The sequence below is a fragment of the Quercus suber genome, unplaced genomic scaffold (assembly GCF_002906115.3).
Source record: "Quercus suber isolate HL8 unplaced genomic scaffold, Cork oak 2.0 scaffold_410, whole genome shotgun sequence".
Classification (NCBI taxonomy): Eukaryota; Viridiplantae; Streptophyta; class Magnoliopsida; order Fagales; family Fagaceae; genus Quercus; species Quercus suber.
Window position 1 is genome coordinate 216,117 of NW_027069861.1, and position 60,042 is coordinate 276,158.

General features: G+C 33.4%; 3 protein-coding genes across 3 annotated transcripts; 2 read left to right on the forward strand and 1 right to left on the reverse strand.

Annotated features, from left to right (window-relative positions):
- Positions 1–10,869: 10,869 nt before the first annotated feature.
- LOC111999185 (cytochrome P450 71B34-like) lies at positions 10,870–12,574 on the forward strand. The gene is made up of 2 exons (XM_065761400.1): positions 10,870–11,785; positions 11,900–12,574. The coding sequence occupies exons 1-2, from the start codon at positions 10,880–10,882 to the stop codon at positions 12,224–12,226; spliced, it is 1,233 nt and encodes a 410-aa protein (XP_065617472.1). The 5' UTR covers positions 10,870–10,879; the 3' UTR covers positions 12,227–12,574.
- Positions 12,575–20,667: 8,093 nt separating this feature from the next.
- Positions 20,668–29,800, reverse strand: LOC112037155 (serine/threonine-protein kinase AFC2). Its single transcript, XM_065761391.1, is given in 11 exon segments — positions 20,668–20,902; positions 21,000–21,097; positions 21,195–21,259; positions 21,351–21,686; positions 21,934–22,047; positions 22,140–22,192; positions 22,287–22,440; positions 22,539–22,565; positions 27,346–27,436; positions 27,438–27,533; positions 29,696–29,800. Coding segments are annotated over 11 exon segments (1,374 nt in total).
- A 19,067-nt stretch (positions 29,801–48,867) lies between these two features.
- LOC112036665 (cytochrome P450 71B34) lies at positions 48,868–50,845 on the forward strand. The gene is made up of 2 exons (XM_024069500.2): positions 48,868–49,786; positions 49,936–50,845. Exons 1-2 carry the CDS (start codon positions 48,881–48,883, stop codon positions 50,548–50,550), a joined length of 1,521 nt encoding a protein of 506 aa, XP_023925268.1. The 5' UTR covers positions 48,868–48,880; the 3' UTR covers positions 50,551–50,845.
- Positions 50,846–60,042: the final 9,197 nt, after the last annotated feature.

Below are 60,042 nucleotides of genomic sequence, written 5' to 3' on the forward strand. Positions count from 1 at the left end.
TTAGACTCCAGAATTAACATTTAACTTAAAATTCAGTTACTGGTCCTCTTTTCTCACTCCACCACATACCAGAAAAAAGATGCTAAGAGTGGAATTTTGAAAGCATGGGAGGGATGTAAAAAGGGCTAAAGCAGTGTGGGCTTATCTTATCGGGTGTCGTCTCGCATGCAATATGTATATACAACACGGACAAGTGTTTTTTGTTAATGACTGGCAAATATGTATATATATATACACACACAGACAAGTTTGGGGAATGGGAAATGGGATTGGTAAAATGCCTGCGAAAGTTCTTCATAAGAATAACTTGATTTTTGAGGTCGGTTTTTGGACTCTAGAATCAAAGTATAGGTTAAAATTCACTTACTGGCCTTCGTTCCTCACTCTGCCACATTCCAGAAAAAAGATGATAAGACTGGAATTTTGAAAGCATAGGTGGGATGTTAAAAGGTGTATAGCAGTCTGGGCCAATTTCTTTGGGTGTTGTCCCGCATGCAATATGTATATACACACATGGACAAGTGTGTTATGTTAATGATTTCAAAATATGCAAATATATAAACACAAAGACAGGTGTGGGGCATGGGAAATGGGACTAGTAACATGCTTCCAAAAGTGATAGGTAAGTACAATTTGATTTTTGACGTCGGTTTTTAGACTCTTTATTTAACGTTTAGCTTAAAATTCACTTACTGGTCCTCTTTTCTGACTCCACCACATTCCAGAAAAAAGATGATAAGAGTGGAATTTTGAAAGCATAGGAGGGATGTAAAAAGGGTTATAGCGGTGTGGGCTTATCTTATCGGGTGTCGTCTCGCATGCAATATGTATATACAACACAGACAAGTGTGTTTCGTTAATGATTAGTAAATATGTATATATATACACACGCAGACAAGTTTGTGGCATGGGAAATGGGACTGGTAAAATGCCTGCGAAAGTTATTGATAATTATAACTTGATTTTTGAGGTTGGTTTTCAGACTATAGAATCAAAGTTTAGGTTAAAATTCACTAACTGGCCCTCGTTCCTCACTCCACCACATTTTGCAAAAAAAGATGACAAGACTGGAATTTTGGAAGCATAGGTGGGATGTTAAAAGGAGTATAGCGGTGTGGGCTTACCTTATTTTTGTCGTCCCGCATGCAATATATATATACACACATGGACAAGTGTGTTACGTTAGTGATTGCGGAATATGTATATATATATATAAACACAAAGACAAGTGTCGGGCATGGGAAATGGGACTGGTAAAAAGCCTACGAAAGTTATTGATAAGTATAACTTGATTTTTGTGGTTGGTTTTTAGACTCTAGAATCAAAGTTTTGTTTAAAATTCACTTACTGGCCTTCGCTCACCACTTCACCACATTTTGCAAAAAAAGACGATAGGACTGGAATTTTGAAAGCGTAGGTGGGATGTTAAAAGGAGTATAGCGGTGTGCGCTTACCTTATTTTGTGTCCTCTCACATGCAATATATATATACACACATGGAGAAGTGCGTTATGTTAATGATTGCCAAATGTGTAAATATATATAAAAGCACAGACAAGTGTGGGGCATGGGAAATGGGACTGGTAAAATGCCTGTGAAAGTTATTGATAAGTATAGCTTGATTTTTGAGGTCGGTTTTTCAACTCCAGACTTAACGTTTAACATAAAATTCACTTACTGGTCCTCTTTTCTCACTCCACCACATTCCAGAAAACAGCTGTTAAGAGAGGAATTTTGAAAGCATAGGGGGGGATGTAAAAAGGGTTATAGCGGTGTGGGCTTATCTTATCGGATGTCGTCCCGCATGCAATATGTATATACAACACGGACAAGTGTGTTTTGCGAATGACTGGCAAATATGTGTATATATACACACACAGACAAGTTTGGGGAATGGGAAATGGGATTGGTAAAATGCTTGCGAAAGTTCTTCATAAGTATAACTTGATTTTTGAGGTCGGTTTTTAGACTCTAAAATCAAAGTATAGGTTAAAATTCACTTACTGGCCTTCATTCCTCACTTTGCCACATTCCAGAAAAAAGATGATAAGAGTAGAATTTTGAAAGCATAGGTGGGATGTTAAAAGGTGTATAGCATTGTGGGCCAATTTTATTGGGTGTTATCCCGCATGCAATATGTATATACACACATGGACAGGTGTGTTATGTTAATGATTTCCAAATATTTATATATATAAAAAGAAGGACAGGTGAGGGGCATTGGAAATGGGACTAGTAACGTGCTTCCAAAAGAGATAGATAAGTATAATTTGATTTTTGACGTCGGTTTTTAGACTCTATATTTAACGTTTAGCTTAAAATTCACTTACTGGTCCTCTTTTCTCACTCCACCACATTCCAGAAAAAAGATGATAAGAGTGGAATTTTGAAAGCGTAGGGGTGATGTAAAAAGGGTTATAGCGGTGTGGGCTTATCTTATGGGGTGTCGTCTCACTTGCAATATGTATATACAACACGGACAAGTGTGTTTTGTTAATGATTAGAAAATATGTATATATATACACACACACAAATATCTATATATATAAACACACACGGCGAAGTGTGTTATGTTAATGATTGCCAAATATGTGTATATATATATATATATAAACACACAGACAAGTGTGGGGCACGAGAAATGGGACTGGTAAAATGCCTGCGAAAGTTATTGATAAGTGTAACTTGATTTTTCTGGTTGGTTTTTAGATTCCAGAATTAACATTTAACTTAGAATTCACTTACTGGTCCTTTTTTCTCGCTCCACCACATTCCTGAAAAAAGATGATAAGACTGGAATTTTGAAAGCATAAGAGGGATGGAAAAAGGGTTATCACGGTGTGGGCTGATCTTATCGGGGGTCGTCTCGCATGCAATATGTATATACAACACAGACAAGTGTGTTTTGTTAATGATTGGCAAATATGTACATATATACACACACGAACAAGTTGAGGGCATGGGAAATGGGATGGGTAAAATGCCTGTGAAAGTTCTTGATAAGTATAACTTGATTTTTGAGGTCGATTTTTAGACTCTAGAATCAAAGTTTTGGTTAAAATTCACTTACTGGCCTTCATTCCTCACTCTACCTCATTCCAGAAAAAAGATGATAAGAGTGGAATTTCGAAGGCAAAGGTGGGATGTTAAAAGGAGTATAGCAGTGTGGGCCTATTTTGTTGGGTGTTATCCCGCATGCAATATGTATATACACACACGGACAAGTGTGTTATGTTAAAGATTGCCAAATATGTATATATATGTAAACACACAGACAAGTGTGGGGCGCAGGAAATGGGACTGGGAAAATGCCTGCGAAAGTTATTGATCAATATAACTTGATTTTTGAGGTCGGTTTTTAGACTCCAGAATCAACGTTTAACTTAAAATTCACTTACTGGTCCTCTTTGCTCACTCCACCACATTCCAAAAAAAAGATGATAAGAGTGGAATTTCGAAAGCAAAGGAGGGATGTAAAAAGGGTTATAGCGGTGTGGGCTTATCTTATCGGGTGTCGTCTCGCATGCAATATGTATATACAACACGGACAAGTGTGTTTTGTTAATGATTGGCAAATATGTATATATATACACACACAGACAAGTTGAGGGCATGGGAAATGGGATTGGTAAAATGCCGACGAAAGTTCTTGATAAGTATAACTTGATTTTTGAGGTCGGTTTGTAGACTCTAGAATCAAAGTTTAGGTTAAAATTCACTTACTGGCCTTCGTTCCTCACTTCACCACATTCCAGAAAAAAGATGATAAGAGTAGAATTCTGAAAGCATGAGTGGAATGTTAAAAGGAGTATAGCAGTTTGGGCCTATTTTATTGGGTGTTGTCCCACATGCAATATGTATATGCACACACGGACAAGTGTGTTATGTTAATGATTACCAAATATGTATATATATATATAAACACACAGACAAGTGTGGGGCATGGGAAATGGGACTAGTAACATGCTTCCAAAAGTGATAGATAAGTACAATTTGATTTTTGACGTTGGTTTTTAGAATCTAGTTTTAACATTTAGCAGAAAATTCACTTACTGGTCCTTTTTTCTCACTCCGCCACATTCCAGAAAAAAGTTGAGAAGAGTGGAATTTTGAAAGCATAGAAGGGATATAAAAAGGGTTATAGCGGTGTGGGCTTATCTTATCGGGTGTCGTCTTGCATGCAATATGTATATACAACACGGACAAGTGTGTTTTGTTAATGATTGGAAAATATGTACATATATACACACAAAGACAAGTTTGGGGCACGGGAAATGGGACTGGTAAAATGCCTGCGAAAGTTATTGGTTAGTATAACTTGATTTTCGATGTTGGTTTTCAGACTGTAGAATCAAAGTTTAGGTTAAAATTCATTTACTGGCCTTCATTCCTCACTCCACCACATTTTGTAAAAAAAGATGATAAGATTGGAATTTTGAAAGCATAGGTGGGATGTTAAAAGGAGTATAGCGGTGTGGGCTTACCTTATTTTGTGTCCTTTCGCCTGCAATATATATATATACACACATGGAGAAGTGTGTTATATTAATGATTGCCAAATATGTATATATATAACCACACAGACAAGTGTGGGGCACGGGAAATGGGGCTGGTAAAATGCCTGCGAATGTTATTGATAAGTATAACTTGATTTTTGAGGTCAGTTTTTAGACTCCAGAATTTATTTTTAACTTAAAATTCACTTACGGGTCCGCTTTTCTAAATCTGCCACATTCAAGAAGAAAGATGAAAAGAGTGGAATTTCGAAAGCATAGGAAGGATGTAAAAAGGGTTATAGCGGTGTGCGCTTATCTTATCGAGCGTCGTCTCGCGTGCAATATGTATATACAACATGGACAAGTGTGTTTTGTTAATGATTGGCAAATATGTATATATACACACGCACAGACAAGTTGAGGGTGTGGGAAATGGGATTGGTAAAATGCCTGCGAAAGTTCTTGATAAGTATAACTTGATTTATGAGGTCGGTTTTTAGACACTAGAATCAAAGTTTAGGTTAAAATTCACTTACTGGCCTTCGTTCCTTACTCTACCACATTCCAGAAAAAAGATGATAAGAGTAGAATTTTGAAAGCATAGGTGGAATGTTAAAAGGAGTATAGCAGTGTGGGCCTATTTTATTGGGTGTTGTCCCACATGCGATGTGTATATACAAACACGGACAAGTGTGTTATGTTAATGATTGCCAAATATGAATATATATAAGCACGCAGACAAGTGTGGGGCATGGGAAATGGGACTCGTAACATGCTTCCAAAAGTGATAGATAAGTACAATTCGATTCTTGACGTCGGTTTCTAGACTCTAGATTTAACATTTAGCTTAAAATTCACTTACTTTTTCTCTTTTCTCACTCCACCACATTCTAGAAAAAATATGATAAGAGTGGAATTTTGAAAGCATAGGAGGGATGTAAAATGGGTTATAGCGGTGTGGGCTTAGCTTATCGGGTGTCGTCTCGCATGCAATATGTATATACAACACGGACAAGTGTGTTTTGCTAATGATTGGAAAATATGTATATATATGCACGCACAGACAAGTTTGGGGCATAAAAAATAGGACTGGTAAAATGCCTGCAAAAGTTGTTGATTAGTATAACCTGATTTTCGACATCGGTTTTCAGACTCCAGAATCAAAGATTAGGTTAAAATTCACTTACAGGCCTTCATTCCTCACTCCACCACATTTTGCGAAAAAAGATGATAAGACTGGAATTTTGAAAGCATAGCTAGGATGTTAAAAGGAGTATAGCGGTGTGGGCTTACCTTATTTTGTGTCCTCTCGCATGCAATATATACATATACACACACGAAGAAGTGTGTTATGTTAACGATTGCCAAATATGTATATATATATATATATAAACCCACAGACAAGTGTGGGGCACAGGAAATGGGACTGGTAAATTGCCTGCGAAAGTTATTGATAAGTATAACTTGATTTTTGAGGTCGGTTTTTAGACTCCAGAATTAACGTTTAACTTAAAATTCATTTACTGGTCCTCTTTTCTCACTCCACCACATTCCAGAAAAAAGATGATAAGAGTGGAATTTAGAAAGCATAGGAGGGATGTAAAAAGGGTTTTAGCGGTGTGGGCTTATCTTATCGGGTGTCGCCTCGCATGCAATATGTATATACAGCACGGAGAAGTGTGTTTTGTTAATGATTGGCAAATATTTATATATATACACACAGAGACAAGTTGAGGGCATGGGAAATGGGATTGGTAAAATGCCTGCGAAAGTTCTTGATAATTATAACTTGATTTTTGAGGTCGGTTTTTAGACTCTCGAATCAAAGTTTAGGTTGAAATTCACATACTGGCCTTTGTTCCTCACTCCACCACATTCCAGAAAAAAGATGATAGGAGTGGAATTTTGAAAGCACAGGTGGGATGTTAAAAGGAGTATAGCAGTGTGGGCCTATTTTATTGGGTGTTGTCCCACATGCAATATGTATATACACACACGGACAAGTGTGTTATGTTAATGATTGCCAAATATGTATATATATAAACACACAGACAAGTGTGGGGCATGGGAAATGGGAATAGTAACATGCTTCCAAAAGTGATAGATAAGTACAATTTGATTTTTGACGTCGGTTTTCGGACTCTAGATTTAACCTTTGGCTTAAAATTAACTTACTGGTCCTCTTTTCTCACTCCACCACATTCCACAAAAAAGATGATAAGAGTGGAATTTTGAAAGCATAGGAGGGATGTAAAAAGGGTTATAGCGTTGTGGGCTTATCTTTTCGGGTGTCGTCTCGCATGCAATATGTATATACAACACGGACAAGTGTGTTTTGTTAATGATTGGAAAATATGTATATATATATACACACACACACAAGTTTGGGGCACGGGAAATGGGACTGGTAAAATGCCTGTGAAAGTTATTGATAGTTATAACCTGATTTCTGAGGTCGGTTTTCATACTCTAGAATCGAAGTTTAGGTTAAAATTCACTTACTAGACTTCGTTCCTCACTCCACCACATTTTGGAAAAAAGGTGATAAAACTGGAATTTTGAAAGCATAGGTGGGATGTTAAAAGGAGTATAGCGGTGTGGGCTTATCTTATTGTGTGTCGCCTCCCACGCAATATGTATATACACACACAGACAAGGGTGTTATGTTAAGGATTGCCAAATATGTATATATATACACACACGAACAAGTTAGGGGCGTGGGAAATGGAACTACTAACGTGCTTACGAAAGTGATTGATATGTATAATTTGATTTTTGACATCAGTTTTCAGACTCTAGAATTAACGTTTATCTTAAAATTCACTTACTAGTCCGCTTTTCTCACTCTACCACATTCCAGAAAAAAGATGATAAGAGTGGAATTTTGAAAGCATAGATGGGATGTTAAAAGGAGTATAGCGGTGTTGGCTTATCTTATTGGGTGTCATCTCGCATGCAATATGTATATACACACCCAGACAAGTGTGTTATGATAATGATTGCCAAATATGTATATATATACACACACGGACAAGTATGGGGAACGGGAAATGGGACTAGTAAAGTGCTTACGAAAGTGATTGATAAGTATTATTTGAATTTTGAAGTCAGGTTTCAGACTCTAGAATTAATGTTTAGCTTAAAATTCACCTACTGTTCCTTTTTTTCTCACTCCACCACATTCCAGGAAAAAGATGATAAAGGTGGAATTTTGAAAGCATAGGTGGGATGTTAAGAGTGGTATAGCAGTGTGGGCTTATCTTATCATGTATCGTCTCGCATGCAATATGTATATGCAAAACGGACAAGTGTGTTTTGTTAACGATTGGCAAATATGTATATATATGCACACACAGACATGTTTGGGGCATGGGAAATGGGACTAGTAACATGCCTGCGAAAGTGATTGTAAATTATAATTTGATTTTTGATGTCAGTTTTTAGACTCTCGAATTAATGTTTGGCTTAAAATTCACCAATTGGTCTTCTTTTTTCTATCCACCACATTCTAGAAAAAAGTTGAAAAGAGTAGAATTTTGGAAGCATAGGTGGGATGTTAAAAGGAGTACAGCAGTGTGGGCTAATTTTATCGGGTGTTGTCTCGCATGCAATATGTATATACACACACGGACAAGTGTGTTGTGTTAATGATTGCCAAATATGTATATATATAAACACACAAAAAAGTGTGGGGCATCAGAAATGGGACCAGTAACATGCTGACGAAAGTGAGTGATAAGTATCATTTGATTTTTGAGGTCGGTTTTTAGACTCTAGAATTAAAGTTTAGGTTAAAATTCTCTTACGGGTCCTCTTTGCTCACTCCACCACATTTTGGAGAAAAGATGATAAGACTGGAATTTTGAAAGCATAAGTGGGATATTAAAATTAGTATGGTGGTTTTGGCTTATCTTATTTTGTGTCGTCTCACATGCAATATATATATATACACACACGGACAAGTGTGTGACGTTAATGACTGCCAAATATGTATATATATATATATATATAAACACACAGAAAAGTGTGGGGCATGGGAAATGGGACTGGTAAAATGCCTGCGAAAGTTATTGATAAGTATAACTTGATTTTTAATTTCAGTTTTTAGAGTAGAGAATCAAAGTTTAGGTTAAAATTCACTTACTGGCCTTCGTTCCTCACTCCACCACATTTTGGAATAAAGATGATAAGACTGGAATTTTGAAAGCATAGGTGGGATGTTAAAAGGAGTATAGCGGTGTGGGCTTATCTTGTTGGGTGTTGTCTCACTTGCAATATGTATATACACACACAAACAAGCGTGTTATGTTAAAGATTGCCAAATATGTATATGTGTACACACACGAACAAGTTTGGGGCATGGGAATTGGGACTAGTAACGTGCTTACGAAAGTGATTGATATGTATAATTTGATTTTTGACGTCAGTTTTCACACTCTAGAATTAACGTTTAGCTTAGAATTCACTTACTGGTCCTCTTTTCTCACTCTACCACATTCCAGAAAAAAGATGATAAGAGGGGAATTTTGAAAGCATTGGTGGGATGTTAAAAGGGGTATAGCAGTGTGGGCTTATCTTATCGTGTGTCGTCTCACATGCAATATGTATATACAAAATGGAGAAGTGTGTTATGTTAATGATTGGCAAATATGCATATATATACACATAGAGACAAGTTTGGGGCATGGGAAGTGGGACTAGTAACATGCCTGCGAAAGTGATTGTTAATTATAATTTGATTTTTGAGGTCATTTTTTAGACTCTAGAATTAATGCTTAGCTTATAATTCACTTGCTGGTCTTCTTTTGTCACTCCACCACATTCTAGAAAAAAGATGAGAAGTGTGGAATTTTGGAAGCATAGGTGGGATGTTAAAAGGAGTACAGTAGTGTGGGCTTATTTTATCGAGTGTTGTCTCGCATGCAATATGCATATACACACACAGACGAGTGTGTTATGTTAATGATTGCCAAATATGTATATGTATATATATATATATATGTAAACAGACAGACAAGTGTGGGGCATGGGAAATGGGACTAGTAAAATGCCTGCGAAAGTTATTGATAAGTATAACTTGATTTTTGAGGTTGGTTTTTAGACTCTAGAATCAAAGTTTAGGTTAAAATTCACTTACTGGCCTTTGTTCCTCACTCCACCACATTTTGGAAAAAAGATGATAAGGCTGGAATTTTGATAGCATAGGTGGGATGTTAAAAGGAGTATAGCGGTGTGGGCTTATCTTATTGGGTGTCGTCTCGCATGCAATATGCATATACACACACAGACAAGTGTGTGATGTTAAAGATTGCTAAATATGTATATATATACACACACGAACAAGTTTGGGGCTTGGGAAATTGGACTTGTAACATGCCTGCGAAAGTGATTGATAAGTATAACTTGATTTTTGAGGTCGGTTTTGAGACTCCAGAATTAACGTTTAACTTAAAATTCACTTACTGGTCTTCTTTTCTCACTCCATGACATTCCAAAAAAAGTTGATAAGAATGGAATTTTGAAAGCATAGGTGGGATGTTAAAAAGAATATAGCGGTGTTAGCTTATCTTATTGGGTGCCGTCTCGTATGCAATATGTATATACACACACGGACAAGTGTGTTATGTTAATGATTGCCAAATATCTATATATATAAACACACAGACAAGTGTGAGGGATGGGAAATGGGACTAGTAACATGCTTGCGAAAGTGATTGATAAGTATAATTTGATTTTTAACATCAGTTTTTGGACTCTAGAATTAACGTTTAGCATAAAATTCACTTACTAGTCTTCTTTTCTCACTCCACCACATTCCAAAAAAAATGAGAAGAAGACCAGTAAGAAACATATGTATATTTGCCAAACTTTCAGAGGGATTAGAAACAGTCGTATATTATAGCAGTGCAAGAATGACGAATATTTTCCAAACTTTCATAGGGCTTAGAAACATAATAATGCAATTTTATCCAACAAGACAAAAACACTGACCAAATAATTTGAGAACTTAGTGTATATTACATTGATTTTGTATTTATATTAGCAGTACATACCATTATATTTCTCCATTTTAAATGAGGATATAAAAAAAAAAAAAAAAAAAAAATCATATTACACTCATGCAAATGTGGACGTTGTACATATTAGCTAGAGTGTAAAAATTGAAAAAATTGTGTACATTGCGCATGCAAATGTGTAGTATACTAGAGTGTAAGAAATAGTGTGAAGCAAGATTTTCCTTTTTAAGTATATCATACCTCCTAATGGGGACAAAAAACTTACATACATATTTTTTTTTTTGGGTTAAATCTAGTATCTTGGGCTATTTATAGGTGAACAATTTTAGAGGATACTTACTAACTTGAGATAAAAGATATAGCTTCAATGGCTCTTGATACCATACCTTTATGGCTTCCTCTTCTCCTTGTTCTCCCTCTTTTGTTGCTCATGAAAAAAAAGATGGATGAGTGGAGTTCAAAGAACCTTCCACCAAGCCCTCCTAAGCTCCCTATTATAGGTAACTTGCACCAACTTGGTGTGTTGCCTCACCAATCTATGTGGCAACTCTCCAAGAAATATGGCTCTGTGATGCTCCTTCAACTCAATGGCGTAAGAACTGTCATAATATCTTCTACTGAGGCAGCAAGAGAAGTCTTAAAAGGTCACGATCTTGCCTGTTGCAGTAGACCTCCTTTAGCTTGCTCTAAAGTTTTTTCCTACAATTATAAGGACATGGCTTTTGCACCTTATGGTGATTACTGGAGAGAGATAAGGAAAATATGTGTTCTTGAGCTTTTTAGCATGAAGAGGGTGCATTCCTATCAGTTCATTAGGGAAGAAGAAGTTGCTTTGCTTGTGGATTCTATATCTCACTATGCATCTTTTGCAACCCCTATTGATCTTTCTGAGAAGTTGTTTGCCCTCACTGCAAGTATAACTTTTAGGATTGGTTTTGGTAAGAGTTTCCGCGGGAGTGGTTTAGACAATGAAAGGTTTCAAGCAATGGTTGAAGAGGTAGTGTCCATGATAGGAAGCTACAATGCATTTGAATTCTTTCCCTTCGTGGGGTGGATTATAGACACTTTCTCTGGTAGATTTAAAAGGTTTGAAAGGGTTTTTCATGAGTTGGATACTTTATTCCAACAGGTCATTGATCTCCATCTTAATCCTGAGAGGACAAAACCAGAGCATGAAGACATTATTGATGTGCTACTGAGAATTGAAAGGGAGCAAGTTGAGTCTGGCGATACTGCTCGGTTCACAAAAGATAACATTAAGGCAATTCTCTTTGTAAGCTGCCAATCTTTTATTAATCCCAAGTTTATTTTTTATTTTTTAACTTTACTTACCTTATCAAATTAGCCCATGTTCATATACTTACCTGTTACTATATTTGTTTATCAGGATATATTTTTTGGTGGAGTTGACACTAGTGCAGTTACCATGATATGGGTGATGGCAGAGCTTGCTAAGAACCCCCGATTGATGAAAAAAGCACAAGATGAAGTTAGAAATTTCATTGGAAATAAAGGGAAAGTCACTAAAAGCGACATTGACCACCTTCATTATCTAAAGATGATAGTTAAAGAAACTTTTAGATTGCATCCTCCAGGAACTCTACTTTTTCCAAGAGAAACCATGTCACACTTTAAGATCAACGGTTATGACATTTACCCAAAAATGTTAGTACAAGTTAATGTTTGGGCAATAGGACGAGATCCTAAATACTAGGAGAACCCAGAAGAATTCATCCCAGAAAGGTTCATGGATAACTCCATTGATTATAAAGGTCAAAATTTTGAGTTATTGACATTTGGATCTGGTCGAAGAAGTTGTCCTGGGATGTATATGGCAACAGCAACAATTGAGCTTGCACTTGCAAATCTTTTATATTGTTTCAATTGGAAAACACCTGATGGGATGAAAGAGGAAGATATCAACATGGAAGAGGAAGCTGGTCTTAGCCTTACTACTAGTAAGAAAATAGCTTTGAACCTTGTGCCAATCAAATTGTTTTAAAATATTAGTATATGTCAGCACTCTTCCCCTCCCTTTCTTCTCTCCCCCATCTCACTCCATTCCAAATATAATCTTCATAGGAATAGTTGCTTTTATGTAATATATATAGGGTTGGGCTTGTGTCCAGTGACTAGTTTCATTGGATAGGCTAAGATGTGAACATGTGTCCAATTTTGGACATGCATCTGTATCCTAGCGTGTCTAGCGGAACTGGTCACTAGACAGAAGCCTCTCCCATATATATATATATATATATTGCTAAGCACTTTGAAATAAATGGTGGCCAATTAGCATGTATGTTTTGGCTTTTGCGATCATGGATCACTTTCCTTTCTTAAAAATAAATGGTAGGAATTGAAAGATAATTTGTGTTTGTCTTTATTACCTACAGTGGTGTTATGGAATACAAAACCACTATTTCTATTCCATTTTATATTTCACTAATCATAATTTATTATGATGTATTCATTTTATTTTACCTATAAAATAACTAAAATTAAAATAAAAATAAAAATAAAACACATGGCATCACAATCAGTAAAGTATAAAGTATTTTTGAGACTAATGGTTTCTATTCAGTATTATGAAGGATAGGCATAATTATTTCATTCAATCAATTGTTTTGGACAATGGAGCAGAGGTTAGGCGGGAAAATTTTCTTTAGACTTCAAACTGTATGGAGAAAAAAGAGAGGAAGAAAGCCTCACTTTGATCGTATTACAAATTATATTATAAATTTAAATCAACTTTAATGTTCAATGTTTGATCATGTATGGTGGCAATGAAAGGTGTGTAGAGGGAATCTTTCAACTCCAACATCAAAATCAATGACGCGTTCTACCAAATCATATTACAAAGATGTTTTTTTCTTATACACCTTTCTACCTCTTATTGAACTATGTGCTCTATACGGGGTGTCATTTTTTTAACTTTTACATGTGAAGTATTCATTTTTTTTTAATGAGGTGTGTAATAATACACTTATAAACTAGTAATTTAAAAATAAAAATAAAAATAACAAAATTGTTTTGTCATATGTACTGATTAACAATATCTATTAAGTTTTTATTTCCTATAAATGAATGCTAATGAAAAAAAAAATGTGGTTGAACTTCAAATAGGGATTTTTATTTATTAATTAAAATATTTTGAGTTTAAATCATGTCTATACCAAAAAGAGATTTAAATTATATTATATCTATAAAAAAAAAAAATATAAAACCAAGTAACTCCACGGAAGTGTGATCGTTCTCAATGTTAAAACACATTTCATCTATCTTTAAAAAGTTTACCCTGTTGTACCATGAATCAAACACCCTCCGAAGGGAGCAAGGCATATACGCCAAGGTGAGGTGCTTAATCACACTACTTTAAACCGACAATGGAGGTCGTGAGATGCAACCCTTGTATCTCTCTCCCACTAGATGTTTTAAAATAAAGGTTTTTAATTTTGAAACATGCATAATCTAATTACACATAGCCTTGCTATTTCTACATGTGAAAACACTTAGAAAAAATTTTGATATTCTTTCTTTCGATCGATCGAATGTGCCCCTCGATCGATCGAAAAAATTAAAAAATTCAAATTTGACCTCCTGACTTGTTCGATTGATACTTGATCGCCTCTTGATCGATCAAAAAACAAATTCGATCGATCGACTAGCAATTGAAAATCAATTTATTTAAAAAGTCTGATCACTATTTCACTTGATTGATCGAAAGTGATTTTCGATCGATCGAAAATCGCGAAACTCGAATTTCCAGAAATTTTTCTAAGGCAGTTTTCTTCATTTTTCATGAACAAACATTCAACATATGAACAGTACAGATAGTGATTGATGTCAGAACTGAATTCTATTGATGCTATAGCCTTAAAATTCAATTTAACGTACTTAAATTTAAATTTAGACAACATCATAACATCAATTTCAGTTTTCATCAAATCATAGTTTCAACAATATGCAGAAAATTAAAACATAATCTTCTAACAATATGAAACTATCATCTCTAATTCTAAAATTTACAAAACATGTTATGCAATTCGAAATTGATGACCGCTTTGATATTTGATGGAAATAAATGTGAACGCAGCGGAAAAATAACGCATCTACATCGTTCGAAATTGACAACATGTGTTAAGTAAATTTCAAAATTTGAGAACAAGAATGACTTAAGTCAAAAGGATATGTAACATCAGGGTCCAAATTTTAAATGGTGTCATATCTCATCAATACATATTAATTAATTTAGCACTTATATATATATATATATATATTTTTTTTTTTTATAGATATAATATAATTTAAATCTCTTTTTGGTATAGACATGATTTAAACTCAAAATATTTTAATTAATAAATAAAAATCCCTATTTGAAGTTCAACCACATTTTTTTTTTCATTAGCATTCATTTATAGGAAATAAAAACTTAATAGATATTGTTAATCAGTACATATGACAAAACAATTTTGTTATTTTTATTTTTATTTTTAAATTACTAGTTTATAAGTGTATTATTACACACCTCATTAAAAAAAAATGAATACTTCACATGTAAAAGTTAAAAAAATGACACCCCGTATAGAGCACATAGTTCAATAAGAGGTAGAAAGGTGTATAAGAAAAAAACATCTTTGTAATATGATTTGGTAGAACGCGTCATTGATTTTGATGTTGGAGTTGAAAGATTCCCTCTACACACCTTTCATTGCCACCATACATGATCAAACATTGAACATTAAAGTTGATTTAAATTTATAATATAATTTGTAATACGATCAAAGTGAGGCTTTCTTCCTCTCTTTTTTCTCCATACAGTTTGAAGTCTAAAGAAAATTTTCCCGCCTAACCTCTGCTCCATTGTCCAAAACAATTGATTGAATGAAATAATTATGCCTATCCTTCATAATACTGAATAGAAACCATTAGTCTCAAAAATACTTTATACTTTACTGATTGTGATGCCATGTGTTTTATTTTTATTTTTATTTTAATTTTAGTTATTTTATAGGTAAAATAAAATGAATACATCATAATAAATTATGATTAGTGAAATATAAAATGGAATAGAAATAGTGGTTTTGTATTCCATAACACCACTGTAGGTAATAAAGACAAACACAAATTATCTTTCAATTCCTACCATTTATTTTTAAGAAAGGAAAGTGATCCATGATCGCAAAAGCCAAAACATACATGCTAATTGGCCACCATTTATTTCAAAGTGCTTAGCAATATATATATATATATATATGGGAGAGGCTTCTGTCTAGTGACCAGTTCCGCTAGACACGCTAGGATACAGATGCATGTCCAAAATTGGACACATGTTCACATCTTAGCCTATCCAATGAAACTAGTCACTGGACACAAGCCCAACCCTATATATATTACATAAAAGCAACTATTCCTATGAAGATTATATTTGGAATGGAGTGAGATGGGGGAGAGAAGAAAGGGAGGGGAAGAGTGCTGACATATACTAATATTTTAAAACAATTTGATTGGCACAAGGTTCAAAGCTATTTTCTTACTAGTAGTAAGGCTAAGACCAGCTTCCTCTTCCATGTTGATATCTTCCTCTTTCATCCCATCAGGTGTTTTCCAATTGAAACAATATAAAAGATTTGCAAGTGCAAGCTCAATTGTTGCTGTTGCCATATACATCCCAGGACAACTTCTTCGACCAGATCCAAATGTCAATAACTCAAAATTTTGACCTTTATAATCAATGGAGTTATCCATGAACCTTTCTGGGATGAATTCTTCTGGGTTCTCCTAGNATCAAAGATGGACTCTTAGAGCCCATGGACTTTGATGAATTTCCAGTTTGTGAATCTTGTTTGGAAGGTAAAATGACCAAACGACCTTTTAATGCAAAAGGTAGAAGAGCTCAAGATTTGCTAGAGCTAGTGCATTCTGATGTATGTGGTCCTATGTCAATCCAAGCAAAAGGAGGTTATGAGTATTTCATCATTTGTATCGATGATTACTCAAGATATGGTTATGTGTACCTAATGAGACGGTAGTTCGAAACCTTTGAAAAGTTCAAAGAGTTTAGGGCTGAAGTAGAGAATCAATTGGGTAAATGTATAAAAGCCATTCGATCTAATCATGGTGGTGAATACCTTCTTGGGGTTTTCAAGGATTACTTAACTCAAAATGGGATTGTATCCCAATTGGCTGCACCTGGAACTCCCCAATAGAATGGTGTAGTAGAAAGAAGGAATAGGACTCTTTTAGAAATGGTTAGGTCCATGATGAGTTACTCAACTTTACCAATTTCTTTTTAGGGTTATGCCTTAAATACAGCAATACATCTTTTGAATTTAGTCCCATCAAAATCTGTTCCCAAAATACCCATGGAATTGTGGAGTGGGCGTAAGCCTAGTATGAAATATCTCCACCTTTGGGGTTGTCCTGCACATGTGTTAAAAGGGAAGCCTAATAAATTGGAACCAAAATCAGAAGTGTGTTTGTTTGTAGGTTATCCAAAAGAAACTAGGGGTTATTTACTCTATAGTCGTAAAGATAGCAAAGTTTTTGTTAGTACAAATGTTAAATTCTTGGAAAATGACTATATGAATAATTTTACTCCTAGAAGTAGAGTTGTGTTGGCTGAAATGAATGAACCTATAAATGAACAACAAATGGATGAAACTAGGGATGATGTGGCTGTATTAGATACACCACAAGATACTACTCATGACATGTCTAGTACACAGGTGCCTCGTCGTAGTGGGAGAATTGTTTGGCCTCCTATAAGATTCATAGGTTTAGGAGAAACTTATGAAACTATCTCAGAAGAGACTGAATCGGATCCCTACACCTATGAAGAGGCAATGAATGATATAGATGCACATCATTGGGTCCAAGCTATGAATTTGAATTAGATTCCATGTATTCCAATCAAGTTTGGGAGCTTGTAGAGGTGCCTAACGGCATTAAACCTGTTGGTTGCAAATGGGTTTACAAGAGGAAGAGAGTGATAGAAAGAAAGGGTGAAACCTTTAAAGTAAGGCTAGTGGCGAAAGGGTATACACAAAAAGAAGGTATTGATTATGATGAAACCTTTTCTCCAGTAGCAATGCTTAAATCTATAAGAATTTTTTTATCCATTGCTGCTTATTATGATTATGAGATTTGGCAAATGGATGTTAAGATTGCATTTCTCAATGGCAATCTTGAAGAGGAAATCTATATGATGCAACCGGAAGGTTTCATAGCAAAGAACCAAAAGCATATGGTATGCAAGTTGAAAAGGTCCATTTATGGACTTAAGCAAGCATCTAGGTCATGGAACATCAGATTTGATCAAGCGATCAAGTCATTTGGTTTTGAGCAAACTCTTGATGAACCATGTGTGTACAAAAGACATTGTGATAAAGTACTAATGTTCCTAGTACTTTATGTTAATGATATTCTACTCATTGGAAATGATGTAGGGGTAATGTCATCAGTAAAGGTTTGGTTGTCAATCCAATTTGATATGAAGGACTTGGGTGAGGCTAACTTTATTCTAGGGATCAAGCTTTGGCAAGATCGCAAGAATAAGAGGTTAGACTTATCACAAGCTGGATATAAAGATAAGATTTTAGAACGGTTTAGCATGCAAAACTCCAAGAAAGGATTACTTCCTTTCAGACATGGAGTTCCTTTGTCTGATGACCACAGGCCTAAGACTCAAGAGGAAGAAAATATAATGAGACAAGTTCCTTATGCTTTTGCAGTGGAAAGTCTCATGTATGCCATGCTTTGTACTAGACCAGATATCTGTTATTCAGTTGGCATGGTCAGTCAATATCAATCAAATCCAGGACCAAAACATTGGCAAGCTGTAAAGCATATTCCTAAGTATCTACAGAGAGCAAGAGATTATATGCTTGTTTACCGAAGTGAGGATTTGATACCTATTGTCTATATAGATTCAGATTTTCAATCTGATCTAGATTTCAGAAAATCCACTTCAGAATGTGTTTTCACCTTGGGAGGTGGAGCCATAAGTTGGTAGAGTATTAAGCAATCTTGTATTACAGACTCTACCATGGAAGCAGAATATGTTGCTGCTTGTGAGGCAGCAAAGGAAGCTGTATGGCTCAAGAAATTCCTTTCTGATCTTGGTGTAATGACAATGGAGTAAGTTCCAATCACATTGTTTTGTGACAACAGTGGAGTAGTTGCATAATCTAAAGATCCAAGGAATCATAAGAAAGGAAAACACATTGAGAGGAAATACCATATCATTCGAGATATTGTTGCTCGTGGAGATGTGGTGGTAGCAAAGATTGAAAGTGCGAATAATCTAGCAGATCCATTTACTAAAGCCTTGTCTCAAAAGACTTTTGAGTCACATTTGGAGAGAATGGGAGTTAGATTAGTGCACAATAGTCTTTAGGGCAAGTGGGAGATTGTTAAGATTAGTGCCTTTAAATCCTATTGTATGATACTATGTATGATATTAAGTTTGACATTGTGTATGACATTATGTATGACTTAATATTGTGTTTAGTGAATTTGTTTTATTATTATCTGAAATAATGGTACAATGAATATTCAGACATTATCATTTAGTCCATGAGATGCATAATATGTGAAAAGTCACAGAAGATATAAATCACAAGTTCTTTGTAAACACAGAATTATAGTTTGTAGTCGGTGATGAAATTGGGCATTTCATCTACGAAGACTATAACATATCAACCACGATGATTTGTCTTGATCATTGAAGTAAAGACTTCTGCTTGATGTGTTAATATGTTTTAAGAGTTAAGACATATTGAACTGAACTACTGTGAGATTTATTATTTTCCTAAGGGCTGTCATATGAATAATAAATCTCACGACTTGTATTTGCATGAACTCTTAATCTTGAGAGAATAATGGACTTGATCATGAGGTGTAGGTTACTTTGATATATCAAGAGTGAGATCTATAGCAATGGTTAAAACCTCAGTATGTTGGGCAGCCACATTTAGTGTTGATGGAACACGTATTCTCAAGATGGAATTCATAGTCTCTTAACGGAGATATAAAGTATTCCCTTGAGATAAATTTAATGAGTTTGTTATTCAGAAAGTTGGGTCTAACCACTTTAGTAAGATTAAAGTATATATTTATGGAATTGGATTTCATAAATATATAATGAATAATATTAAAGGATTAAACCGGGTACTCAAAGATTAAGATGTAGTAATTTACAAAGTGGCAGTCTACATTAATGACGTTGTATTACTACGAATATTTTATGAAGGGGTTGCATGTATAATAAAGTCTTAAGATATAATTTATAGATAAGGCCTAGAGTGCAACTATATTTATATAGTGGTATTAAATATAGTTAATAGTAACTTTGGACTTGTCAAGAGTTGACAGAAAGGCCAAAGTCTATTGGAGCTAGTGTCTTATTGGTCCCTTTTGATCCCACTCCAAGCCACACACTTAAGCCCAATTGGAAAGGCCCAAAAGGCCAACCTAATTAGATAATTGGTTAGATACAAAGGGAAAAACGTACAGAATTTTGTAAATGAAAAAAACAACATCGTAATGGTGTGGAAGTGAGTGTATGTCACTATCCAACCATTCCTTTGTAACCAATTGAGAGTCCACACTTCTTGGGCATTAGTGGAATTGGAGTGAAAATTAAAAGTATTCCTAAGTGTTTCAATCTTCGGTTTTGAAATTTACCGCTTCAAGGTACGCTCTCTTGTTCTTAAATTCTGAAATTTACTTAACGCATGTTGTCAATTTCGAACGATGTAAATCCGTTATTTTTCCGCTGGGTTCACATTTATTTCCATCAATTTTATCATTTTAGCTTGTCTCATATGTTCAATTTCACATTCCCAAGACAACTCTTTCTTATAATGGGTCCTACATAATAAAAATTACCTTGACTAAATATGACACTACCAATTTAATTTACTCAAAAATCTCAGCCAAGATCACCCATTGCTTAGAAAAGTACTGATGTGCTTGCTAAAAAAGGAACCGTACACCAACATGATTTTGTTATTCTGGACTCTCTGCACGTGAAGATTGACCAGCTTCTGGTTAGAGACTCTTTGAGGTTATTGTGTAACAGACTTTGTTCGGATCCAGCAACCTTAACTGCCAGGAAGTTTTATTTGGTTTTATATATATATATATATATATATCTTATTGACCTTGCAATAGGTCAATAAGATCCCCTGCTGAGTGATCTACAAGATGCATTACTAGATTCTGCCAAAGCAAAGCAGAACACAGACCAAAATCATATGCATAGGTTTATCCACATTTTGTCCCAAAAGTTAAGCTAGGAAAGGGCAACATCATACACACCTGAAGACGAGAGGCTGCACCTTCAGGCCAGTCCAATCTACACCTGCTGACATACTTCTCTGCATGGCGGCTGAAACAGAAACAATTGTAGACATAGATGAACTACTGTTTTCTATAGACATAAAAATGCTGATATAATCAATGGAAGTCCTTGAATGGGAACGCACTCAGCTCTTTTCAACATGTGCTGAGGTAATGGGCCTAGAACCCTTTCCATCATGGCTAGATGCTCTAAGTTCTCATGTGTCTGAAATAAAGCTTCTCCCTGCAATCAATTGCATTTCTTTATCAGCATTTGTAACACTTGCACAGTACAGCCATCTGGCTTACAATTCAACATAGATCTGAGATGTTAGACATACAGAGCACAGTTCTACCAAGATACAACCAATACTCCATATGTCACATGGATAACTCCATCCAAGTCCTGGAAAGACATATAAAGCTTATACCCATAAATTTCAACAAGATATAGAACAGGAAGAACTGGCAAAAGAGCAGTCAAAACATTAGCATACCAAGAATAACCTCGGGGGTACGGTAGTGTCTAGTAGAGACAATATAGTTGTGGTCTTGATGCTCATAAGCTGTGCTGCCAAAATCAATAACCTTAATTGCGCTAGACTTTGGCAACCGCTTATAATAGGTTCCCTCTTTTGGTGACCGGATGTAAACTGTAGTGGATTGAAAGTTATTGCATGAAATCCTCCTTCAAGGAACTACAAAAGCAAAAATTGAGAACGTGCATAGTAGAAGGTGTACCTCGTAGTCAGGTACTTTTACATACTCTGGAGAAACAAAAAGTATGTTCTCAGGCTTCAAGTCGGTGTGAATAAGGCGCATATCGTGCATGACTGCCAAATTCGTAGACCACAACCAACGTAAGAACACATACCATCAGATTATTTTTATTAAAAAATACTTTTACGTCTCAAACTCAATAGAGTTTTCATGTATAACGCCAAAATGAAAAAATTATGTAAACAATGTTACAAAATTCCCCGAGCAGTAAAAGAAGGTTTTTAAGCAATTCCCAGTAGAGCTGTTTCCATCAACATTGACAAGGATAAAAAAGAAATAGCAGAAGTAACAACTACACACGTGCCACACATTCCAATAGTTGCTTGCCAAGCTCGCGGACAAGATCAACAGGAAATGGGCGATAATTATTTTTCCGGAGAAAATCGTATAAGCTTGGTCCAAGCATCTCAAAGACTTGTTAAGACCATTTAAATCACAGCGGCAAGTCTTAAGGCACAAATATTTATGAAGCTGGGAAAATCATGTTATCATAAATCAACTCATACTTACAATACATATATGGTTACGATAGTCAAACCAATTCCGTATTTGTACACAACTGCAAAGAGTAAAACCAGTCCACTAATATAAAATTCATCTCAAAACTGATGAAGCAGAAGGAGAGATAATATTATAAGCAAAACTACACTCACCGACTTCCAGTTTTGTCATATTTTCCAAGCAACAGGAGCACATCAATTTCTATCATTGCTGCTTCACGGTACTTTTTAATACTCCTCACAACTTTTATGGCAACCATCTCCCTTGTTTCCTTATCCCAGCATTCAAGAACCTGACCAAAGGTGCCTGAAGAATGAAAGGGATACTGGATGAGGAATGCATTGTACGAAGAAACTCAACTTAAAAAAAGAAAAGAATACAAACAGAGAGTTAAAAATACTAACCTTCACCAATCTTTCTGTGGATCTTATCTGCAATAAGGAAAGCACGCACAGGAACGACTTAATCAGAGCAAGAACTACTAAACCAAACTGATAGAGTATTGTGTAAAGGGTACATGAAGAAAAAATTAAATAAATATAAAGGAAATCCATTGGGTGAGATTAATCCCAAAGGCATAATGACTTTCGGGTGAATTGATAGGCCAAAAACGTATTGACCCATTCCGATTAAATTAATTAATTAATTCGCCAAATTATTAATTAATCAATTTAACATGTAAATGCGTGATAGCACAAACAAATCACTAATAAACTAATTAAGCAGTGGAAAATAAATAAATCGGTAATTTTTTTACGAATGGGGAAAACTAGACGGCAAAAACCCCTCTGAGTAATTTTTAAGTCACTACTCCCGAAACTCTACTATTATTACAACAAGCGGTTACAAGTAAAGGAATCCCAAGTACCTTACCAACCTACAGTTGAACCCTTACCCTAATACCCAATTAGACTTGTTTTGTAGTGATAGTTTCCCCTTTTGATGCACGGCTCCCAAGTACATGACTAATCAATGCGCGGATCCCAGTACGCGACTTCAATCATCAACTAGAAAGAGTTATTGGCTGCAAAGTTCTTCAGTTCAGCCACAATGAAGATCAAGAAGATGCTTGGTCACAAAACCGAAAGGTGCACATACATAGCAACTTCTTCAGAAGAGATGAACTAGGGCAAAACTTTGTCTCCGATCACAATTCCCTTGAACAGAGTTTGCTCAATGCTTGTGCAACTTGTGAACTCTTTTACGGCCCTTAAAAAAATCATTTTATATGTCTAGGGTTAGAAGAAAAGAAGGCCCAAAGACACATCCACATATCCCAAGAAATCATATCAGAAATTCTGATTTTATAAACCTCGATAGATAGAAGTTGTCGAGCCATGGGCAAAACAGCTTCTTTAAATCTCGACATATGCTAGCTGTCGAGCTTTAGTAACTTTGCACTTTCAACTTGTTTTCTTGGACAGACTTGAAGGCTTCAACACTTGATCTTGAAACATAGTTTCTTGAAGTATTTCAACACAACCTAGATCTACCCAAATACAAGTAAAGTGTGTTTTGTCAAAAGATTAACCAATTACACAAAAGATTGACATATGTTCTCAAGAAGTGAACCACATATGTTCTAACAATCTCCTCATTTGGCAATCCGTGACAAAACCACAACAAACAAATGAGATATGAGAGAAGTCATAAATCACTCAACTTATATTCACTTGTTGAATACAATAAAATCTATCCTAACACAAACTCTTGAAAAACTTTGCAAGAAGAGAGTTTATGACAAGTAGATTTTGACAACTTGTATTTCTAAAACACTTTAAACAAAACTCATCAAGACATCTTTGTGTGAAACAGAAATAATAGATTGCATACAAGTATAAGAAGCATGTGTATAAAGAGAGAAAAAAAAAATAACACATGTAAGGTAGGTGAAAGAAACATACATCAACATATAAGAAAGATAAGTACAAAGTATGTAAAAATGATCATAAGATCCAATGTACAAGAACAATATATCTATAACAGAAAGAAAAGAAAAGATACATCATATCCTCACTACATTCCTCAAGTATCAACACTCCCTCTAACAAAAAGTCCTATACTAACTCTCCCCCTAAGATGACTACTTTCATATCCCAAAATTACTCCCCTTTTTTGTCACGAGTGACAAAGGGTAGAGTGTCAAGTAGACATCTCATTAGTAAAGCTAGCATCTCCATCATCATCATCCAAAGTATCATCATCATCACCATCATCCGAAGCATCAGAATCAGAAGCCACTAGAGGAGGTGGTGAAGGAGTAGCCTCAAAAGCATAGCCACCCATAGCCGCCTGCCATCGTGCAATACGACTGACATGAATGTTCACCTGATACAACTTTGAGAGAGTGTATCAAGGTGAGCATCCATGCGCTGCAGCTACACCATGATGTCTCCAAGAGATACATTGCCCATAGAAGAGAAATGAGTAGATGTAGATAGAGCAGACCGAGAGGGTGCCGAACGAGATGGAGTCGAACCAAAGGGAGGAGCTACTAACTCCTGTCGTGACCTAAACTGAGCCTCATTACATTTTACGGTAGTGGCATCTATGGCACACATGACAGAAAAGTGATCAGAAGAGGGAAAAAGAATAGAAAAGTGGCGTAGAATCCGCGTGATAGCTGAAGGGAAGATGTGCTTATCACGGGTAGCCATATCCCTAAACACATCTATGATGAAAAGAAAAAAGTGTGAAGGAAAATCTATAGTGAGGTGCTCTAACAAGGAAAGCAAAAAGCGAGCACGAGGCTCTGTGATAGAGTTATAGTGAGAGAGTGGGTGAAAAACAAAAGTCATCACCATGTTCATGAATCTAGGACCTTTAGCAAAAGGCCAACATGGTGTAAACTGATGCTCATCCCAAACATATGGGTGCTTAGAGAAAGCAGACATTATCTCATCTTTGGACATAGTTCTCAGACGCTCATAATCGGGGTAGTTAGGATGCTCTACCCTCGGAACTCGAAGCACATCCACAACAAGCTGCGATGTGACAGCAAAATGCGTACCTCTAACACGAGTGTGAAAGAGAGGTACTGAAGAATCAATCCCGTGCATGTTGGAGTAAAACTCTTCAATAAGCATACCGGGACATCACAGTGACGTCCATCCTTGACTGTGAATGACATTGAGAAGGTTAGTATCGACGAAGTTCGCCAAAATGACTCTGCATTCCAAATGAACACCTCGTCGAGAAAAGTTCTCCGAGTAGGCCTTTTGGGCATCCTCATCACAGAACCGAATGTTAAAATGAGTAGTATCATAAGAAAAAGATGATGCCCGAAATGAAGAAGGTTCCGAGACGGAGCAGACTTACGTTTAGGTGCCATAGACACGACTAACATAAACAAAAAGGGAGAGGGAGAGAAGGAGACAAATAGAAAAGTCCAAAAACATTTCAAATATATCAAAATATATTGAAAATAGAGTACATATGCATGAAAATGCATGAACATGTGACATGCTAAGTAAAAAGCATCATAGGTTCAGCCCAATCTAATCCTACCAGCACATAAACATATTGCACACATCTAAATGCATGAACATACTATTATAATACAAATGTGATGCAATGAATGAGGTTTTAAACACATTTAAATGAAAACCTAACCCAAAATTGCAAGAAAAACTCATCAATTTTGAAAAACCCTAAAAGTTTTCAAAAACCACAAAACCTAGGTTTCAAATCATGAAATGCATGAAGAATGAAGAGATAGGAAGCTTACCAAGTGAAGAAAAACTTGAGGAAGCTTGAAGAAACCTTGAGGAGCAAGATTGGAGTGAGATGAGAGTGTTTAGGAGAGAAAACAGAGAGCTATCAAGAAAGAGATTGAGAGAAAATGAAAACTGGATCGCACGAGGTGTATATATAGCATTTCTCAGTAAATCTTGACAGATGAGGTATCGAGAGGTGTCAAGACAGCTATCGAGGGAGGTGTCGAGAAAAAGAACGTCGACAGCTGAAGGTGTCAAGTAGGCATCGAGGGATAAAACACCAGATTGAGGACAAAAGCTCAATCGATCGGCCAAGTGTTGAGAATTTATCAAGGAGGCAGGAGATTTCTCGATCGATCCACCAGGTGTCGAGGAGGTGTTGAGATTACGATAAGAAAAAGCTTACGAAGCTTAACGGATAGCAAGGTATCGAGGAGGTGTCGAGATAGCTTTTAAAAACAGTTTTTCGAGAAGAGAAAAACACAGATATGAATGCAATCCAACATGCAACTCAAACACTAATCCAATCAACATATTAAGCTCTCAAAAACATCTCTTAAGAAGAAACTAAGCACTTGGATCCTCAAAAACACACACACACACACACACACACACACACACTAAACAAGTCTAACAAATTTTATATTTTAAAAACAAGTTAAAACAGTTTAGTGAGTATACATTAACACATGTAAAACCTTGTGATGGCCAAATCACATTGTACCTACACATATATTAAGAGTAGCAAAGAATATTGCATGTTGTGTGTGAAAAACATCGCAAGATTGCATATCAGAAATTCTGATTTTATAAACCTCGATAGATAGAAGCTGTCAAGTCACGGGCAAAACAGCTTCTTTAAATCTCGACACATGCTAGCTGTCGAGTTTTAGTAACTTTGCACTTTCAGCTTGTTTTCTTGGATAGAGTTGAAGGTTTCAACACTTGATCTTGAAACATGGTTCCTTGAAGTATTTTAACACAACCTAGATCTACCAAAGTACAAGTAAATTGCGTTTTGTCAAAAGATTAGCCAATTACATAAAAGAGTGACATATGTTCTTAACAAGTGAATCACATATGTCCTAACATGGATGAATTTCCTTTTTTTGGTTTTTGGAGTTGGGGTGAGGATGATTGAATATGAAGACTGTTTTAGACTCCTGTTGCACAAGACAGAGAACTGACGACACTAAGAAACTATAAAAACCTATACAAAATGCCTGAAAATAAACCATCTATTATCCAATTCCATATTATCTCCACTACCCTAAATACTATCCTCCTATTCGTATATCAGTAATTTTCTACTCATAAATCACACTCATAACTAATAATTAAAAGTGAGGATAAATTTAGTTTTAGAAAGCTATGTAAAGAAAATAACAAAAGACTATGAACTTGTGATCAATAGTTTGGTGGAAAATTTTATCATGCTTCGGGGCAGCTAATAGAATGTAACAAAAGCTTTTCAATGGTGATTGTGCGTAATTACAGCGTGATGTCAAATTATCTCCAAGCACAAACATGTAATGTCCATCTTTGTCATCGTCACACCATGGGGGAGAGCCTTTTTGAGCCAATCCCCTTTACAAATAGACTAGCATGGTCTGGTAGTATCCTTGAAGGTCCAAAGCTTGTCCCACTCTCAAAATCTTGCCCACAATATATTCCTGACTCAGTCTACACACAGCCATATATTCATACTCCGCCAAACAAAAAAATAATTAATAAAACATCCCCCCTCTCCCCCTCCCTCACCTTAAACCACTATTCTTTTTAAGGTATTCACCTCTCTGTTTCTCATCAACCAAACAGAAAAGCAATCTTTGCAAAATTATTTAAAAAAAAAAAAAAAACACACATGGGGGGGGGGGTGAGTTGACAACTCAATAAGTAACCAAAATCTTAATAAGTTCTATCAAGCAATAGATCTGTAAAGGAAAAGATGTAATATGTGTTTTCAAAGTTATAATATACTATGTGTGTTTCAAAATAATTGAAGCAGTTTCATAGTCTTAAAATAATAAATTACAAATAGATCACATACTTTAATCTGACAAATATATCATAGATGGTTTGGAAAGTAGTCAGTTTTCCATATATCAAAGCTATAACTTACAATATGTTCCAAAAAGATACATAAGCAGTTTTAATGACCAAAAAAAATAATTCAAATACTCAAACATTTCCAAATTCACATATGCAGTTTTAAGGACTTAAAATAGTTCAAATATTCAAACGTAATTCATATTCTTAACAACCTTGTGACTATGGTCTCGCTATATCCTTGTGATTGGGCATCAGAGTACCAATGAATAACTCCCATTGGCTGGGTATCAGAGTACCAATGAATAACTCCCATTGGTTTGGGTATCAGAATCCAATGAATAAATTGGCTAGGTATCAGAGTACCAATGAACAACCCCTATTGGCTGGGTATCAGAGTACCAATGAATAACCCTCATTGGCTGGGTATCAGAATAAGTTCATAGTCAGATTGTTCATAATCATGTATATGAAATCATAGTTTCTAACAAAAATATATCCTATTCATATATATATATATATACATATAATCATATATTCAATATTCAAATCTATTTGTGACATTTCTATAATTCTTTACTTTAAATCAATATAGCTAAAAACAAAAACAATTAAATAAAATAAATCTTATATTCAATTCTCATGTATATTTGTGAAAGTTCTTTATTCTTTACTTTGAATCGGTATAGCTAAAAACAATTAAATAAAATACATCATATATTCAATAATCAAATATATTTGTGATAATTTTTTACTTGAAATCAGTAATACAATAAAAATAAAATTGTAGCAACTGTAAACAATTTTCAATAGTTAAAATACGCAAAATAAAACCTATTAGAATAATGTTACTTACCTCCAAAAGCTATTCCAAAAGAAACTTTTCCCTAACACTTCCTCTAAAAATCCTTAAATTTCATCTAAAACAATTTTATAAGTATCATTTACTCAATAATTAAATCATTTAAGAAGAACTTATAATGGTACCCGGCCAGAAGAGAAATTACTAAAAAAACTAATAATTTCTCATTATTAACTCACAAAAAAATCCACATATTTATAATATATAATTTCCTTTACTTTCCTGCCACCTGCCACCTTTAGCTCACTTTTGAGATGAGGACAAAACTAAATACATGACTATATCATCTCTATCAAAGCACCTAGGCTTTTACGGGTATACAATTTTCTTTTTTTCTTTTTTTTTTCTTTTTTTTAACTTGTCAGACCTCAACTCCAATAATTTGATACTATTCCTTAAATAAAGGGCTGTGCAGAAACTTATCTCACGAAGTCTAAAAATATGCAAATTCCATCTCCATTCAACGCAGCAAAAGGCATAAATAAAGATTTAAGTTACTGAACATAGAAGCATTTGCAGTAATAGCGTCTAGTTTATTGAAAATAAATCCAAACTTTTCTTCGTTTGCATCATTAAAACTCTTGAATAATTAAATAATTTCACTACTGGCCAAAATACCCACATAAAAAAAAAAATACTCTAATTCTAAATAAAACTTAGAATTGGCAAGAAAGAAATTCTTAAGCTCTTACCTCAATCTTGCAATTAAACCTTCTCTACTGAAGTAATTTGGGTAGTCTCCCCTCTTAAAATATCTCCCCATATACGTTGACATAATAAGCTTATATATAGCTAGGGTTTCAACCTTATTTTCTAAAAATCCCTTAGAAATATTAATTATAAAATTGACCCCATAAACAAATTTACTTAAATAACCTTCCTTTTAATTTTTTTTTTCTAGGTATTACACAAAAAAATGAAGAAAAAGCTGTACCTTGTTTGTTTTGGATTGAGCGAGGTCCCAAGCTAACTTGGGTCTCTTTCTGGGTCGCCGATCCATGTGAGAATGAGGGAACTCACTCACGTAGTCCATCTCCATTTCATCTCTCTCTCTCTCTCTCTCTCTCTCTCTCTCCAAGAAACCCTAACCCTAACCCTAATTCTAACCCTAATTTAAGATTTTGATAGATTGATTTTTTTTTTGTTTGATTATTTTTTTAATTTTTTTTTTTGCTATGTTTTCGCAACAGTTGTGGTGCAGAGGAGAAAGAGAAACCGAAATAGCCTTTAACCAATTAGACAATGTTCTTTGTCAACTGTTCTCGGTCGTTGGATTCATTTCTGATCGTTAATCTGAACTGTCCGTCGGGGCTATACCATCCTTACTAATGTATAGCCGGATTTTTAAGTTCTGAACCATGGTTGAGTTACCTTTTCGCCCCCTCTTAGAGTATACTGTTTCTGGAACCTTTGATTCTATTTTCCCTTTTTAATTTTTTTTAATATCTAGTTTTATTATTATTTTTTAAAAAAATTGTGAATTACATAGGTTTGATTTTAATAAATTCTTATTATTATTTTTATTTTTCATTTGATTCTATATTCCCCTTTTTTTAAAATATTTTTTAATCTGTAGTTTTAGTATTAGTGTTATTATTATTTTTCATTTGGTTGCATGGAAAAGAAAGAAATAAAAGAGAAAAAAGTAGGGAGGTGAAGGGAAAAATTAGAAGGGAAAGAAATTACTTCACAGTGAAAATTTAAAAAAAAATTAATTTTAAAAACTTGAGAAATGTGACGTGCACAATATTTTATAACACTTTTGCAATAAATTCTACATGCTAAGTTAATATTGATTGCTTTTGGAAAAAAAAAAAAAAAAGTTAATATTGATTATTATTAGGCAAAAATATCATTTTAGTGGTGGGTTTAAATTAGAACCTTAACACTTAGGATTTGCAGTAAAGTGTTGTGAATGTAACACTTTTTAAAAAATTTATTTTATTATTTTATTTTTGTAAATTATAAAGTAATAATTAATTTCAAGGATATAAAAGTAAATTAAAAAAAAAAGTCATACTCTCCACATTTCTTTTATCTCCTTTTATTTTTTAAACCAAACAAAGGAAAATGGAACATGTCTTCCATTCTCTCTCCTTCCATCCAACAAAACAAATAGGTGTGATAGATCTAATTTGAATGGATCAATGGATTATTGAAATATTTCAAACATATAATTTTTAATTATTAAAATTCATTCTTCAAATACTCAAGGGTGAAATTATATTTTAATTATTAAAATTAATTCTTCAAATACTCAAGGGTAAAATAATAATTTCACGTAGGTGGAAAACTCCAGAATTGACAACAACAAAAAAAAAAAAAAACATATGAGGTCATTATTAAAATTAAGGGTAAAATAGTCTTGTTTTAGAGTTCAAGTAATACAAAATGACACTCTTCTAAAAAACAAAAAAAGACATTTTCTATTGTTCAAAAGTGTAGTTAGTAAAAATATGTTATGCTTTTGAAATCTAATGGAATGGTGCCAGAGGCGGAGGCAGCATGGTGCGAGGGGGGGCACTTGCACCCTCTGGCTCTGTAAAAATGCCTTATAGTTATTGTATTAGTGATACATTTTAAAAAAGTTTGACACTTTGACTCCTCTGATTAAAAAAAAAAAAATTTTAAAAAAAGCCCCACTCCCACCTTAAAGAAACATACCAAAAATAAGGGATAAAGCTCCCCTGACATGTCTAAGTCCTAAGTCCTAACCTCATATTTTGTTTTTTTTTTTAGTTTTTATATTGTATCATGTTTTTTACATGTTTATTTTTTACCTATTTCACTATTCACAGCACTTTCTTTCTTGCTCATCTCATAAATATCTTATCCCATAAATGAATGATGAAATGCCGTTATTTCTTAACTATTTTACAATTTCAAAATCTAAATTTTTGTTATAAACTTAAATCTGAATTTTTGTTATAAACTTAAATTTTAAATACTTAGAAGGATAGAGAAATAAATGTTGAATTTTACATATTTTAAGTAGCAATAAGACAAGAAGACATATATACAAGTTTACAAGTATTTGCTAAATTTTTAATATTTTTAGATTTCATAAAATAAAATAAAAAACTTATAGATGAATTTTTTTTTCTTAATTCATTTTAAGGAATCAAATTAGATGTCTAAACTTTATGTATTTATTTTTCTAAAAAAAAAAAAAAACTTTGTAGATTTACATTAATCTCTTCTTTCAACTGTTAGTAACTATGAATTTGTTATTTTTGTTTCTTTCTTTTAACAATATGAAACATATACTTGTAATTACAATTGTTTATTTACAATTTATTTTGTTACTGTTATGGATTAATATATTTAAATTATTTTTCTTTTAATATTGTCTTTTAATCTTGCCCCGTTAGACTTAAATCTTGGGTCAACCACTAAATGAAGCAGATTGTATATCTAATGGAATTGCAATATAATGAGTTTTATAAGTGGGTTGTAGTTTTTTTAGCAATAATAATAAAAAGGACATTAAAAGTACTTTTTACCTTTGAGGGATTGTGAATTTCTTGATGATATTACAATATCTTGAAACAAACATTTGGGGGGAAAAAAGTTTATATATGAAGAACAACTATTAGTTGTTAGGACTATAAATGATATATTGGTATTAATGATGTTTAATACTTTATTGAGCAATCATTTGCTTTATTTATATTTCTTAGAAATTATATTTCAATTTAATCAAATCGTACCATAATCTCATTATATTCATATATTTAAAAGGCTTATAATTATTAACTTAACCAAAACTTAATGTGGTTTACCTAAATATTTGAATTTGGTCAGTGACCCAAAATAATAATAATAAAGCATATTTTTTTGTAGCTGATCACATCTAGTAAAATAATAATGCATGCATATATTGAAAGACAATTTAAGTATATGTAAGGTGTAAAAGAAGACTTGTGGGAAGCATAGTGGTTGGGTAAATTTAGAAGCATAATAGATTTAAGTGTTGGGTTGGGTTGATTGAATTCTACTCATGTTTACTACTATCATGTAAAATATATACAACCAAGACTTCAATATTAGTGATCCCACACCAAATCATATTTTGGAGCCTATAAATTTGTAGTACATTTAAAACAAACCTTTTCATTTGATTGATGGTGATAACATGTTTGTGTGACCACACTTTTTAGGCATCCCAAAACTTCGAACATGCTAGAATGAACCAACCACAAGAAGAAAATAAATAAAATCTAAACCATTAGAATGATATAGCTTTTGACCAGATAATTAAAATTTTAATTTCTCGTATGCAAGCGATACATACTTGTCCACCATTCTTGCCTGACCCATTTGATGAGGTCCAACCCATGCCAGCCAAGTTTGAACTCAGTCCTTAGGACCGCTTAGCAACTAAACTCCCTTGGTCTAAGCCTAGCTCTCTCATGGCCCAATCTGAAACTTGTATGTCAAGCCCATAAAATAAAGTAATAAACCCAACTCAAATTCTAGCCTAATTCGAAATTAACAAATCTCCACTCCTTAAAATCTCAGCCCAATGGCCCAATAATTTTTCTCAAGCCCACTTAACCTTATACTCAAAAACAAACAACCAGCTCATTCACAAAAACTTTCTACAACATAACACTTTGGCCCCCAAACCTTCATAAATTGCATTTTGGCCCCTAAGTCAATGGAAACCTTATCTCCAAACTAAGAGAAACTATTCAAACTCTTTATATATCTTTTTATTGCATGTGATTTTTGAAAATCTAACTCTTAGATTGCATGTCCTTAATATATTCTCCAAGCTTGCAAAATTTCAAGAAGATTAGAGATCAATAACAATGTCATCAATGAAATATTTAAATTTCAAGTTTTTGGTAAAAAATTATGCACAAGACATAAGTTTATAGATCTAATTTGAACGAAATTTAACATGCACGTTAAGAACATAAAGAACATGTAATCCACCTGTTAGATTTTCAAAATTCACATTTAATAAAAAGATATATGATGAGATTAGAATATTTCTCTTTAAACTAGTTTGGAGAAAAACCTTGTCCAAGGTCACTAATTTCCTCGTCATTATTAATATAGAGTTGAGGTACTATATGTGTGTGCATAGTAAGATGGGAGTAGACAATTTTGTAGTGTTGCCAAAATAGGTGAGAAAATTAAAGTTTTAGTGCATACAATTTAGTGCGGTAGTTAAAATTGATAAATAAATAAAAGAGGAAGATGTTTTATGGGCCTCTTGGAGACTAAAGAGATAAGTTCAAGTGGGCTTTAAATTCCATCCCACTACCTCACCAAGCCCACATCTCTGATGTGTTAAAATATAAGGTAGATGAGAAGATAAATTAGGGTTTTCATCAGAAGGGTTTCTTAGTAAAAGTGGATGCCAAAGAAAATTTGAGGGGGAGAGAGAGAGGTAGCGCGAGAAGAAGGAGGAAAAATTGTTTAATGGCATAAGGTTTGGCTACGAAATCAAGGTGAGAACCCCATCTTAATATTACTATACTGTTTATAAATCTTGAGATATATTTATGGTTTTGGCAACATGGTAAAATTAAGTCATGCTAATTTGATTACAGTGGATAGATGTTTGTATATTAGTGTTATTGAAATAAAGATCTGATGGTTATACTCTTATGTTTATGGTAGTGTTGTAATTTATATTGGTTACCCGTTGAATTTGAGGACTTTGGGTCTAACAAAAGATGATATATATTAGATTAAATTGCTAGTAGTCTGTACACAATTTCACTAGGTTGCCTACGATTAGTATTTTAGAACAAAATCATGGAATTTCAAATCTTAAACATGAATATGGCTTTAACGATTGGGGTTATATATATTAGAATGGCTTTAACGTTTTTCATTGGCGTTTTTCTTTGGGGTTGTAGAGACAAATTCATGTCAAGGTTTTACTTTCCGTTTAGGACATATATTATATCCTAAAGTTTTGGCTACTGCCTTTGAGTTTTGATAAATTCAAGGAAACATATTTTTGGGTAGAGATGCCTTGCATCAGTGTTATTATTTAATTAAGCTAAGTTTAATCTTAGTGTGTTAGTTTGTATAATTTGATAAGTTTTATATTTTGTGGAGGATATTAAGTAATTTCCACTGTTAATTATAGGTCCTATTTAAGAGTATTTTGAGACTTTTTAGAGCGTGTTTCAGCTGGACTTTCAGAGTGATTCAAGTGCTGTAAGTAATTATGCGTAATATGCACAAGTTTTGTTCATTAGGTTCTTAGAAGTCAAAAGTTTTCAAAAGTAATGTTTTTAATCTTACGTTTTCTAAAGTTTATCAAAATGCATTTCTTTATGTCATTTAAATAGAAACTTCGACTTTTAAATAATGTTTTAAAGAGAAATTTTGAATTTTAAATAAAGTTTTGAACATCTAAATCTCATTTAAAAGATGATGTCTAAACGAAACTATTTTCAAAAAGGAATTGAGTTTCAAGATAAGTTTTCTAAAAAGATTCTTGTTCTTTATGCTGTTTAAAACCAAGTGATTTCAAAGTCATATTCTTATTTTCCAAATGGTATTTTAGACGTTTCTTTTAGCAATTTGGTTTTTCAAACTTACTCAAGAATTGTAAAAATATGTATATAAACTCTTCAGTTCTTATTCATTCCCTAAGAGAGTCAAGCATCCTTTAATTTATGTTTAAATTTGATATTGTGATCTTCGATATGCCTATTTATTTGAAATAACTAAATATTAACGAAATTATTATATTTTGTATAAAATTTTCTTTTGCGATATGTGACTGAAAATAAGTGTTTTTAGAATTGATCAAGTATATGTGTAAGCCCGCTCACAGGGTTGTATGTGAGAATAAGTGTTGATCCCTCACTAGCAGGGGTTAGATGTTGGTATCCGCTCATAGGATTGTATGTGAGAATCTAAAAACATGTGGATTTAAGCACAAACATTAAATTTAGACATATCCTAGCCCAAGAAGGCTAGGCCAACAACATCAAAGAAATAAATCATGGCATAAGCAAGGAAACATGCTAGTAAAACTATAAGAACATGCTAGGAAGAAAGAAAACGCTAAGGAAAACAATAAAAGCATTTTATTAAGCAAAAAGAAGCTAGGAAAAGCCACAAAAGGAAAATGGTGTGTATTGTAGCTAAAAAGCTACATCCACACCCCTAAACCTCAAATCTAAGGTATGGAACCAAGAAGAGGAAGATTGAGTGCAAGAACACTACCTTGAAGATTGAAGAAAAAAGATGAGAATCTAAGGTGTTTGAGGGTGTTTTGATGTATTTGGGAGAGAAAATAGAGAGAGGAGATAGAGAGAATTTGCCTAAAACTTCCCTGAATTATTTATTTTATTTTTTATTTTATTTTTTTTTGTTGGAAAATAAGGGGTCTGGAGGCTTTTATAGTTGAAAAGTGACTTTTCAGTTGCTGGCACACCTTGTAGGCCTGCGCGGCCACCTTGTTGACGTTAGCAACTTTGGCCTTTTCCCAGTTCAACTTCAGACATGTATTTGAAGGCCTTCCCAGACATGGATTGAGCTCATCTTGGTGTCCCTTGAAAGCTCTGGATATCTAGTTTCCAAAACACTAAAGAAATTGAAAATTCAACGATTGGATCAAAAGTTATGGCCTTAGGAAGCATGCTGATGCACTTTTACGATTTTCTAGATATTCGTTGGAAAGGGAATTTGATAATCTTCGCAATGGCAATAGTCCCAATCCATTCTGATGGTCAAATCAAAATTAGGGTTCTAGTGCCTCTAGGAGCCAACCTCGAGTTAAACTCGATGAACATCACCGAGTAGCTTGAGTTTGATGTAGAAACATAAAAAATGTCATTTTTGGATGATTTTGACTGACTTTGACTTTTAGTCAACCTAGGGTTGACTAGGATAATTTTGGTTAATTTGACCTGAAATAGCACTTTGAGTGCTCTAATGTCTGAATGGGTTGCACCATGTCAATCTAAATGTTTCTACAACCCCCTGGAGTTACTCACCATGTCTACAACCCCCTGGAGTCAACATCACCATGTCTGAACGGGTTACACCATGTCAATCTAAATGTTTCTACAACCTCCTGGAGTTGCTCTAAATGTTTCTACAACCCCCTGGAATTTGCCCCTTAATGCCTTTGTTAGGGAGTTACTCACCAGGTTAGGCTTAGGAATATGTCAGTTTAGTCCTAACACATGGAGGCTAGTCATCTCTATGCAAGTTTTTTGTAGGGAGGTATTTGAAGGGGATCGTCCTCTTACTATGGGCGAGTTCCTTTACCACTACAAGCCCTCAGAAATTAACCAATCCCTTTGCTTTTACCAATTCATAGCCAAAGGGAAAGATTGTAGACTAATAAAATCACTTGTCACATCAGATAGGAATTGGAAGATAGAGTTTTTCTTCGTCTTTTGTTTTTGGGTTAGACACCCTGTTGAGGTTGGCAGGGATTCATTTGCCCCCTATACAGGAGAGTTAGGGAACCTTCGTCCTAAAGGTATGTATATTATTATCATTTTCTTATTTTTTTTATTATTATTATATATATATATATATTTTTTATAATCATCTAACATAAAAAAAAAAAAAAAAAAAAAAAAAAAAAAAAACAGACTACTTATCTAGGAAGATCAAACCAACCCAAACAAAATAAAAAATACAAATAAATAGTAACATAAATGGGAAAAATTATAATTGTAGCATTGAAAAGAAAGAACTATAAAGTAACACAACCTTAACACAACCTTATTAAGAAATGCGGAGAAGAATATTGATAGGAGGAAGTCTAATATGTGTGGTGTGCAATGTTTTTTTTTTTTTTTTTTAGAAGAAGCGTGGTGTGCAATGTGAGCAAAGAGATAGTGTCTTGATTGAATGAGATAAAATTGATCAAAGAAAATAATTTATCTTAAAAACATGTGTTATAGATAATTAGAAGAAAAAAAATTATGATACTTCAAACATTACTGATTTTAGGATAGGGAAAAAAAAAGGTGTGGGAAAAATTTTGATAACAACAATTAAATATTTGTATTTATCTATAAAAAAGTTCCGATTAAATTTATATTGATAATCCTAAAAAAATTATCTTACTAAGTAATATGATGAGTCCGAAATTATTTATCAAATTATGACTTTTTTTTTCATAAGAAAAAAAAAAGTTGATACAAAGAAAACTTAAGTCACATGTTTTGTTAAAACATAGCTTTTAAGCCCAACTTTTATTATATAGTATATAATATATAATATGATATGATATGATTGCACTAAGTGTTTTTCCCACCTACTTTTTTGAAGTAAGAACCAAAAATGCCTCTAGGCTCTAGCCCATGTTAGATTTATATATTATACTCTTTTGGTTAGTCTATAAGAATTCACACCTTAAATGTTCTTCAATATTAGAATTTGTACTTTAAATGTTCAATCATGAACATGACTTTTTAATGTATCTACAATATAAAAGAATCATCACTTAATCTTGCCAACGAAGAACCCTTGTTTCTTTAAGCCTTATTTCATTGAATCTTCATAATACTTGATTCATTCTTTGAAAACCTCTTCAAATCTAAATCGTTTACTCATTCTATTGCAGTAAATATTGACTAAGATTGTTGGCGAACAATGGAATGAACAATTAAGAAACAAGACAAATTTAAGAGCAAACAGAAATTGTAATAGCTTCAAGGCACAATGAAATCGCTTCCTTCAACAATATTTGCACCCCTACACCCACACTTAAGTTGTTAAAGGGTTATTATAAACTTGTTTTCAAGATACAATCAATCCTGTTGGGTTCTGTAAATAACAATATGAAGAAGACCCACATGAGTTTAAATGTCTTTAAGAGAAAATTATGAAGTTATATATAAAATGAGATAATCACAAAGAAAGTGTTATTTAGCAACAAAAAAAAAAATCATAAATAAAATGTTATAACTATTAAAAAAAAATAGTTTGAAATAGTTTTCTAACGTTCCTAAACATTTATATATCAAATGGACAATGTTTGGCTATAAAATCTGCAAAAAATACAATTTTGTATAATCTTGCCTGGAACTTGGTCGATCCAATTCATAAACAATAACTCATAGAGAAGTTCACCTCTCTCTCAATTGAAATATCGGTCAATCCAACTCTCAGTTGACACTTGGGTTAACCCAATTGCCAGCCTTACTTCACTGATCTTATTTTTTCCACTTGTTTACTATTGTCTCCTTCACTCTACCTCTACTAAAAAGATAAGAACTCTTTTCCACTTCCAAAATGGGGATTACACAACATTTCTCCAATAACCAAGTGAGTTCTAACTTGTATTACAACCTATTTGGATATACAATAAATATTCTCTAGTTTCTTTTTTATTTGCTTAACTTTTTAGTATGTGAAAAAAATAAATGGGTTATATAGGGTTGATCCAACTAGGTAAAAACTAGATAAAGATCCTTAGGTTTTGCAATCTGTCTTAGTTCAACCCATTTCAAATGCAAATCTATCTCAGATGAATGCACTTGAAATCGAGATCATGCTCTTTGGAATAAGATTTGGTTTTTCTGTTATTTAGTTTTTTTGTGCATGAGATTTTAAAATTTTATTTTCTTGGATATTGTTTTTCACAATTGAATTATTGAAGTTAGTTTTGGATTTAATTTGATAATATTAATTTGAAAATCTCAAGAGTCTTATAATTTAACTTACAATACCTCTTAGTCAAAAACATTTAGGATAATTTTCATTTGGGATAATAACTATGTCCGAAGTTCTTATATCTTAATAAGGTGAAAACTTAGGTGAAAACTTTACTTGTGTTTGGTTGTTATGGCATGCCTAGCTCATCCATTGGAATGAAGACATGATAGAATTGTATACTCTAATGCCATTATCTAAAATAATATGAAACATGCTTAAATTATTGTCCAAGGGTCACGATTTCAAGAATATATATTGCATTCTGCTTATGGTGATTTCTATAAGACATGGTTTGGGTCCAGTGCATTGGACCCGGTCAGATGGTGACACATGTTTAAAAATGGACACAAGTTATCATCTCAATGGGTCTAGTACTACTAGACATTGGACCTAAACCTGTCCCATTTCTGTATTCCTTCTCAACCAAACTGACAGTACCATTTTTCCACAATCTATATTCTATACACAAACCAACACACATTTGAGTTCTACGTTATTCTCACTCACAGAGACACCAGATTTTCACAACAAAACACCAAACACAATAAATTTCAAAACCATTCATGCAAAAACAAAAAACCACAGTAGCCAAACATTCAACCCATACACCTCTATTCACAAAAACAAATCCACAAGCCTCTTAGACCTTCTTTAGGCCTCGGATTAGAGAGAGAGATTAAGTTTGGTTGGGAGAATCACCTCGATGGTTGTTTGAACTCAGTGGGTTTCAGCCATGGAGGTCCGATATGGGTTTGGGCTTGTACTAGAATGAAAAATAGAGAGAGGGAAAGACCAATTCGGTGAAGAAAGGGAGGATTGGATCAGGTATTGCCTGACCCATTTGATGAGGTCCAACCCGTGCCAGCCAAGTCTAAACTCAGTCCTTAGGACCAGCCCAGCAACTAAACTCCCTCGGCCTAAGCCTAGCTCTCTCATGGCCCAGTCTGAAACCTGTATGTCAAGCCCATAAAATAAAGTAATAAACCCAGCTCAAATTCTAGCCTAATTCGAAATTAACAAATCTCCACTCTATAAAATCTCAGCAATATCGGCCCAATAATTTTTCTCAAGCCTACTTAACCTTATACCCAAAAACAAACAACCAGCCCATTCACATAAACTTTCTACAACATAACACTTTGGCCCCCAAACCTTCATAAATTGCATTTTGGCCTCTAAGTCAATGGAAACCTCCTCTCCAAACTAAGAGAAACTATTCAAACTCTTTATATATCTTTTTATTGCATGTGATTTTTAAAAATCTAACTATTAGATTTCATGTTCTTAATATATTCTCCATGCTTGCAAAATTTCAAGAAAATTAGAGATCAATATCAATGTCATCAATGAAATATTTAAATTTCAAGTTTTTAGTAAAAAATTATGCATAAGACATAAGTTTATAGATCGAATAGTAAATAACATCTGATTTGAACGAAATTTAACATGCGTGTTAAGAACATAAAGAACATGTAATCTACTAGTTAGATTTTCAAAAGTCACATTTAATAAAAAGATGTATGATGAGATTAGAATATTTCTCTTTAAACTAGTTTGGACAAAAACCTTGTCCAAGGTCACTAGTTTCCTTTTCATTTCCATTAAAATTAATAAATGAAGTGTAATAACCCGATTTGATTTTATGATTATCACCGTCATCGTCATTATTAATATAGAGTTGAGGTACTATATGTGTGTGCACAGTAAGATGGGAGTAGACAATTTTGTGGTGCTGCCAAAATAGGTGAGAAAATTAAAGTTTTAGTACATACAATTTAGTGCGGCAGTTAAAATAATAAATAAATAAAAGAGGAAGATGTTTTATGGGCTTCTAGGAGACTGAAGAGATAAGTTCAAGTGGGTTTTAAACTCCAGCCTACTACCTCACAAAGCCCACATCTCTGATGTGTTAAAATATAAGGTAGAGGAAAAGATAAATTAGGGTTTTCATTAGAAGGGTTTCTTAGTAAAAGTGGATGCCAAAGAAAATTTGAGGGGGTGAGAGAGAGGTAGCGTGAGAAGAAGGAGGCAAAATTGTTTAACGGCATAAGGTTTGGCTACAAAATCAAGGTGAGAAGCCCATCTTAATATTACTATACTGTTTATAAATCTTGAGATATATTTATGGTTTTGGCAAGATGGTAAGATTAAGTCATGCCAATTTGATTACAGTGGATAGATATTTGTATATTAGCGTTATTGAAGATTTGATGGTTATACTCTTATGTTTATGGTAGTGTTGTAATTTATACTGGTTACCCGTTGAATTTGAGGACTTTGGGTCTAACAAGAGATGTATATATTAGATTAAATTGCTAGTAGTCAGTACACGATTTCACTAGATTGCCTACAGTTAATATTTTAGAACAAAATCATGGAATTTCAAATCTTAAACATGAATATGGCTTTAACGATTGGGGTTATATATATATATTAGGATGGCTTTAACGTTTTTCATTGGCGCTTTTCTTTGGGGTTATAGAGCCAAATTCATGTCAAGGTTTTACCTTTCGTTTAGGACATATATTAAATCCTAAAGTTGTGGCTACTGCCTATGAATTTTGATAAATTCAAGGAAACCTATTTTTGGGTAGAGATGCCTTGCATCAGTGTTATTATTTAATTAAACTAAGTATAATGTTAGTGAGTTAGTTTGTATAATTCGATAAGTTTTATATTTTGTGGAGGATATTAAGTAATTTCCATGGTTAATTATAGGTGAGTATTTTGAGACTTTTTGGAGGGTGTTTCAGCTGGACTTTCAGAGTGATTCAAGTGTTGTAAGTAATTATGCATAATATCCACAAGTTTTGTTCATTAGGTTCTTAGAAGTCAAAAGTTTTCAAAAGTAATTTTTTTAAGTGATTCAAGTGCTGTAAGTAATTATGCATAATATGCACAAGTTTGTTTCATTAGGTTCTTAGAAGTCAAAAGTTTTCAAAAGTAATGTTTTTAAGCTTACGTTTTCTAAAGTTTATCAAAATGCATTTCTTTATGTCATTTAAATAGAAACTTTGACTTTTAAATAATGTTTTAAAGAGAAATTTTGAATTTTAAATAAAGTTTTGAACATCTAAATCTCATTTAAAAGATGATGTCTAAACGAAACTATTTTCAGAAAGGAATTGAGTTTCAAGAATAAGAAAACCAAGTGATTTCAAAGTCATATTCTTATTTTCCAAATGGTATTTTAGACGTTTCTTTTAGCAAATTGGGTTTTCAAACTTACTCAAGAATTCTAAAAATATTTATATAAACTCTTTAGTTCTTATTCATTCCCTAAGAGAGTCAAGCATCCTTTAATTTACGTTTAAATTCGATATTGTGATCTTCGATATGTCTATTTATTTGGAATAATATTATGAAAATTATTATATTTTGTATAAAATTTGCTTTTGCGAATGTGACTTAAAATAAGTGTTTTTAGAACTGATCAAGTATAAGTGTAAGACAGCTCACAGGGTTGTATGTAAGAACAAGTGTTATCCCTCACTAGCAAGGGTTAGATGTTGGTATCCACTCATAGGATTGTATGTGAGAATATGTGATTTGTGTATATGTGAAATTGTGCTCTAATCAATTATATGTATGTGTTTTTGAATGATTTTAAGATGTGATTCATTATATGTTTTGGAATAATTATATTTGATATTATTGAGTGAATTTGTGAAAACTCAAAATACTCGTACTTTGTTTGACTCTATTTTGTTGTGTATGTGTGTATAATTGCTTATTGGATGTGTGGCTTACTCCATCAATTACAATTTTCAGATTACAGTTTAGTTGTGAGACAAAACCTTTGGATTACTTCGTAAGGTGTAAGGTAGAGCATGAGAGTTTTTAGGCGGCATCAATAATACTTGAAGCCTTAAAGAATTTTTATTTATTTTTATTCCACTTTAGATTTTATAGTATTTGGAGATTATTTCTAAATTGTGGATTTTAGTTATTGTAAGAGATTTATTAAAAGTATTGTTTATTTGGAGTTTACTGAATTATGTTTAAATTAATTATGCTTATTGAGTTATGTAAGATCAGCAAGTTAGTCATGCATCTAAATTCATATTCTATGGATTTGGGTTGTGACATGATGTGTCTTTTGCAATAATTTTGTCAATAAATTCACACGTTAGATTAGATTTGCATGATATTCTCTTTGGAATTCACATGTTTATTATGCTAATATGTTTATCTCATCATTGCCAATTCCAATTTATTTGACATATTGTGTTCATGACATTTCCCTCTTGGATGTGTGTGTATCTTGATGAAATCTCCATAGGTGGTATTGAAGGTTCTCCATCCCACAATAAAAGTCTTGATGTTTGCACCACTTTTAAAAAAAAAGAAAACAAAATTTTTCTAAAATCCTTAGAGGATATTTCCAACTAAAAATCATGTGATGTTTCCTACAAACCCTTGGAGGGTTTTTTACATAAAAACTCAAAAGGATTTCAAAAGCCTTTTTCTAAAGAAACAAATCAATTTTCAAATGGTGCTTGGCCCATGGCTTTAAATCAATTAAGCCCATGACCCATCAAAATAAGCCGACAAATCCCCATCCCCTAAGCACCAATCATTTCATTAGTGTTTTATTTTGCAGTGCTAAGTAATAAACTTCTAATGGAGTGACTAAGTGAGGTAGATTTATTGCACTTAGAATAATTCATCTATGCATGCCTAATTGTATTTTCTCACATGCTAGTGCATAGTATCTTGTATGCTAGTAACTAGTATCTCACATGCACCCACATTTTCACATGCAATTTCACATGCTCACACGTACATACATCCTCACGTGTTTCCTTGAATCCAAATGCCCAATAAATGAGTCACACTTCAAATCAATTAAGCCCATGGCCCATCAATAAGCCAAAAAATCCCTATCCCCTAAGCACTAATCTTTTCATTAGTGTTTATTCTGCAATGCTAAAAATTTTAATGGAGTGAGTTAGGTTTCTTGCACAGAGTAATTCATCTATGCATGCCTCATGTGCACATGCATCTCACATGCCATGCATTCTCACATGCACAAACCTTTTCACATGCTCACATGTACATGCATCCTCACATGTTTCCTTGAATCCAAATGCCAAATAAATGAGTCACACTTCAAATGATAGAAATTAGGATTAAATCAAAATAATGTACTATCTTAGAATAGACATTGTAGGGTGCCTAATAGCTTCTCTACACATAATAGAACTTTCGAGTTCATGTCTTCTATTCAAGACATTTGCTTTACCCTTTAACTTATGAACCTTTAGGAAAATCCTTAGTTAAATAGGTATAAAGGGATTAGACATATAGGTGACCAATGGCTCCCAATGGTTAGTGGTGATTCTAAAAAGGAAAGAAAAAGAATAAACTCACACCCACATCACCCTAGTGTAGGACACAAATCACACACTTGGATTACACGTTGCCAAGAAGCTCCTCACATATAGGAGGTTGATACTTGAGATACGCACATTGGGCATTTTTTCTAGTGTCAACAATGAAAAAAATAAATGGGCTATACAGGGTTCACCCAATTAGTTAAAAACTCGATAAAGATTGTAGGTTTTGCAATTTGTTTTAGTTGAACCCATTTCAAACACAGGCTTAGCTTAGATGAATGCACTTTAAACTAGATCAAGCTCTTTGGAATAAGATCTAGTTTTTATGTGATTTAGTTTTTGTGCACAGGAGATTTTAGACTTTTATTTTCTTGAAGATTTTTTTTTTTTCATGTACAATTGAATTATTGTGGTTAGTTTTGGATATAAGTTGATAATATTCATTCAAGATTGTCAAGAGCCTTATAATTCAATTGACAGCACCTCCTAGTGTTTTCAACAGAAATGTTTAGAATAATTTTTATTTGAGGAATGAGGATAATTACAATATAAGTTCTTATATCTTAATAAGGTGAAAATTTTACAAGTGTTCGGCTGTTATCGCATGCCTAGCTCCTCCTTTGGAATGAAGACATGATAGAATTGTACACTCCAATGTCATTATCTAAAACAATATGAAACATGGTTAAATTATTGTTGAAGAGCCTTGATTTCAAGAATATATTGTGTCCCTTGTTATGTTAACTAGTCGCACACCCGCGCGTTACGCGTGATAATTTTTTTAGAGTTATCTCATAAATATATATATATATATATTATTGTTTTACTTTTGTGTATGTAACTTATGTAAAATTATTATATGGTAAAATTATCCAAATTATGCTATGTATTAGAATAATATTATGTTTTTTATAATGCAATAGGATAACATTTAACAATCAAAGAGAACAAAAAAGAAAAAAAACTTAAAACACAAAACTAAATTCCATAAAATCAAAGTAGAGTTCTTAAAAATACAAAAGATTAATAACCTAAAGCAAAGATGCAAGAAAAATAAAAAAATCCACCAAAAAATTGAGAGAGAGAAATAGCATTTTTTGTGAGCGAAAATTATGCATAGAAATATAGAATAGAAAAGATAATGAAAAATTTATAATAAGAGGATAAGAATAAGAAGAAACAAAATCAATGAAGATAAATGGAAAGATGAAGAGTGATATTAAGGTAGGCGGTAGTGGGGAGATAAAAATGTGAAAGGAATGAGAAATGTTGAAGAAAGTGTAAATGTTAAAAAAAATGAGTACGATTTTATAAGGAAATTTTTATTTATTTGTTTCTAATTAAAACATTATATGTTTAATTTTTAAAAAAATTAAAAAAAAAAAGAGAAAATTTATTAATAATTTAATGATATGGAGGATATGACTGAATTTAAATGGTCAAATGTAGCAGTGCTATTGATATTGACTGAATTTAAATGCTATTGATAGCTCTAAAGAATTCCAATAACAAAAACTTAGGATAAATCAGTACTTACCCTTTGCAAGTTAAGAGGCTACACATTCAATCTAACGTTATCATTACCCAACAATATTTCAACTCACCACACAGCAAAGTAATCATGTAAATGAACTTTGAAATATCCATTTGGTGTAACGATCGATGGTATGTAGCTTTAAGGAAAAAATATGTAATAGTGGTAAATTAAACAATAATACTATTCCACTACTCAGATTTATCACGATATAAGGAGAGCATGAATGCATTATGACCCCTTTGTTCCTTATGTTACAGTTGATTTTTAATTCAAATGATTTAGATGGCCTAATTAGTAGGGTATATGCTCCACAAACTTTCAAAAGATTAGAAACATTAGTTACATAGATAGACCAAACATTAGTTTCTCTCACACTACTTTTAAGGAACAATGTATAACTTAGAGGAGTCAATCCCTATAAAGCAAATTATTGTAGAATTTATTTTACTTTTATTTTGTTTTTCATATTAATTTCTCAATAGAATCCATGGCCCATACAAAATTTAAACGGTTGGAATTAGGAAGAAATAGATTTATAAATGTATAAATAGAATAGTTTTTGTTAGAAGTCAATCACTACACATGAGGAGAGAAAAAAAAAATCAAATGAAAAGATAACGTATCAAGTCTAAAGGAATTTCATAGAACAAATGTCATGTTGTACAAAAATAACATATATAGAACAACTAAATAGGTGAATTCAAAACAACCCAAACTATGAATTTAAAGAAGAAAAACATGTAATAAAATTAAAATTTAAAGAGAGAAAAAAAAAATCACAAAACTAAATTGCATCAGCTCAATATAAAGTTCTAAAGAACACAACAATTATCAACCTAAAGCAGAGATGCAAGAAAAATAAAAAAAATTCACCAAAAAATTGAGAGAGAGAGAGAGAGAGAGAGAGAGAGAGAGAGAGAAACTCTTTTTGTGAGGGAAAAGTATGTAAAGAATGGAAGAGAGAATGACAAATTTATAGTAAGAGTGCATGAATAAGAAAGGACAAAAAAAAGGAAGATGAAGGGAAAGATGAAGAGTTATATTAAGGTAGAGGGTAGTGGGGAGATAAAAAGGTATGGAATAGAGAAAGGTTATAGAAAGTATAAATATTAAAAAAAAATGAGTAAATGTTAAAAAAAATTATAGGAAGATTGGAAAGAAAAATGATAATGATGTGGACGCTGATGTGGCTCAACTGGAGTGTAGCAACAATAAATGCTACTCTTCAACTTTTAGATATATATAGATGATTGCAATTATTTACTCTTAATAAGATGAAAACTTTACATGTGTTTGGCTGTTATTGCATGCCTAGCTCATCCTTTGGAATGAAGATGTGATAGAATTGTACACTCCAATGTCATTATCTAAAACAATATGAAACATGGTTAAATTATTGTCGAAGAGCCTCGATTTCAAGAATATATTGTGTCCCTTGTTATGTTAATGATTGCCAAATATGTATATATATATACACACAGACAAGTGTGGGGCATGGGAAATGGGACTAGTAACATGTTTGTGAAAGCTATTGATAAGTATAATTTGATTTTTGAGGTCAGTTTTTGGACTCTAGAATTAACGTTAAGCTTAAAATTCACTTGCTGGTCTTCTTTGCTCACTCCACCACATTCTAGAAAAAAGATGATAAGAGTGGAATTTTGAAAGCATAGGTGGGATGTTAAAAGAAGTATAGTGGTGTGGGCTTATCTTATTTGGTTTGCCAAACTTTCATAGGGATTAGAAACATACATATATTATAGCGGTGCAATAATGACAGATATTTGCCAAACTTTCATAGGGATTGCCAAAATTTCATAGGGATTAGAAACATACATATATTATAGCAGTGCAATAATGATAGATATTTACCAAACTTTCATAGGGATTAGAAACATATGTATGCAATTATATTCGATAAGACAAAAACATTGACCAAATAATTTGAGAACTTAGTATATATCACATTCATTTTGTATGTATATCTGCTGTACATACCATTATATTTCTCCATTTTAAATGGAGATATCAAAAAAAAAAAAAAATGTAATCATATTAAACTCATGCAAATGTGAACGTAGTACATACTAGCTAGAGTGTAAAAATTGAAAAAATTGTGTACATCGCGCATGCAAATGTGATGTAGTATACCAAAGTGTAAGAAATAGTGTGAAGCAATATTTTTCCTTTTTAAGTATATCATACCGCCTAATGGGGACAAAAAACATGTAGATTTTTTTTTTTGGTTCAATTTGGTATCTCAGGCTATTTATCAGTGAACAATTTTAGAGGATACTTAATAGGTGTTGTCTCACATGCAATAACATGTGTCGTCTCGCATGCAATAATGATGGATATTTGCCAAACTTTCATAGGGATTACAAACATACGTATGCAATTTTATCAGACAATAGTGTGAAATAGTGTGAAGCAATATTTTTCCTTTTTAAGTTTATCATACCACCTAATGGGGACAAAAAACTTACATACAGATTTTTTTTTATTCAATATGGTATCTTGGGCTATTTATAGGCGAACAATTTTAGAGGATACTTACTAACTCGACATAAAAGATATAGCTTCAATGGCTCTTGATACCATACCTTTATGGCTTCCTCTTCTCCTTGTTCTCCCTCTTTTGTTACTCATGAAAAAAAAGATGGATAAGCGGAGTTCAAAGAACCTTCCACCAAGCCCTCCTAAGCTCCCTATTATTGGTAACTTGCACCAACTTGGTGTGTTGCCTCACCAATCTATGTGGCAACTCTCCAAGAAATATGGCTCTGTGATGCTCCTTCAACTCAGTGGCATAAGAACTGTTATAATATCTTCTGCTGAGGCAGCAAGAGAAATCTTAAAAGTTCATGATTTTGCCTGTTGTAGTAGACCTCCCTTGGCTTGCTCTAAAGTTTTTTCCTACAATTATAGGGACATAGCTCTTTCACCTTATGGTGATTACTGGAGAGAAATAAGGAAAATATGTGTTCTTGAGCTTTTTAGCGTGAAGAGGGTGCAATCCTATCAATTCATTAGGGAAGAAGAAGTTGCTTTGCTTATGGATTCTATATCTCACTATGCATCTTCTGCAACCCCTATTGATATTTCTGAGAAGCTGTTTGCCCTCATTGCAAGTATAACTTTTAGGATTGGTTTTGGTAAGAGTTTCTACGGGAGTGGCTTAGACAATGAAAGGTTTCAAGCAATGCTTGATGAGGTAGCGTCCATGATAGGAAGCTACAATGCATCTGAATTCTTTCCCTTCGTGGGATGGATTATAGACACTTTCTCTGGTAGATTTAAAAGGCTTGAAAGGGTTTTTCATGAGTTGGATACTTTATTCCAACAGGTCATTGATCTCCATCTTGATCCTGAGCAGACAAAACCAGAGCATGAAGACATTATCGATGTGCTATTAAGAATTGAAAGGGAGCAAGCTAAGTCTGGTGATGCTACTTTGTTCACAAAACATAACATTAAGGCAATCATCTTTGTAAGCTGCCAATCTTTTACTAATCCCTTTTTTTTTTTTTTTTTTTTTTTTTTTTTTTTTTTTTTTTTTTTTTTTTTTTTTTAAACTTTACTTACCTTATCAAATTAGCCATGTTCATCTACTTACTTGTTACTATATTTTTTTATCAGGATATATTTTTTGGTGGAGTTGACACTGGTGCAATTACCATGATATGGGCGATGGCAGAGCTTGCTAAGAACCCCAGATTGATGAAAAAAGCACAAGATGAAGTTAGAAATTTCATTGGAAATAAAGGGAAAGTCACTGAAAGTGACACTGACCACCTTCATTATCTAAAGATGATAGTTAAAGAAACTTTTAGATTGCATCCTCCAGCAACTCTACTTGTTCCAAGAGAAACCATGTCACACTTTAAGATCAATGGTTATGACATTTACCCAAAAATGTTAGTACAAGTTAATGCCTGGGCAATAGGACGAGATCCTAAATATTGGGAGAACCCAGAAGAATTCATCCCAGAAAGGTTCATGGATAACTCCATTGATTATAAAGGTCAAAATTTTGAGTTATTGACTTTTGGATCAGGTCGAAGAGGTTGTCCTGGGATATATATGGCAACAACAACAATTGAGCTTGCACTTGCAAATCTTTTATATTGTTTCAATTGGAAATTACCTGATGGGATGAAAGAGGAAGATATCAACATGGAAGAGGAAGCTGGTCTTAGCCTTACTACCAGTAAGAAAACAACTTTGAACCTTGTGCCAGTCAAATTGTTTTAAAATATTAGTATATGTCAGCACTCTTCCCCTCCCTTTCTTCTCTCCCTCATTTCTCTCCATTCCAAATATAATCTTCATAGGAATAGTTGCTTTTATGTAATATATATAGGGTAGGACTTGTGTCCAGTGACCAGTTTTATTGGACAGGCTGAGATGTGAACACGTGTCCAATTTTGGACATGTATCCGCATCCTAGCGTGTCCAGTGGAACTGGTCACTAGACAGAAGTCTCTCCCATATATATATATATATATTGCTAAGCACTTTCAAATAAATGGTAGCTAATTAGCTTGTATGTTTTGGCTTTTGTGATCATGGATCATTTTCCTTTCTTATAAATAAATGGTAGGAATTGAAAGATAATTTGTGTTTGTCTTTATTACCTATGGTGGTGCTATGGAATACAAAAACACTATTTCTATTCCATTTTATACTTCACTAATCATAATTTGTTATGATGTATTCATTTTATTTTACCTATTGTAAGGTTGAAATTTATCAACCATCTTGTTAGCTTTATTCTGTGCCAATTTGCTTGTAATTTAAGCACTTAGTAACCCTGTATTTAGGTGGGATTATTGTAAGGGTAGTATGTGAGAAGATGTGAAGAAAAGCTCAAGTATGTGCAAGAAAGCAGAGTTTCGCGGCTAGGATTCGCGGCTGACTCGCGACTGGCAAGCTGCCAACTGCAGGCACGTGAGATGCACACATGGGGAGCTGAAGGGTCAAGCCAGCTGTCACACTACAGGACAAAAGTCCCAGGCTGGCCAGGCCGTTACGTCACGACTTGAACTCGCGACTTAGACAAGCCGCGAGGTCAAGCCGCCAATCAGCCCTGTTTGGCAAAAACTGTCTCTTCGTATTCCAAACACACACCACTATATATAGACCCTTATACCCACTAAATTGAGAGAGTTTTTAGAGAGAATTTTGTGAGAGAAACCCTAAAGAAAACAAGATTGCCTCATCCCCAATCTTTACCTTAGAGACTCTACAAATTCCTCTACTTTCTTCCTCTCCATTGTCATACCCTTGAGAGGTCATTGACCAAATCTTTATCTCACCACACCTACGTTTGTGAGAAGGTTCTTTTGGTGCTGAGGGAAGCAGTTTGGAAGGGACCAATAGTTATTGGTTGATACTATGGGCTATAGCAGAATCCGGTAAGCTAGAAAAGAAAAAGGTTCAGCGCAACCTCGTTGGAGCAAGAAGCTTGGAGGGCTTAGGTACCTGGGTAGATTAGGCTTGGAGGGTCTATTACTGTTCATGTATCCCAACTACATTTTCTAGTGGATTATTGACCGCTTGGAGGGCGACGGAGAGGTTTTACGCCGAGGGCTTCGGTTTCCTCTTCGATAACACATCGCGTGTTGTCCGTGTGTTTGCATTTCTCTTCCTTTATCTTTGCCTTTTATTTTCTGCTGTGGATGTGATTATGATTGGCTTAGATTGTTTATCATTTATGTGTTTAGTTTATGTTCATGTTCCACACATTAATTGTTTGATAATAAGCTTAAATTGATATTTTGTATTTTGGGGCCTAAACATTCAAAGGTGCTTTATACGCATTTTGAACTTTCACCTATAAAATAACTAAAATTTAAAATATAAGTAAAATAAATAAAATACACATGGCATATCACAATTAGTAGAGTATAAAGTATTTTTGAGACTGATGGTTTCTATTCAGTATTATGAAGGATAGGCATAATTATTTCATTCAATCAATTGTTTTGGACAACGAAGTAGAGGCTAGGCAGGCAAAGTTTCTTTAGACTCCAAACTGTATGGAGAAAAAAGGAAGAAAGCCTCACTTTGATTGTATTACAAATTATATTATAAATTTAAATCGACTTTAATGTTCAAATGTTTGATGATGTATGGTGGCAATGAAAGGTGTGTAGAGGGAATCTTTCAACTCCAACATCAAAATCAATGACGCGTCCCACCAAATCATATTACAAAGATCTTTTTTTCTTATACACCTTTCTACCTCTTATTGAACTATGTGCTTCGTACGGGGTGTATTTTTTTTAACTTTTACATGTGAAGTATCCATTTTTTTTTAATGAGGCGTGTAATAATAAACTTAAAAACTAGTAATTTAAAAATATAAAAAAAAAAACTAACAAAATTGTTTTGGCATATGTACTGATTAACTATATCTATTAAGTTTTTATTTCCTATAAATGAATGCTAATGAAATAAAAAAATGTGGTTGAATGTCAAATATGGATTTTTTTTTTTTTATTAATTAAAAGATTTTGAGTTTAAATCATGTCTATACCAAAAAGAGATTTAAATTTTATTATATCTATAAAAAAATATAAGTGCTAAATTAATTAATATGTATTAATGAGATATGACACCATTTAAAATTTGGACCCTAATGTTACATATCATTTTGATTTAAGTCATTCCGTCTATATGTTGTGATGATGTGTTCATTAATTGCTACCTCAACTCAAAATTGCAAATTATGAATCCAAAATTTGAAGCAAAAATGTGTAATTTTAAGTGTGTAGATTGCATCCTACTCTATATTTCATTACCCATCAACTTAAACAGTCCAGCTTCAAGACTATATAATTATATTTTTGGACAAGTTTATATATAGACACATAATGATAATACAACATAAATTTGAATCTACTTTAATGTTCAAATGTTTGTTCACAAATGTATTATTAATTTTGGAAAATTATTGAATACTCCGGGAGCATCATAAATATTGTAAAGTTGTGATTTATAGCTATGTTTTTATGTTGGCTTTATTCCATGACAAAATGTGTTGTAATTGCTTTAACTTTGTTCCTTGTAATTTGTGGGATTTTATTGTATTGGGTTTAGTATTAAGTTGGTGAAGACTCAAGCTTAAATGAAGATCAGTGGATTTTGCAAGAAGTTTGCAAGAAATTAACCCGTGAAAGAGCCATGTGAGAAGCACATGACTAGAAGCTGAAGAGTTGTGCCAGGCTGTCGTGTTCGCGAGTGTCTCGCGGGTAAGGTCTTCCCACGAGGTAGTTGCGAAACATTCTGATTGGAGGATTTTTAAGTGTGACTTTCTTACCCTTCACTCATATTATATATACCCTCATTACCCACAAACGTAAAAGAGGCCATTCAAAGAGAAAAACCCTAGATAGGTTTTCTAAAACACACACACCCATCTTTTAGAGAGAGAGCTACTCACCCTTAGTGAGAAATCATTGTAGTTTTTTCTCCTTCCCTCTCCCATTGTCATACCTTAAGAGGAGATTTGTACCCAAACACAACCCACACCTATTCAGAGTGTAGAGAGTGTTTTGGAGCTTGGGAGCTTTAGGGATTTGCCAAAAGAAGCCGGTGAGGCTTGGTGGACGCAATTGGGCGTATTGCGAGATCCGAAAAGTTAGACAAGACACGGTTCCGAGAAGCCTTGTTGGAGTAGGAGCTTAGAGGGCTTAGGTATATCGGGTAGATTAGGCTTGGAGGGTCTCTTGATAACTCATGTATCTCAACTGATTGTCTAGTGGATCGATTTACCGCTTGGAGGGCGGTGGAGAGGTTTTTCGTCGAGTTCTTTGGTTTCCTCTTCGATAACACATCAGTGTGTTATCTTATGTTTGCATCTCTCTTCCCTACTCTTTTACATTCCATTTTACTGTTGTGTTGTTAACTTTATGGATTAGGGTAGCTTGTTTGTTTATCCGCTTGCATTTACACTATTTCGCACTTAGTATTAAGTTAGTGTAAAATCAATCGAGCCATAATTTTAATTTAGGGGTCTAAACAGCTCTTGTGTTTTCAACACATTTTCAAGCTTTCAAATACGTACTCCCCCCTCTCACATAAATTATAAGGCCCACTATAAATTTAATTAGTAAGACCCACAGTTATGTGATAGGAGGAAGTATACATTTATGGTAATCCGAGAGTACCCAATAATTATCCATTAATTTTAGGTCTAGTTCATTTAATTGTCGAGTTTAAACTTAGACTTGAATTTAACTTATTTTTTAAACAAACAAACAAACATAAACAAATTTTTTTTTTTTACTGGAGTTCAAGCTCCTCATAAGCAACTTGATTCATTTACAATCAACGCCCCCTCTTGATTGATTACACCCGAATGGCCCACCAAAAGATCCTCTTATCATAACAAATTCACAATCTATCATGTACCTAACCAAATAGATTTCCAAAATCTTACAAGGAAATCTTACAAGTATCGTATACCTTTGCACTTGCAATATTGTACAGTACAATCAAACATTAAAATACGTACTAGTGTAGAGAGAGTGGTCGCACTCACTTCACTTGAGGGGTGAATGAATCATGCACTGACTCATCAAGTGGGGACCACCATCCCATTCCAAAAACCAATGTTATTAAATCCATTTCGCTCTAGCCGGAATGGCTGGAAAATCTCATACTGGCATATAAACCGGAATGGTAATCCCCCTTGTTCCACCTTAGATTAAATTTTGGTCTGTTTCGGTGAGTGTTAGGACGTTTCGATCAATTTTGGCTGAAATACAAGATTCAGCCGGTATGAGTTATGGGCCCGAATAGAATAGAAAGAGAGAAAGAGGGAGGTTTTGAGGTATGGGGGTGATATGAGAGAGTGCTTGTGTGTGAGACAAAGAGAATGAAAGAGAAAACAAATTAAATACATACTTATCTGCTTTTGGAATCAAGAACAAGGCAATAAGCAGAAGGAATTGTTCTTCTTCTTCAAGAGGATTTTGAACTTGAAAGAGTTAAGAGAGGGAAGCAGAAGTGTGTAGAATGAGTTGTAGGGATAGGTAGGGTAATAAATGGGGGAGATATTTAAAAAAATTTATTTCTTTTTTATTCTACCATCTGATAGATCAAGAGATTTTATCTATTTGTTTAATTATTTTATTGGGATGTGTATTGCACTTTGCCCACGTGGTAGATAGCTAATGTTTCACACAAACTCAATAATTAATGTAGTGGGTAATTAAGGGGAAAAATAAATAAATAAATAAGAAAGAAAAAAGAAAGAATAAAAATTTATGGGTTTAAGCAAGTTAATATTTAGTTGTTTAACTTTATTTTGATATTAAAAAAAAATAAACTCAGTTAATTAAGCATTTTTAATATTTATTTCATTAACTTGTATTATTATTTAACTTAAAAAAGTAATACATTTTTTAATGTTAGGATTTAAGACTAAAATAGTTTGTATTGTTTAATATTTAGTTATTTACTTCCTTAAATTGATAATTTTATGTTGTATAAGAATATATATATATATATATATTTATTAGGAACCCCGAAACACCTTGAAACGGTACGCCGAAATAAGCCGTACTAAAATATTCGTTTCCACTGGATAAACCGAAACAGGTGTTAGGGTTTGTGCCCTAAAATCCAATTTATTTGCATGTCATGAATAATTAAGTTGTTTAATTATTTGAGACTATTTATGAACAAATGGGACATTATCTTAGTCCATGAGATGCATAGTATGTGATTTATGTGAAAAGTCACAGAAAGATATAAATCACAAGTTCTTTGTAAACTCAGAATTTTAGTTCGTAGTCGGTGATGAAATTGGGTATTTCATCTGTGAAGACTATAACATATCAACTAAGATGATTTGTCTTAATCATGGAAGTGAAGACTTCTAGTTGGTATGTTGATATGTTTTAAGAGTTAAGACATATTGAACTGGACCGCTGTGAGATTTATTGTTCTCCTAATGACTGTCAATTGAATAATAAATCTCACGACTTCTATTTACATCAACTCTAAATCCTGAGAGAATAGTGGACATGATCATGAGATGTAAGTTGTTTTGACATATCAGGAGTGAGATCTATAAGTTATGGTCAAAACCTCAGTATGTTGGGTAACCGCATTTAGTGTTGATGGAACATATATTCTCAAGATGGAATTCATAATCTCTTAACAGAGTTATAAAATATTCCTTTGAGATAAGTTTAATGGGTTTGGTTATTCAGAGTGTTGGGCCCAACCATTTTAGTAAAGAGTTACTAAAGTATATATTTGTGGAATTGAATTTCATAAATATATAATGAATAACATAAAGGATTAAACCGGGTACTCAAGGATTAAGATGTAGTAATCTTCAAAGTGGCAGTCAATATTAATGACTTTGTATTACTACGAATGTTTTAATGAAGGGGTTGAATGTATAATAAAGTCTTGGGATATAATTTATTAATAAGGTCTAGAGTGCAATTATATTCTTATAGTGGTATTGAATATAATTAATGGTAACTTTGGACTTGTCAAGAGTTGACGGAAAAACCCAAGGCCCATTGAACCTAGTGTCTTATTGGTCCCTTTGGTCCCATCTCAAGCCACAAACTAAAGCCCAATTGGGTAGGCCCAAAAGGCTAACCCAATTAAAAATCAGTCATTATTTAATAAGTGTTATTAAATAAAGAAACTATGAGAATAGATTTAAAACGTACGTAAGATGAAAAGAAAAAGAAATCAGTTTTTCTCCACAAGGAGAAGAAGAAGGATTTTTCTTTGAGAGTCTATGTACAAAAGGACTGATTGAGAGACCACACATCTTGGGCACCATGTGGAATTGAGATGAAGATTAAAGGTATTCTCAAGTCAAGGTTTTGAAATTCACTGCATCAAGGTACGCTTTCTATTCTTTGATTCTAAAATTCATGGTTACATGTTTATCTTTCATGATTGAAGTAGATCCGTTTTTTGTTTTTGTTGCTTCCGCTGCGTGTGTTTTGTATGAGATAAAAAACCAGATTTTTCCAACAAATGGTATCAGAGCGGTCTTCAATATCATGCTTGTATAACATGTGATTGAATTTTAGAATTAAAGAAAAATCGTTTTCTTGGTGTTTTTATTTTCTGCATTAAAGTTTCTACATATTTTTGTTTCAGAACCACTGTTTGTTAAAACCAAATGCCATGATTAATATATATATGATATATTGATTGTTGATTGTTGATTTGGAAACCATTGACATGATTCATGGTATTAGTTTTAAATGGAACTGATATATCGGTCAAGAGTGTGAGCATTACGGTCTTGCACCGGTTGGACGTTTTGCTTCTCTTGGATATAGTAGGCAATTTCGTATAGTTGTTGCATTTGATTCCATAACTATTGTTGATGCTATTGACATGTTAACATTTATTAAGGATAATGATAATAAGACAATTGCATCATATCCAAGGTGTGAAATTTTGTTTTGCACAGGCTGGATAAAGTTGGCAATTGTGCATAGATATTAGATGGATTCGTATATGTATATTGTGGACCCATGTGGAATATGGCATATTCAATCTGCCGTAAACATGCTTTAGTTTATATGTTTGTTAAAGCTTTAAAATAAACGTGTACTGGTGTTGTGATCATGGAATTCTTATTCAACAAGGATTCTATTAAATCTGTATATTATATATATGGGTTTATATGCAAAACGTTTGTATAGGATGAAGTTGCCCAAATTATATCCTTTTTATGAAGGTGTCATCTTTCATTGTTTAATAAAGGATTTCTCATATTTATGCTTGCCTTGCATTATATTATTTTATGATCAAACAGTAAGTTAATGCTAGAATTATGAAATTTATTCCTAATGAGATTAGGATTGTGTTTTCAATGTTTCTAGCATTATTATGGTTCTTGATCTTGATGTTGAAAACCCTAATGTTTGATCTGAAAATCTTCATTGATAAAATCAAAAAAGTGTTTTTGGAAGAGAACAATGAAAATGTCAAAAACGATTAGTTGTTTGTTCAAGAAAAACCCTAGAAAACTGCCATAGAAAATTTCTAGAAATTTGAGTTTCACGAGTTTCGATCGATCGAAAATCACTTTCGATCGATCGAGTGAAATAGTGATCAGACCTTTTAATTAGATTGATTTTTTATTGATATTCGATCGATCGAATTTGTTTTTCGATCGATCGAGAGGCAATCATGTATTGATCAAACAAGTCAGGTGGTCAAGTTCGAATTTTTTAATTTTTTCGATCGTTCGAGAGGCACATTCGATCGATCGAAAGAAAGAAAATCATAATTTTTTCTAAGTGTTTTCAAGTTTTTTAAGAGCAAGGTTATGTGTGATTAGATTACACATGGTTCTAACTAATAGACCTAATGAGATCAAAGTTGTTAGTTAACTAGAACTCTTAGTACTAAATCATTTAATGATTGAAAGTCCTTAATTTATTTTAATTAGAGGTTTTTAATGAGATTAAAATTCTAATTAAAGTTATATAGTTTCTAATTAGATTAGAATACTCTATCTAGTAAATTAAGGATAGAGTTCTATATAACTAATTTTTGATTCATTAGTGTTTAAGAAATCCTAAATAGTTTAGGACTTCCATTTTAGTTAGTGATTCTAATAAGATTAGAGTCTTTATCAAATGCAAGGTTATTAGTTGTGATGGGATCACAATTATTTAAGAAAAACCCAAATAACGAGTGGGAGTGCTGAAATAGTCCTTTTGTTAAGTTTATTGTAATGTGAATAGATACCTTGTCTTGACTTCGAGTCTTGCATTCCATGCGGAGGGTATTTACTTCATGGATTACAAGGTTAAACTTCTTTGTGATTGCGCGAATGTTCGTTACGCTTTTGTGATGTGACATAGTTACATCACATTGAATTTAACAATTAAACACATTTTATGTGTAGGGTTAAAATTGTGATTAGGTCACAATGTTTTCAAGACAATCCACTTGTTTTAAAATTTCTAGTGGGAGAGAGATTCAAGGGTTGAGTCTCACAGCCTCCATTGCTGGTTTATAGTAGTGTGATTAGGCACCTCGCCTTGGCGTATATGCCTTACTCCCTTCGGAGGGTGTTTAATTCATGGTACTACAGATTAAACTTCTTAATGATAGATGAAGTGTGTTTTACATTGAGAACGACCACGTTTCCGTGGAGTTACTTGGTGACTCACATTGATTCTAGGCAATGGTGTACATTAGACTAAGTGTAATGTTAACCTCCCTTTGGAGCTATGTCATTATTACTTAGAGGCTAAAGGAAAAGCGACAAATTATTTTTGTTTGGTAAGAGTTACCATGATAGCATTAATAATGAGAATAATTCTCGCCTGATCATAGTGATTGGTATGACCTCGCTTCCGAGGAATATTAATTGCGGGATTTGGTTGTCGTTGCACCTAGTATAGTATGGTTTTCGGGTTCCATATTATATGGTTTTGGATGCAAAATGATAATGTCCTGTATTTAAGTTCATGGTCTCAATATAAAGTTGTCATAAATTTTGTCCTCTAGCTACTATTTTAGTAGAATCACATTAACTAAGAAATAATTTTGGACATGGTGCTTAAAGGAGCTGAAGTACATATTCATGTTTTGATTCAGCATTGTCATAATTTCCTATACATGATTCATTTATGGAAGATAGCTTATGATATGATCATAGTCTCCATTGAAATGCTAATATGTTATATTGGCTTCTATCTCAATTGTGCTACTGCATGAGATGCAAGAGTTAGT

What these genes read in the sequence shown, in the direction of transcription:
- LOC111999185 (XM_065761400.1), top strand. Translation starts at nt 10,880, where the DNA reads ATGGCTCTTGATACCATACCTTTATGGCTTCCTCTTCTCCTTGTTCTC. An exon ending in ACATTAAGGCAATTCTCTTT is followed by an intron (nt 11,786 to 11,899) that starts GTAAGCTGCCAA and finishes TTTGTTTATCAG; the next exon opens with GATATATTTTTTGGTGGAGT.
- LOC112036665 (XM_024069500.2), top strand. Translation starts at nt 48,881, where the DNA reads ATGGCTCTTGATACCATACCTTTATGGCTTCCTCTTCTCCTTGTTCTC. An exon ending in ACATTAAGGCAATCATCTTT is followed by an intron (nt 49,787 to 49,935) that starts GTAAGCTGCCAA and finishes TTTTTTTATCAG; the next exon opens with GATATATTTTTTGGTGGAGT.